We start from the raw sequence: 60,948 nt of genomic DNA, 5'->3' as shown, positions 1-60,948 counted from the left end.
TTGTGGCCAAAGTGACAGCTTGTAGCCCAACTGACGGACTCTGTACCAAATCTGGTCACAGAACAAAACAAGATCATTCTGCTCTAAAGCTGATGATGAATCTGGTTGGTGGTTTATCTTATCCTGTTTGTGTGTTGTCTTATTTTCAACTCTTTGGGTAATAATATCAACACTACATTAAGAGAGAGTCTGTGGGCAGAGAAGGCTGAATTACACGGTTGGTTGTATCTTTTAAATTCCTAACCTTAAACAACACATCCAAAAGAAATTGGATTAGACCATATTGTCTTTATGGAATATAATCCCTAACTATGTTTTCTCCAAAGTTGGTGAGTTGATGTGCAATTACAAAATGTAAATGTAATATAAAACCAGAATCAAGTTGTCAAACTCATAAACAAATGCTTTTGGCTTGGTCCCTCAATTTAAGTAAACTTTTAATCTGAATGGTAAAATGTACTGTACCTTGGAGGAAAGTGTGGTCCTTACCTTTCAAATACTTTGTTACTAAAGAGAGAGATGTTCTCTGTTAGCATCCCTAGCAAATACATTTGCTAACAGGCTAGTGTGGGTTCACCCAGGCTGATGTTAACATCAGAAAACAAGTTCAAATGTTCTGTTAATCTATTCTGTCATCTTTATGCAGGACATTGCATCTGATCGTTCTGTAAAAGCTCAGATGAAAGTGTTTCTGTTTTGGAAGTGTGTGCCCATCATGAAACACATGCTTAAAGGAACCGTATGTAAGAAATGTTTTTCAATTAATCATAAAATGGCCCTGATATGTCACTAGATATTAAGAAATCATGTTCATTTCAAATACTTATATCACTGACAACAGTAGTCCGGCCAGGATATTGTCATTTAAAAAGTGAAGTTGCAGCCCTCAACTGATGTTGATGTTGTGTTTTGTCATGTCATGTTGTGTTTTGGCCTGATGCGCCACCCTCCACCTATCTACTAATCACAAAGTCAGTAGTGTTTCGGCATCCAGGTTGGCAACCTCGAGTCAGGGAGGAGGGGGAGGGGATACACCGCTCTACAGTAATTTGAAAGTGATTACAGTACCAGTTTTGGCCACAATCTTACATATGGTTCCTTTAAGTGTCTGGTTAACCTTTATTATTTCTTACAATTAATTTTCATTTAAAATCTGTGAATGGCGTTCAGTGCTGGCAAATTAGCTTGCATTGAGTTATCTAAGACAACAAAAATGTAGATGCCTATTTAAAAACATAGGCAACAAATGAGTTTATTAACTTAAAACTAGCAAAACCATTTTTGTATGGTGCAGTCCACCACGAATAAGAATCCTGTGGGTGCCCCTGTTGCATAAGCAGAGGCCTGAGGGATGTTCCAGAAAGGAGGTTTAACTAACTCTCTGTCTAACCCTGATCTCTGGGTTGATTAATCCTCCTGAGATGGAAAACTCTGATGTTTCAGTTCCAAAACAGCTGATATGGGTTAGTTCAATCTTGTTCAGCCAGCATCCAGACCAACGGATACCTTGTCTTTGCTGCCCCTTGGTGCCGTGCACACAGTGCGAGATGCGCGTGGTAGCGGTGGCACTGGACACTTTGTTCCAGGTGCGTTTACAGTAGCATACTATTGACAAGTTAAAGGAGAATTCCGGTGTGATATTGACCTAAAGTGTGTTGAAACATGATACCGAGTGTGAACGTATGTCTCATAGCCCATCTCGGCTTGTCCCCTGCACTCCAAAATCTGGCGCTAGTTAGCCGATGCTACCAACAGCTTTTTCAATGGTGGTGCTTCGGCATCGGGCTAGCCATGTAAATAAATCACTGTTTTACACCATTTACGAGGCTCAATGTATCTCCACACTTCATTGGTAGACTTCCGAGGGCCCTGACATTTCAAACGAGACATTGAGAACTTTGAAAAAGCACTGGTAGTTTACTTACAAGACGATTTTGGAGTGCAGGGGACAAGCCGAGATGGCTATGAGACATACGTTCACACTCGGTATCATGTTTCAACACACTTTAGGTCAATATCACACCGGAATTCTCCTTAACAAGGCCGATGAGCTGTGATTAAAAACCACCCAAAATACGGGATGTCCCGCACTACGGGAGGGTTGGCAACCTTAGTTCTGGCTGGCTTGTCATTTTTGATAATTGATAGCTAGTTTTTAATATAAGGTTCCCTCTAGCCCAGAGGTGGGCAAACTATAGATCCACCAGCTGAATCCGTCCGCCACGCACTTTAAACTGGCCCGCCAGTATCATAGGCTGCTCGCTATATTTTTCCTGCATAGTAGGGATAGAGAGAGTGAATGGTTTTGACTGGCTTGTCATTGTTAATAATTGATATCTACTTTTCTAGAAGGTTCCGTCTAGCCTACTGGCCTGTTATAAACTGTGAAAGCCAGGGCATTTCGACATTTTGGCTGCACTCACTGTGATTTGGAAAATGAACAAAAATATAATGTGGTCTATGCCTTTGTGTAATGGGACTGGTGAGTCGTGAAGTCTTCAATAATTCGTTTCCCATGAAGTACAGTATGCCGATTTAACACATTCCACTCAGGTACTGTAGTGGCTACCAGGCTCATATATCACTTTTAATTGCAAACAGAACATGTCTAGCTAGCTGTTTATACCAACTTAATATCACGCCTAGCCTACTGCTAATATTGTGCTAAATGTGGCACAAACAATGTTAGAGTTTGTTGACTAGCCATAGGCTAGTATTTCAATGGAGCTGGCAAAAAGACCATTATGAGAGTTGTGTAGACGATCTTAAAGTGACAGCGCACCATTTATAAATGAGTTAAACGGCATCAAATTAGTAGTATTTCTTAGGAAATCAATATTTTAAAGTAAAATGACTCATTATTATCATTTAAATATTACTATATAATTGTATTTATTTATTTATTTATTGGGGGGGCCAGCAGCGGCACTGGTTTTATTTGTTATTTAATACTACTTTTACATGTGACTGTTGTGATACTGCTGTTTTATGAAAATTGTATTGTGTATTGTAAGTACTTTTCCACATGGGTACCGTTAATTAATGGTGGTTTAGCTTAAAATAGTAAACTATGCCTAAGTGTAGTATTTTTACAGTGGAGGCACCGCGCTATCGAATGTAATTATTTATTATCTCCTAATTTTTAGCCTACTGGTATACAGGAATTCAGCCAGCCGGTTCATCATTCCACCGCTGAGAGCTCAGGATCATGTTGCGCCACTGTTTTATGTTTATACTGACAGCCCATAAGAAGGGGTTACATCTGTCTCTCCTTCCTTCCTCCATCCTGCTATTGTTAGGGTTAGGAGGGGTTATGGCAGGAGGACAGGATGGGAGGCATGGAGGGAGGGGGAACAAAAACAAATGATCTGCAGCCTGATCTGGGTTTGTTATGTTCATCGAGTCTTACATCATTTCTTACTGGAATGGGAAACCCAGAAATTCCCTTTTTCCTCAGGGTTAACTAATTCAGATTTTTAGGACCCGCTTTCTGGAATGTTGCTGCAAGTGATTTTGTTATTATATTGTGTTGGCTCTTTTGTTGCCCATGTTGAGGGGAGATCAAAGAAGCGTAATTATATGGTAGTGGATAATTGCCTATAGGGTTGTGCTTCCGTAGTTGCAGGGGCAGAACATTTTTAAGTTGCCAGACTTTTGTAAACGCTAGGCTGGGCAGGCACGCCCTTTCATTTGCTTGAGGAACAGCTATCCGGACAGTGTTGAGCTGAGTAAGAGAAACTTCTTTCATTCTCATAGAACATTTTATGTCTGTTTATTTATGGTTCTATAGAATCTGTTTAACACAGTTGGCATCAAGCCAAACATAACAACATAACTACAGATAACAAATCCACAACAGTATGCTACATATTTTACTAAATACTAATTTTGTATGAATTAAACTGCTTTATTCTTAGAGTGGTCACAGAAAGAAACACAACAGGTCAACTTTAAAGATGAGGATGAATCTAAAATGGAATGCTTGTTCTATCGTGGCTATGTGTAAGTCTCATTTTATGTTCACATTTTCAGTTTAACGGTTAAGCCTAATAAATGACCTGTTGATAACAATCCGATTCAGCCCCTTGTCATGTCCTCCACAGGGGTGCATATGGCCCAGGGCTTATCAGTACACTTCACAAATCCACATCCATTCCATGTTGCTCTGGGGAGGGAGCTTGTACTGGAGGCTTTCATAGAGAAGATTCCTGTTGAAAAGATCTTCATGGTGGCGTGGGAGTGCAATACTGCCGCAGGGTCCAGAAGACTGGCCACCTGGCAGGGCGACCCTGTTAAAACGCAAGACCCCAGAATCAGTATAGAGAAGGGAGGAGCTACTCTGAAGATCTCTGGTGTTCGGGACTCGGACTTTGGCCGCTACACTATCACTGTCACAGACCAAGACGGGACACAAACATTTTCGGAAAAAGACGTTAGCAAAAGCGGTAAGGTGGATTCTCTCTGTGCAGCATTCAGCTGTGGAGGATGGTTGTAAAAATAGAAGCTTCTTACTGGTTCAGCAGCATATTTTGCATTGATAGTCATCAAACACAAAGGCTGGCCTATTTAAAATGCTACTGCTACTGTCAAGTCATACTGGTTTCATAACTGGTTTCTTCCAACATGGTGCCATTATCATACAGTATATTTCTGGGTGCATTCACTGATGCTGTAAATGTTATAGGCTACACACTTCACACTAGTTCAGCAACTAAATTGGGTATTGCTGCCCACAATCATCACATGCAGTAAAAGTTCTATCTTAACTGTAAGTAGGCAACATGTACTGTATAACGTGCATCTGTCTCCTTCATTTTCATGCTGCATGTAAATGAGCTTTTGCATATCTGTTATCAACAGACATCATCAGAGGTAAGGTCTTTGCATAGTCGTGGGAAGTGGGGGAGCACTGCAAGCCTGTTAGAAAAGCAGACATCAAAGCACCCCTTGGAAGATGACAAAATATGTAATAATAAAATACATTTATAAACGTACTAAAACATTAAAAATATATATATAAAAAAATGTGATACCCAAATCCAACCCCAATCCTCTTCCCACAGCTCTGGGTCTTTGAATTGTATTTTGCTCGTTAAATTCAATGTGCAGGAGTTCTTTGTTCAATCAACAACTTCATAAAATAAAGAAACTTTCTCACAGTTCAAAATGTATTATACTGCTTTGTGTAAGCAAGCATGAAGTTAACAGAGTTTTAGTCAACAGCTTCTGCTGTGTCATTGGATTAAAAACAGCTCAGAGCAAAATATTAGTAGACAAAAAGTAGGAAAGCTTATTGTCTCTCTCTCTCTCTCTCTCTCTGCCTACATGTGCATGTGCCCCCCTCCCTCAGAGGAGCCTCCAAAGGCGTCTGTTGAACTCCGGTGTGACGTGTCTAGCGAGAGAGCCCAGTGGGACAGTCCTGTGATCACATGGCTGGTTGACGGTGTGGAGATGACCAATGAGACGGCTAATATATCTGATGCAGGTAGCAAACTCCACCTGCAGGAGGCAAAAGGCCATAACTACACCTGCATCAGTAACAGCAGCTTGGGAATCAGTGTGGCTCATTTCATCATAACAGGTAAAAAAATTAAAATGGCCAATTTCAGAAAATAGCAGTGCATCAGTGTTGTGTAATTTGCATTTCTAAATTCCTCAGAGTATGACAAACCACAACACCGCACCGCGGCGATCTCAATCGTCTTAGGGGTTGTTTTGTCCATTGTGCTGCTTGCAATAGGGATACTTTGGTATCTGTAAGTAAGATTACAGAAATTGCAATATTCTTACATAAATGACATATCAGAAGAAATTTACTATTCATATTTTTTCATGTAATTTTACTTCTTCTAGGTCTAGGAGACGAAAACAACTGATCTGAACCCACAACTTTTCTGGCTACTGCACCTTCACTATAGCACTATACAGCAGGACATTACGGGTCTATGTTTACCTCAAGACACAATTGTGACATGTTATATGAATGGGCTGTGGCTCAGGTGGCAGCACCGCACCACATTTAGCTGATACCGTTATCCAGAGTGAATGTTTACTAATCTATTTGTATTTGTTTATAGCACTCTTCATTTCAATAAGTAAAACTTAACTTAATATATTTGTAACTATTTGTCATTATTTGTAATACCCATGTTTCTGTTTAAGAAATCTATTAAATAGTTTCTATTCAGGCATAGACTGGCACATCAACCCACAATGATTATCTTTATTACTTTTATTTTCTTAACACAGTTTTTATGCTTTAGCACAGTGGTCCCCAAACTACGCCCCCCCCCCCCCAAAAAAAAAAAAAAACATGTCCGCGGTATATAGCATCCGGCCCGCACGGGAGTACGACATCGTCAAACTATAACCTCCGTAATTTCCCCCATTCATTCTCTATGGCGAGTCTTAACAGTACACATGTAATACTCTTTTTGTCCACTGGTGGTTGTTTTGGCGCTGTTTCGCATTTGCCATCGAAAACGGAATGAAATGTAGGCCTACCTGCAAAGAGGCCTATGCTGACTGCATCAGTGCTAAAACTATTCTAAAAGTTTATCAATTAATTGTTAATAACTAACTAACTTCTATTCAAGTCATATTTCTGGGACTTTCTGGGATAATTATTTCTATTTTTTATTCACTCGTTCAAATGTTTATATCGATACAAAGAGTTCACAAAGTTTTCATCAGGTGAGTGAAAGTTAGAATGGTGGTCATTTCAGACCACTTCACGACTTTAAATTATTTGTAGAAAATTCACAACTTGAGCTGTATATGCAAAGACAGAGTTCAGAGTTCACACATTTTACACAAAATATACTTTTGGGACTCCCTGCTAATACTTTTGGGAATGCAAAAGTCTTTTTATTAGTATTATTTAATTTGAGCTACATTTTACACTGACATGGCATGATGGCATTATAAAAACAGCAATCCCTGCTGAAAAAAACAGCCTGACCAGCTAAAGGTGGTTTGCTGGTTGACCAGCTTGTTGACCAGTTTGTTTGACCACCCTATGATGGTTGACCAGCTAGACCAGCTGGTTTTCCCAGCTTATGATGGTAATTCAGCTGGTTTTGCTTGTCGTACCACCTCAAGCTGGTCATTTTAGCTGGTGTTGCTGGTCTACACTGCTGGTTTAACTGGCCGTGCCAGCTTATGTTGGTCAAACCAGCATGACCATCTTACACCAACAATGTCAAGCTTGGCAGGCTGGTCACCAGCATGACCATCTTGCACCAGCTGTATCCCACACGACAGGCTGGTCAAACCAGCATGACCAGCTTCCTCAGATGGTCACGCCAGCATATCGAGCTGGTGGCCCAACCAGCTACACCAGCAAAGACCAGCAAGAGCTGGAAGAAAACCAACAAAGACCAGCTAAAATCAGCTACCAGCATTAACAGCATTTAATTACCTGCTCTGTACAGTATATTTGTCAGGATTCTGCCTTGATGGAGTGACTTTGTGCCACCCAGGTGGCTATTTTGTGTAGTGTCCTGTGTGTCCTGTGTTTGCTGTGTGTCCTGTGTTTGCCTGTGTGTCCTGTAGTGTCCTGTAGTGTCCTGTGTGTCCTGTGTTTGCTGTGTGTCCTGTGTTTGCCTGTGTGTCCTGTAGTGTGCTGTGTGTCCTGTGTTTGCTGTGTGTCCTGTGTTTGCCTGTGTGTCCTGTAGTGTGATGTGTGTCCTGTGTTTGCTGTGTGTCCTGTAGTGTCCTGTAGTGTCCTGTAGTGTGCTGTGTGTCCTGTAGTGTGCTGTGTGTCCTGTGTGTCCTGTAGTGTGCTGTGTGTCCTGTGTTTGCTGTGTGTCCTGTAGTGTCCTGTAGTGTCCTGTGTGTCCTGTAGTGTGCTGTGTGTCCTGTAGTGTGCTGTGTGTCCTGTGTGTCCTGTAGTGTGCTGTGTGTCCTGTAGTGTGCTGTAGTGTCCTGTAGTGTCCTGTAGTGTGCTGTAGTGTCCTGTGTGTCCTGTAGTGTCCTGTGTGTCCTGTAGTGTGCTGTGTGTCCTGTGTGTCCTGTAGTGTCCTGTAGTGTGCTGTGTGTCCTGTAGTGTGCTGTGTGTCCTGTGTGTCCTGTAGTGTGCTGTAGTGTCCTGTGTGTCCTGTAGTGTCCTGTAGTGTGCTGTGTGTCCTGTAGTGTGCTGTGTGTCCTGTAGTGTGCTGTGTTTGCCTGGTTCCCCATTTGCTTTGTGTTTTCCTGCCTGTCACCCGTCTCTGCCCATCTCCGTGTTTAGATTGGATATGTGCAGCAAACAAGTGACTCTCTTACTCTTCCATTGACTTCCATTGTATTAAAAGAGCACCACATGTGGTGCAAAGTGGTACTGCAGATCCAGTACAAATTCAGTGGATTTATAGACAATATTTAAAAAAAATCTTATCTCAATGAAGAAACTCAGCAACAAGCCCAAATTTTGGGCAGATGATCCTCACATACAGAATGATATATGGTAAAATTAAAAAAAAATCCTGTTAACTGTCCACGTGGTGAAATGAGAAGATGAAAACAGGCTTTTTGAAAATCAAGCCCAATTTAAAAAAAATGCTCTGAAAATATGAACATGATAACAACCAAAGTTAATGCATGGACAGGACCTTATAATACTTATATGTGTAGGAAAAAAATCTGATGAATTTGTGTCACATACTTTTTGAATGAGAAGCCCTCAAAGGTGATGTCTTTTCACATTATGAATTTATAGCCTTTTTCAGAGCTTTGCAGAGGGGAAAGTATACAAGATACGTCTAATCCGATTGGATATTTTAATTCAACAGGAAAATGTACTTCTATTCACATAGTTTCACTAATGTGTGTGAAATACCAAAAGAGCCAATAATGCTGGAAGTTGACCAAAAAGGATTGTTCACCACAATGCTTAAAATGACTTGAAGTTTCAAAGGGCTGTAGTTTTGCAACGATTAGTTATACAGATATACTATTTAGGATCTATGCATGGATTTGGTCTACAAACACCTGTGATTTTTTTCAGATTTTTTCGGAGAGGGTCACCTGCCAAATTGCGCTGAAATTGGGTGATTTCACACGGAATGACCCTTATGCCTTTGAGATTTCTGAGCGAAATCGCTGAAACGTCTGATTGGGAGGCACTCTCGTGATCCCATGTATTAAACAGTAGGCCTACATCACATCCCTGCAAAGTTTATTTCAAAAATATTTCCCAACCAGCAGTGCTCAGTATGACTGGATTATGGATCCATTTAATGCAGCATGTTGGTATTTCATTGAATATATTGTACAATGCTGTAAAATGGCCTATGCCTATGTTGCTGGAAAACAGAAATATGTGTGTTGTATTTATTGTATTTATTTATTATTATATTTGCAGCACAAGCTGATTTTAACTCTGTTGAAGAGGATATATTTAGAACTTGTCATTATTTCAATAAATTTGACAATTTTAAGCTTGACCTACCACTTTCTTAGAGCGATGAGGGACAGGTGGGGCTCGAGAATGCCCCCTCGATCAAAGTGGGGAATGAAAGAAAAAGTTTGAGAACCACTGATCTAGTTCGTTAACTACCACAGTCACGAGTTGGGTCGCGATAGTCTGTCATTTTTAAAAAGTGGGTCCCCAGAAAAAAAGGTTTGAGAAACACTGCATTAGTCAAGTCAAGTCAAGTTTATTTATATAGCGCATTTCATACACAGAGGTCATTCAATGTGCTTTACATAAACAAAACCAAACAATAATAACAAATAAAAAGGGCAATATAGTCAAAGAATAGTTAAAAGGTAAAGATCATAATAAAAAGAAAACATAAAACACAAGGTAAAATAATTTAAAAATAAAGGATAATTAGTAAGCAAAAAACAAAGGCAAAAGTAGTAAAAAAAAAAGTAATAAAAGATAAAGTAGAATAATTATCAAGGCAGATTCAGAATTTGTAACTTGGCACAGTTAGCAGAAAGCATCTGAGAACAGTTTGGTCTTAAGTCTAGATTTAAAACTGGCTACAGTTGGGGCCTTTTTAATGTCATCCGAAAGTTGATTCCACAGCTGAGCCGCATAGCAGCTAAAAGCTGCTTCACCATGTTTAGTTCTAACAGTAGGTTTTACTAGCAGGTTTTTCACCTGGGACCTGAGAGGACGCGAAGGTGTGTACTGCTGAAGCATGTCTGACAGGTATTTAGGTCCTGCTCCATTTACTGATTTATAAACAAGCAATAGAGCTTTAAAGTCAATTCTGTGACTTACTGGAAGCCAGTGCAAGGACTTAAGAAGTAATGTGCAAGGACTTAAGAAGTAATGTGGTCAGTTCTTTTAGTTTTTGTTAGAATCCTAGCTGCTGCATTTTGTATCATCTGAAGCTGTTTAATAGTCTTTTTAGGAAGGCCTGTGAACAGTCCATTGCAGTAATCAACCCTGCTGGAGATAAATGCATGAATGAGTTTTTCTAAGTCATATTTTGACATCAGCCCTCTGAGTCTGGCAATATTTTTGAGGTGGTAAAAAGCTGATTTAGTTGTCGCTTTCATGTGGCTGTTGAAATTTAGATCACTGTCAATTAACCCTTAGAACCCTAAGCTGTTTTTAGGGCATTTTCACTACCTTTATTCATAAGGATTTATTCTGGTCATTGTGAGTGCCACACACACATATTATATATTGTTTTTTTCAGCAGAGTCTAGGCTATCCAGATCTGCCATCATTTCATGTATTAGTACTAGCATTTTTAAAGAATTAAAATATAAAAATCATATTATAAAAATTCTTATATTTTGACCTGTATCTCACCACAGCAAGCTCATAGCTCTACATGCATTTAATGTGTGTGTAGGGCAGACTGTCCTGAAACGGGCAATATAATTGCCATGTTGGAGGGATACTCTGGGGCTGAGCAATTTACAGAAATATGTGGTGTGTGATTTACGGAAATAAATGCCATTTTTTATTTAGCGTTGAAAAATGACCATTCTGCGCTCCATATCTGTGACACGAACTGATCTGACCTGACTTGACCCAAGTTTGCCTGTTAGCATGTGTGACTATGGTGTATGCACTCATGATGATTCTCAACTTTTTACTGCATTGCCATGAACAAAGTAAAGGCAAAAAAGGTGTTTCTTTGTAGAACAAATTGGGATGCAATGTGAGCCTTGAATTGGATGTCATGCAGGAATTTGCTAGGATCTCAAAACCGGATTATGAACATGCTTTGACATAGAGAAACACACGATAGCGTTGGATTATAAACATGCTTTGCAACAACAAGAGAAAAACGTGGGGTAAGTCCAGCTATATGAAGTTATTATTTTGCTGTCACTTCGTCTGTTTTATAACCCAGAAGGATGTATTTGGTATCAAATGATAGCTCTGTGTATCCTCTTTTATCTAACATACGTGGCATATATATCCGATCACGGGTCGTGAGTAATTACTCCGAGAGTAATGGGTGTGCAGTGTTGGTTTGTGTACATGAAGTTAATATTTTGCAGTCACTTCGTCTGTTTTTATAAGCCAGAAAGATCGATATCCATGGTACCAATGGATAGCCCTTTCATCTGATATGCTTGCCATATCTATGCGATCACGGGTTCGCGAGTAATTCAAACGAAAGTAATGGGTGCGCAGGTGAACGCAGAGAAGTATAGACTGTAAATATGATGCAATTTGATTTAATTTCATGATTTTTTTAAATTTTCATACTTGATCGTACAGACAAGTGCGTAGTCTCTTTGGAAAGCCCCACTTCTTCTCTGTCAGGCAATAAAGGTTTTTATCTCGTTGCGATAAACAGTCGCGGAGCAATGTAACAGAGAAGAAAGGGTGTGTTTTTTGACGCACTTTGCGTCAATCGGGTTCTAAGGGTTAATACACCAAGATTTTTAACTGTATCCTTTGCCTTCAACCCTTTTGTGTCAAGGAGACTGGCAACCCTAAGTCTTTCCTCCTTTTTACCAAATATAATTACTTCAGTTTTTTCTTTGTTCAGCTGAAGAAAATTTTGAGACATCCAGGTGTTGATTTGTTCTATACACTGACACATAGATTCAAGAGGACCATAGTCGTTTGGTGACAGAGCTAAGTAAATTTGTGTGTCATCTGCATAGCTATGATATGAAATCAAGTTATTTTGGATGATTTGTCCAAGTGGGAGCATATAGAGGTTGAATAATAGTGGCCCTAAGATCGACCCCTGGGGAACACCACAGGTCAAGGACGTTGGTGTTGAGGTACAGTTTCCAATGGCAACAAACAGAGTGTCTAAGACACATGTGGAAGAGCTGAGATTCTGTACCGTTTTTTTAAGTGTTTCGTAGTCTATCAAGCTGAACTCTGACATTAAGTTTAGTTTCCCTCTGTTTGTTGCTGGAAGTTCAGGTTGTTGAATTTGTAATTGAGCAGATATGTTGAGTCTGATTTTGTCAATTTTACCTTTAAAAAAAGATGAAAACTCATTGCATTTATTAGTTGAGAGAAGTTCAGGTGCTAATTGTGAGGGGGGATTTGTTAATTTATCAACAGTTGAAAATAGAATACGAGTGTTATTTAAACTTCTATTGATAATGTTAGAAAAAAAGGACTGTCTTGCTTTGCATATTTCAGAGTTATATGTGCGGAGCATCTCTTTATGGATTTCATAGTGGATCTGAAGTTTGTATTTACGCCATTTTCTTTCAGTCTTCCTACACTCTCTTTTTAGAAGTTTAACTGCTGGATTTTGCCTCCATGGTGCTTTCTGTTTGTCCTTAACTTTCTAGAATTGTAATGGAGCAATGTCATCCATAATGTTTGCCATTTTTTAAAGTGATCAAATAAGTCTTCTACAGAGTCTGACAGTTGACTTGACTTTAGTGAAAGTGCTTGCTCAAAGAGAGCACTTGTCTGATCATTTATGATTCTCCTTTTTACAATCATAGCTGTGTTTTGAGTGTGTGGGGACCTAAACACATCAAAGAACACGCAGAAATGATCAGATAAGGCCAGGTCTTTAACAGCTGTAGAGACATCGAGACCCTTTGTGATAACAAGGTCGAGGGTATGGCCGAGAGAGTGTGTTGGCCCCTGTACATGCTGTGTTAGGGAGAAAGTATCGATTAGTGCAATGAATTCCTTGGCGTAATTGTTTTCAGGGTTATCCACATGCAAGTTTAGATCCCCTGATATAATAAGACAGTCAAACTCTATGCAAACGACTGATAGCAGTTCACCTAGCTCTTCAAGAAAAACTTTTTTGCTGAATGTTTTGGAGGCCTGTAAATTGTCAGTAATAAAATCTGAGGAGAAGACTTAATGCGTGCACACAGATATTCAAATGAAGTAAAGTCACCGAATGACGACTGCACTGAAAAGACGTCTTAAAAATTGTGGCTATCCCCCCTAGGATAGCCCTTTTTTATTTGCTCTGGTAGCACGCAAAAAACTGAAATTTGGGGGAGCTGATTCAATGAGAGTAGCAGCACTGTTTGCTTGATCTAACCATGTCTCAGTTAAAAGTAAAAAATCAAGGTTGTGTGTGCAAATTAGATCATTAATTAAGAATGATTTGTTTGAAAGAGATCTGATATTTAGGAATGCTCGTTTTGCTGTAAGGGTTGGGGAAAAATGGTCCATGGGGGAAATCTGAGGTTGAATTGGTACGGTTAGGAGATTGGACTGGTTTACCCTATAAGCTCGATGCATTTGTGTTCTATTTCTTGTCAATACAGGAATAGAGAATGTCATGGGCTTACTGGGTCCCGGCATGTTCTCAAAACTACTGTCAGTACCATTGATATTGCAGGGACCCTGAGAATATCATACAATACAGTCATCATCATCATCATCATCAAATAATTGTCCACTGCAGCTGCTATATGCCAGCTGACCAACAAGGTGGGATGTTGATGGGTATACAGTTGAAGGTCTTGGTTTTTTCAACAAGGTGGGATGTTGATGGGTATACAGTTGAAGGTCTTGGTTTACCAACAAGGTGGGATGTTGATGGGTATACAGTTGAAGGTCTTGGTTTACCAACAAGGTGGGATGTTGATGGGTATACAGTTGAAGGTCTTGGTTTACCAACAAGGTGGGATGTTGATGGGTATACAGCAGGGATGGAAATTAAATATTTTTTCTACCTGCCACTGTGGCTGGTGGATTCCAAAATCTACCAGCCACTCAACTTTTTTACCAGCCACTAGAGAAACGGCATGAAAATGTGATATCATGATTATAGTAGGCTACCCAAAATGATCACGGTAATCGGCATTATTGCAATATGAGTAAAATGTGCTGAGTTTTGCCCTAAACCTGTCCTCCAAGCACAGTAGCAACAAAACTAAAGGTCAACAGAACCACATTCATATGCTATAGCTATGCTATAGTATAGTGTCTTGTCATAAAAGTGGTGTGGCTCCTTTAAGACTCCGTTTGTGTGAGTTCTGGAGCATCCTATAATCCAACTCTCCAACTTGATCTAACTATAGTGTACATCATCTGATTTAAATATTTACAGGTATCAAGGCTATATTTAACATTTAGCATTTATTTTCTATTTGGCCCGTAATGAAATCATGCACTGAACAATTTAAGCACAGCTCAGCTTTAAGAAACGTAATATGCATGCTTAGCATTTTGTGAAACTAGGCTACATTGGAAAAACTCTGGTTGTACAGTTATCTAGGCGATATTGTTAAAAAAAAAATTGTATTTGGCCTTATCATATATGACAAAAGCCCAACGTTGGAGACCGTGTAGACATTTGCTTCAATTTCAAAACCGGATTACTCGGGAACGGCTATAACTTGAATAAGGGAATGCTTTACACCTTTGCGTTCGGTAAGTTCTGCTGTTTATTCTGATACGGTTTGTAATTTCTTTGAATGAAAAGTTTGTGAGATATTCAATCACGACGAATGGGTGTGGAGATGTCCGTCTGTCTGCCTCATAGGTCTAAATAGCAGCATGTCGCGGGCCGGATTAAAATACCTAGGTCTACGGGCCAATTCAAAAGAGAACTATTTACGTGAGAATATTAGCCTGTGAAGATATAACGCAGATGCACAGATCTCACTAGATTTATGTCTATGCAGTCATCCTGAAATAATCTAGCAGTGGCACATGAAAGCATAGTGACAGTTTCTTAATGGTAGTGAAGTGAAAGTGAAGCGTTGCACCATAGGCTATGCTGCGGTGGCGGCTCACTACGAGTAGAACTTCAAATCAGCGCGATTTACCCTTATAGGCTGGTAACGTTAGGCTACATGATCCCTACAGACACTTTCTTATTTTTAACCGTCAATAAGTATGAAAATTAGACCGGATCTGACTATTTGTGGTACGCTAGCTCTACCCGCCACAGTGGCTGGTAAGTTGACCAAATTCACCCGCCAGCGCACAAAACTACCCGCATTTGGCGGGGGGCGGGTGGTTAATTTCCATCCCTGGTATACAGTTGAAGGTCTTGGTCTACCAACAAGGTGGAATGTTGATGGGTATACAGTTGAAGGTCTTGGGCTACTAACAAGTTGCAGGGCTACTGGCAGCAGTCCTTCCATTCTTGCAGGGAAAATCATGTGCTGGGGTGGGGATGGTGATGGGTATACAGGGGATCCTGGGGAGTTTGAGCGGGTGGGGGAGTGTTGGGATGAGGATGGATATACAGGGGGGTTTGGGTGGCCTGGGGAATTTGATCGGGTGGGGACGTGATTGGGTGTAGGTGGTGATGGGAAATCAAGGAAGATGGGGTTGAATATTGGTTCAGAGTCTCCATCTGCCTGCTGAGGCCCTGGGGAGTTTGTTGCAGACGCTCCGCTTTCAGCATGTATTCCAGTAGTGTATTCCAAGTTGTTGTGTCTTTGTGGTGACAAGGAGTCGACGGAGATGGGTACTGGTGTTACATGACCCTTCCTTTCTGATAGCCCCTCAGCAGCTTTGATAGGTGCTATCTCCTCATGCTCATCGCATCCATTTGTTTGCTGAGATTCCAGGGAGTTTGACGCCAGTGATTGACTTTGAGTCTTTTTAGCAGCACCCATCTTATCTTGTCCAGTGGACATGGCTGGGCATTGTTGAGCTGGTTGTTTATGTTTCTCCAAGGTCTGCATTTCAGTGGAGGCTAGCGGGTGGTTACCAGAGGGCCCCACAGCAGGGGGGGTGGGCATATCTCTGTTTCAGCCTGTGTAGAGTGTTTTGGTTTAGCTGAGATGTTGATGTCATCCGCTTGTTCCGTCTGTATGGCCACTGAGCGCTTATCAGAGGCTCGGCTCAAGGTTGGCAGAAAAAATGTTGGGTGCAGGAGAGAGAGGTGATAGTATTCGGTTAAGATCTTGGCCCCAGTCCAACTCAGCTCTGTACTATTTGGTCTGAAGTATTCCCTGCGATTCCAAAAAAGGTTAAAATTGTCAATAAAATTCATTCCAACTGAAAAGCATGCTTTTGCGAGCCAGGTGTTTAAACTGAATAGTCTGGAAAATACAAAGCTTCCCTCTGCTGGGAGTGGGCCACTGATGAAAATGTGTATTCCAAGCTCATATAGGGCCGAGAAAAAGCCTAAAAAATCTAGACACACCCTAGCGGCAGCCAGGGTAGTCTCGCAACTCTCCGTTGGCTTGCAAGCTGGAAAAACCAAACATCTGTCAGGCCAATCACATTGTGTATCGAGTTGGTGGACGGGCTTAAGGCTAATGACGACAGAGTGGCAACGGTTGTGAATTCCCTGCTACTTGAAAACAAAGAAGATGGATGCTGCTGCTGGCGAACAGCGATCTTTGAATCGCGACTCAAGTTAAAAATTGGCAAAAGTTTGATCAACTAGCCAACTAGCTCTGCTGTTGGGAAAACGCATGGGACTAATGAGTTGAAGCGCTATCCTATTGCATGCAGAGCGAATTTGAAAGACAACCATTTATCCCACTCCTCGGAGTGAGCACTGGCAATGGTGAGTTCCCAGACCCTACATCTGTGGAGTTTAGTTATATGTTTATAGTTATGTTTACCATTTCTGCTGTAAGTGCATGTTGTATGTGATGTCTGTATGCTACTGAGACCCTTGAATTTCCCCTTGGGGATCAATAAAGTATCTATCTATCTATCTATCGTCCTGTCGTTAGACCAATCAAAGTTTGCCATTCTTTTTGGAAATCATGGACTCATCTGGGCTAAAGAAGAGAGGGCCTATCCAAGTATTCAACCAGAGAAAGGGTGCTTTCACCACTTTATGGGAGTATATGGCGACTGCCAAGATGGCGACTGCGGTGATCCACCCCCCATCCAGCCAACGCCGTGAGCTACTCGAGGGATGCTCCACACCGGTGACCTCACCACCCACACAGAGCGCCGAGATATCCAGCGTAAGGTCGGAATGTTGCTCCATCCAGGCTCTTCTGGACGAGATCGCCCACCGCCAGTCTCTCCTCCTCTCCCGGCTGGACTCTCTCCAACCGAGTGCTACATCAAACATGGAGGATAAAGCTCCAGCTCCCCTCTCCTGTCCGGTGTCTCCGCTTGGCCCAAAAACCAGCTGGGAAACAGTGACGAGTGGGGAACCTCGGAAACGCTCTTCCCCTTCGAGTTCCGAAGCAGAGGACGGCGCCATCACGCTGTACAACTCCTTTGCCCCACTTCAGGTACTCATGGACGCCGAGCTTGGTGAATCTGGCGCGGACAAACCTACATCTCCTCCAGTCTCTTGTTGCACTTCATCGCTCCCCAGTCCAACTTCAGTGATGGCAAAGCGCTCCAACTGCAGCCCAACGGAACGACCATCTAAGCCTGCTCCCCCACGGGCAGTGGCTCAGCCCGTCAACCTGGCTATGCCGCACCTGCCGTCGGTGCATCGGACAAGAAAACGTCCTACTTCTCCCTCTCCCAACCTACATGTAAAACGGCGTCGCTGCTTTCCCCCCCCAGATGCTCCTGATGCTGGCCATATACCGGCTAGCTCTTCAGCCGGCAACCAAGCTATCTCTCCGGCCTCCTCCACAACATCTTCCTCGACATCTGATGACGTCATCCACCTGAGCCCTACTTCTCTGTTACCTGTGCCAATGACCCCACCCACCGACAAGGCACTGCTGCCCCCTAACGTTCGTCATGCCCAGCATTCCTCTCCTCACCAGTTTCCCCCAAAGCACACTGTTTACAAATATGATCACACCTCAGTCCCACAGATCCTCCTATTAGGGGATTCTATAATTAGAGAAGTAAAACTCCCTGCTGCAATCACATACTGTGTTGATAATGGCAGGGTTAATGATCTTTTCCCTCTTTTACCAAAGATCCTACAGCTTTTCCCCTCCATATCCAAGATAATTATCCACATCGGGTCAAACAATGTCATGGACATGAAATCTGCTCAGCTCCACAGTGAAATCGAAGAACTTTGTATCAAACTGGAATCTCTTGGCAAATCCTGTATTCTGTCTGGCCCCATACCCTCCCCTGCACGTGGCTCTGAATGTTTCAGCCGGCTCTACAGCCTTCATCAATGGCTTAAAAATGTCAGTGTAGCCGCCTGTTACGCCCCTCTGCACACTCACTGGCCCTGCAGTGACAGTGCAGCAGCCTTTGGGTGGTGCATGGGCAAAATCAGCTTAATTGTGTACACCTGAAGGTGTGGATAAGAAGCTCCTGCGTTGACCTTCAGGGGTGGGCATATTATTCACCACACCGGGAGCGCGCAGTGCTCTTGGGTGTGTGGGTCTTTTATACAGAACCCCTAGATTTTAGAATGTGTATTTTTTTGTTGAAATAAATACTATATTTTTGATAAACTCTGATGTCCGTCTCCATACTATGTTGCGGCTAATGAGCTGGCCGTAACACCGCCGGTTATAACTTCATTGGAAAACTTCTGGACCCGCTCTGACTTATATGACAAAGACCAGTTTCATCCTAATAAGGAAGGAGTCAAACAGCTCACTTTCAACTTCCTAAATTTCATAGCCTTTGCCCCCCTCTGACTCCCTACACTGTCCATCCCTTCAGTACCCTCTCTACTATAGAGTGTCCCAGTGACTTCCGTTTTACTTCCGCTACAAGGGACCTGTCTTTCAAAAAAATATGAACGGGAGTTAATGGAGAGATAACGATTATTTTTTGGTCCCATTTGAATTGTGTCACGAATTTCACATATGATGTGTGTGAATTTAAAAGATCATTTTTCACGTCAAGAAAGTACTGTTGTTCGATAGACTTCAAAAGTTATGTTGGTTTTGTACGAATCCGCTCAGTGGACTACATCTCTCGTCTCGAACGATGTACGTCACCAACGTAATGAAACGATAAGATTAGAAGCTAGCTGATAGCTGTTATGCTAGTTAACGTTGCATCTTGCTGCCTGCTATGTCACTTAACAGTATCTAATGTACAGTCTATGGACGAATACAACTTACCTGATGTGTTTAATCCTCTGACTCATGGTATTTTCATCGGCAAGGAAAGCCCAATTAAGACCTGTTGCTGGTATGCTTGTACAATCTAGTGTGGCTGTGAATGAGCTAACGTCACTAGCGCGACTGATGGGTTTGTAGTCGTTGGAATTACGATCTTTCACAATGTTGTAATTGAATAGTTACGAAACAAACTGCAAATTTTCTTTAAAATTGACAAACGTCATATGGGTAATTCAAGGCACAAGTCAACCGGGACCAGAAAATAATTTCTTTTTCGCCATAGACTGGCGTTCAAAATTTTTTGAAAGATAGGTCCCATGGAGGCAAGTGGAAGTGGCGTCACTGGGACACTCTATACATGAGGGTTTGGTCGATCTACACTCCAACCCTCCTCCTCTCCCTCGCTTCATCCCTGTGATAATCAGACCTAGAGTACTTGAAACACGGCCCATCTCATAGTCTAACCCTGCCAACCTGTTGCCGGTGTCAATACAAAACTCCCTCTCTCCTCCCAGCAATCCTTCACCAACAACTAAAATGGCTCTCCTCAATGCTAGATCTCTATCTAATAAGTCATTTTTAATCAATGATATTATTACTGACCATAAGATTGATTTTCTTATGTTAACTGAAACCTGGTTGGACAATGCAAGAAGTGAAATCACGCTCATTGAAGCTACACCCCCAAACTTTGTTTTTAGTTATGCAGCCAGACCATATGGAAGAGGTGGAGGAATAGCCACCATCTCCAGGTCATCCTATCAATGCAAACAACTCACTCTCTGTCATTTTTCCTCCTTCGAGTACCTAGCCAGGATCATTACAGGCCCACCACAGATCCTGCTCATAACCATCTATAGACAGGGAAGTATCAAGCTTTTTAAAAGTGTGGGGGTTGTGGGATAGGAAAATGAAACAATCTTGCCAAATTATAAATAACTCGTAAGTATTTTCTGAGAGGGGTGCAGACTATATTGGTGTCCGGCAGTTTCTACCCCGAAAAAAAATGAAATTCTGATTGCTAAACACACCATTTTAATGCAGTTTGGGAGGGACAGAAGAAACAGCGCCCCTCATATGTGTGGCTCATGTGACATGTAGGCCTACATGATCTACCTATCACTTCACTGTTTGACACTACCCTACATGGAGACATATCTCATGTTATAAATCAAGAAATCATTTCAGAAATTATGTTTTGTGCATATGGGTTAGCAGGCTACAATAAATTGCCCTAACAGACAGCAGCCTAATTTCGAGGTATCACTAATAACTAAATAAATATAATAATAAAGAATACAGAACTGTAAGCTCAAATTCAAAAACGTTTGAAGTCTACCCAAACATATGCAAAGGGAATATAAATAAATTGTGTTGCATATAGCCAGCTTAATTAATGTCAATTTAAAGATTATGATTAGCAGTTTCTTTTTCCATTAATAGTTACAGGAAGCCACGTTGTTGTTTAAGCTATTGTCGCTTCTAGCCCACGTTACCTAGTTTCACTTGCTGCAGGGACACACACATTGCATGAGCGCTCATAAGCATTCTATTTGAGTTCTACATGCTGGAAATCTTAGTTCTCAGATGTAGAACTCAAATGTGTATTGTGGCCTCCGTTTGTAAGATCAAAATAAGATGTTCTAAATGGAACGCGATCGTATTTAAGATCTCCAGCACCGGCCATAACTTAATTTCGTGGCTACGTGGACTAGTAGGTTAATTGTTGTGGAGGCCCAAGCTGCAGATCATAGACAGAGAAGGCAAAATGCTCTGAGAACAGTATAGTAGCCAAAGGTCTTTCTGCACAAACAAGTGCCTTGGTGCGCGCACCCCCGCTTTCACTTTGACTCTCTGCATTTATACATTGTGACAAAAACTGTCAGTCAGACAGTGAATTTTGGTTTACTAAATTAGCATAATGCGGTAACAATTATCATTTCAATTCTACCTGAAATCTGCTCACTGCAGACTTTATAATGCAGACCCAAGCAGCAGCACCTTGAAAGATGCACACTTTAAATTTGATCAGAGCGGCTCTGGTTCTTCACTGGCTAACTTGATGTGATTGGCTGGATGACCATTCAATCAAATCAACAGACCTATTTGTGTCTCTTTGTGTGTGCGTTATGGTAGATACGGTTCCAACTCTTTACGGGAGCGTTTATTTCCATATTTTACTTTCATTTTAATCTGACAAAAAGTGTGGGGGATAGAATCATGTTCCAGCAAAAGTGTGTACGTTATAACACCCACATCCCCCACGCTTGCTACGCGCCTGTCTATAGATCCCCAAAGCTATCTGCCAGTAGCTTCCTTGATGAATTCACTGAACTCTTATCATCCATCTGCACTGACTATGACGGCCTCATTTTAACTGGGGACTTCAATTTACATATTGACATCCCAACAAACCACTACACCAGAGATTTCACTGCCATACTGGATACTTTCTCCCTTACCCAGCACATTGATCAACCAACACACACCCATGGTCATACCCTAGACCTAGTTATAACAAAAGGTCTTACAATCACCACAACTGTGTTAGATCTGGGGCTCTCTGACCACTTCTTTGTCTTTTTCGACGTATCTCTCCCACTCCCTGCCCCCAAAATACCAATGTCAACAAAGAGGCGCGTGATAAATGCAAACACCATCACTCTTTTTGAGAGAGAGAGGGAGAGAGAGACAGAGAGAGGGAGGGAGGGAGAGCAAGAGAGAGAGGGAGAGGGAGGGAGGGAGAGCAAAAAAAAGCCATTACAACCATCTGTCCAGAAATGCCAAAGGAGCCACCTGTCAGCGGAAACAGCACTGGACGTCTTCACTGCCAAGATGACCAATATTATGGATAGCATCGCCCCAATGAAGACAAAAAAAGTCACTAAGAAAAAGAGTTCTCCCTGGCTCTCCTTCCCCTCTGTCAAAATACTTAAACAAGACTGCACAGACAACTCTCTGACTACACTACCTACAAGGAAAAGCTCTGTGCTTACAACAAGGAGATCCGCAATTCCAGACAGTCCTACTTCTCAAACATCATCAATAACAACATCAATAACACTCGGGTGCTTTTTTCCATAGTGGAGAAATTAACCATTTCCCCCACCCAACTTCCATCACACTTTCTCTCCACTAACGCCTTTAATAAATTTGCCTCCTTTTTCAAGACAAAAATTGAGGACATTAGAGCTAGTATCCCCCCACCCACAACCTCCCGCTCTGACCCACTGCCGCCATCTGGTGGTAACACTGCCATCTTCTCTGAATTCTCCCAAGTGACTCTTGAAACTCTATCAGAGACAGTAAGCAGGCTAAACTCAACCACCTGCAGCCTTGACACCCTTCCGACTAACTTCCTGAAGTCTGTTTTCCCCTTCATCTCCTTAGAGCTGCTGGCCATTACAAACCTGTCTCTGCAATCGGGAGTAGTCCCTAGCTCTCTAAAAAAGGCACTTGTCAGGCCAATCCTCAAGAAGAGAAGCCTGGATCCCACTCTTCTTAATAATTACAGGCTTATTTCAAACCTACCTTTGGTAACACTCCATAATAAGGTGCCATAATAAATAGAAAACTAGTAATTACCTAACCCTTTGTTAATATTTGTTAATTGTTACTAAAATATCTATTTGGCACAAGTTAATAGTTTGTTCATCATTAATTCAATATTAGTTGTTTGCATAAAATCTGTATGTTAATATTTTAACAAATCTATTAACTAATATTGTATTAATATTTGTTAATAGTTGACTAAATGTCTTTTTGGCACTAATTAACAGTTATTTCTTACATCATTTAAATGTTAACTGTTTATTTACAAACTATATACTAATATAAAAGTTAATGACATATTATTATTTATCTAGCTTTTCTGATTAGCTTTGTGGAGAATTTATGGAATTTATGGTTTATGGCTTTATGGTCTTGTGGGGTGTATAAGGCACACCTCTTCTTCCACTTCATCCTTATTGGATACCTTTGTGGTTGGCTGTCCTGTAATTGGTGACCCTGTCTAGTGTTTGAAAGTAGTGTACTCTTTGCCTTTGGAAGTAGGCTACTATTTGGTTGCTGCTTGAATTTGGTGAAATTCAGGGGAGGGGTGTAACGGAGTTGGAAATATAGTTTAGTGTTTGTATGTGATTTTCGCCGTAATTAAGCAGCTTTTTACAGTGCATGAAAATGCACTATACTGTTCTTCCAAAGTTTCTTATTACAGTGCATGAAAATGCACTGTACTGTTCTTCCTAGGCAACTTCTTCTTATTATTACAGTGCATGAAAATGCACTGTACTGTTCTTCCTAGGCAACTTCTTCTTCTTATTACAGTGCATGAAAATGCACTGTACTGTTCTTCCTAGGCAACTTCTTCTTCTTCTTCTTCTTATTACAGTGCATGAAAATGCACTGTACTGTTCTTCCTAGGCTTCTTCTTCTTCTTATTATTATTATTCCGCTTACCACTTTTTCTAGACGCAATTTCTCTTGAACAGTTTAACTTAGAAACTTCATTCAAACTTTGTAACGTAGGTCTTCAAACAGATCGGGTTGCTATCTCTTTTCAACTTTGAAACTTTTATACTTTTTAAACTATTAAAGAAAAACTTTTTAAAAATCCCCATAGACTTAACATTGCCGATTATGACATCATAATACGGCCATTAAGCAATTAGAATCCTATGGCAGGTGTTCAGGCCACCTGGATCTCAACTGCCAGTCTCAGGCTTTAAGCATACAAACTGGCCCTATTAACCCTTAGAACCCTAAGCTGTTTTTAGGGCATTTTCACTACCTTTATTCATAAGGATTTATTCTGGTCATTGTAAGTGCCACACACATATATTATATATTGTTTTTTTCAGGAGAGTTTAGGCTATTCAGATCTGCCATTTCATGTATTAATACTAGCATTGATTTTATTTTGATTTTTAAAGAATTAAAATATAAAAAGTGTATTATAAAAATTCTTATATTTCGACATGTATCTCACCACAGCAAGCTCACAGCTCTACATGCATTTCATGTGTGTGTAGGGCAGACTGTCCTGAATCGGGCAATATAATTGCCATGTTGGAGGGATACTCTGGGGCTGAGCAATTTACAGAAATATTTGCTGTGTGATTTACGGAAATAAATGCCATTTTTTATTTAGTGATGAAAAATGACCTTTCTGCGCTCCATATCTGTGACACGAACTGATCTGACCTGACTTGACCCGAGGTTGCGTGTTAGCCTGCGTGCCTGTGTGTATGCAGTCATAATAATTCTCAACTCTTTACTGCATTGCCATGAACAAAGTAAAGGCAAAAAAGGTGTTTATTTGTTGAAATTGGGATGCAATGTGAGCCTTGAATTGGATGCCATGCAGGAATTTGCTAGGATCTCAAAACCGGAATATGAACATGCTTTGCCATAGAGAAACACATGATAGCATTGGATTATAAACATGCTTTGCCACAAGAACAGACAAAAACGTGGGGTAAGTCCAGCTATATGAAGTTATTATTTTGCTGTCACTTCGTCTGTTTTATAACCCAGAAGGATGTACTTGGTATCAAATGATAGCTCTGAGTCTCCTCTTTCATCTGACATGCGTGGCATATCTATGCGATCACGGGTCCGCGAGTAATTCAAACGAGAGTAATGAGTGTGCAGCTTGGTTTGTGTACATGACGTTATTATTTTGCAGTCACTTCGTCTGGTTTTATAAGCCAGAAGGATCGATAAACATGGTACCAATGGATAGCCCTGTGCCCCCTCTTTCATCTGATATGCTTGCCATATCGATGCGATCACGGGTTCGCGAGTAATTCAAACTAGAGTAATGTGTGTGCAGGTGAATGCAGAGAAGTATAGACTGTAAATATGATGCAATTTGATTTAATTTCATGATTTTTTAAAATTTTCATACTTGATCGTACAGACAAGTGTGTAGTCTCGTTGGAAAGCCCCACTTCTGCTCTGTCGTGCAATAAAGGTTTCATCTCGCTGCGATGAACCGTTCCGGAGCAATGTAACAGAGAAGAAAGGGTGTGTTTTTTGACGCACTTTGCGTCAATCGGGTTCTAAGGGTTAAGACTATACATCCTGTTCAACTGCTTCCTCTGCCAAAAACTGTTTCAAAATAAAAGTCCTCACTACAATATTTCACTGTTAAACAATTTAACCCTTTAAACTACTGAACTTTTTAACTGTTTAGGCATTGTAACTGTTACTTGTCATCAACTATGACTCCTACCCACTGTAGCTAGTTAGCATGGTTAGCATAGTTAGCATGCTAGTTAGCATTTTTAGTACAATTACTAAAAATGATTAGCTAAGTTAGCTAAGTCACATGGTTAGCATAGTTAGCATGCTAACATGTTAGCATGCTAGTTAGCATTTTTAGCAAAACTGCTAAAAATGATTAGTTAAGTTAGCTAAGTAACATGGTTAGTATAGTTAGCATGCTAACATGTTAGCATGCTAGTTAATATTTTTAGCAAAACTGCTAAAAATGATTAGCTAGGTTAGCTAAGTAACATAGTTAATATAGTTAGCATGTTAGTTAGCATAGTTAACATAACTACTAAAAATGATTAGCTAAGTTAGCTAAGTAACATGGTTAACATAGTTAGCATGCTAACATTGTTAGCATAGTTAGCATGTTTAGCAAAACTGCTAGAAAATGTTAGTTAAGTTAGTTAAGTAGCATGGTTAGCTAAGTAACATGGTTAACAGAATTAAAAATCTTAGCATAACTGCTAGCAAACATTAGAGCCGTTCCAACTTTCAGTTATCGTCAAATATCTACCTATACACAGCCATTAAACTATTTGAATATCAACATTCATTCAACTTCAAGTCTGTCAACAACTTTTAAACTATTTACCTTCAACTTTTAAACGGTCTACTTTTAAACTATCATTAAACTATCTATTAAACTAGCTGTCTATCAACAACTTTTAAACTATCTACTGTCTATCAACAACTTTTAAACTATCTACATTCAGCTTTTAAACAGTCTACTTTTAACCTATCAACTTTTATTAAGCTATGCAACCACCATGTCTATCCTAGCATCACCGTAGTAACCATCTCTGTATTATCTGTTTTAACTATACATGATATTTTACATCACAACTTTAGCATTTTCATGCACTGGTAATTCCTTGGAATTGCATTTCTAGTTCTTCTTCTTCTTCTAACGCGTTTAATGCAGCTTCAACCGTTTAACATAGAAACTTCATTCAAACTTTGTTACGTAGGTCTTACTTTGTAACTTTTATACTTTTTAAACTATTAATTAAAAACTATCAAAATTTCCCCATTGACTTAACATTAGATTATGACATCACAATACGGCCGTTAAGCAATTAGAATCCTATGGCAGGTGTTCGGGCCACCTGCATCAACTGCCATTCTCAGGCTTTAAGCATACAAACTGGCCCTATTAAGACTACACATCCTGTTCAACTGTTTCCTCTGCCAAAAACTGTTTCAAAATAAAAGTCCTCACTACAATATTTCACTGTTAAACAATTTAACCCTTTAAACTACTGAACTTTTTAACTGTTTAGCCATTGTAACTGTTACTCGTCATCAACTATGACTCCTACCCACTGTAGCTAGCAGTTATGCTAAGATTTTTAATTCTGTTAACCATGCTACTTAGCTAATGTTTTATAGCAGTGCTAGCATGCTAACCATTTGACTTAGCTAACTTAACTAAAATTTTCTAGCAGTTTTACCATGTTAGCATGCTAGTTAGCATTTTTAGCAAAATTACTAAAAATGATTAGCTAAGTTAGCTAAGTCACATGGTTAGCATAGTTAGCATGCTAACATGCTAGTTAGCATTTTTAGCAAAACTGCTAAAAATGATTAGCTAAGTTAGCTAAGTCACATGGTTAGCATAGTTAGCATGCTAACACGTTAGCATGCTAGTTAGCCATTTTAGCAAAACTGCTAAAAATTATTAGCTAAGTTAGCTAAGTCACGTGGTTAGCATAGTTAGCATGCTAGCGTGTTAACATGCTAGTTAGCATTTTTAGCAAAACTGCAAAAAATGATTAGCTAAGTTAGCTAAGTAACGTGGTTAGCATAGTTAGCATGCTAGCGTGTTAACATGCTAGTTAACATTTTTAGCAAAACTACTAAAAATGATTAGCAAAGTTAGCTAAGTAACATGGTTAACATGTTAGCATGCTAGTTAGCATAGTCAGCATAACTACTAAAAATGATTAGCTAGGTTAGCTAAGTAACATGGCTAGCATAGTTAGCATGTTAACATGCTAGTTAGCATTGTTAGCATAACTTTTAAAAATGATTAGCTAGGTTAGCTAAGTCACATGGTTAGCATAGTTAGCATTTTAACATTGTTAGCCTGCTAGTTAGCATAGTAATTTGGTTAGCATTATTATCTTTGTTAACATAGTTAACATAACTGCTAGCAAACATTGGAGCCATTCCAACTGTTAGTTATCGTCAACTAGCTGCCTAAATAATTTAACCATTTCAATTATCAACCTATTTAACTGTTCATTCATTCCAACTATATTAAACCTTATCTACCAAGCAAATAATTTAACCATATGAACGCATCATATTTTTGCATTTTCATGCACTGTATTTCCTTCAGGAAATGCTTTTCTAGTTCTTATTCTTCCGCTAACGCATTTAATGCAGCTTCAACCGTTTAACGTAGAAACTTCATTCAAACTGTGTTACGTAGGTCTTACTTAGGACATGGGGGCTTTGTATTTTTCATCTTTGTAACTTTTATACTTTTTAAACTATTAATTAAAAACTATTCAAAATTTCCCCATAGACTTAACATGGGCTGATGACATCATAATAGAGCACTTAAGCAATTAGAATCCTAGGCCAGGTGTTCCGGCCACCTGCATCAACTGTCAGTTTCTCAGGCTTTAAGCATACAGTCTCATTCTCTTAATAAGACTACACATCTTGTTCAACTGTTTCCTCTGTCCACAACATAATTTAACCATTTAAACTATCCACCTATTTAACTGTTCAGTCATTCCAACAATATTAAACCTCATTTACCTAGCAAATCATTTAACCATTTAAACCATCCACCTATTTAACTGTTCAGTCATTCCAACTATATTAAACCTCATCTACAGTACCTAGCTCAGTCATTCCAACTATATTAAACCTCATCTACCTAGCAAATAATTTAACCTTTTAAACCATCCATCTATTTAACTTTTCAGTCATTCCAACTATATTAAACTTCATCTACCTAGTTCAGTCATTCCAACTATATTAAACATCATCTACCTAGCAAATAATTTAACCTTTTAAACTATCCACTAACTGTTCAGTCATTCCAACTATATTAAATCTCATCTACCTAGTTCAGTCATTCCAACTATATTAAACATCATCTACCTAGTTCAGTCAATCCAACTACATTAAACCTCATCTACCTAGAAAATAATTAAACCTTTTAAACTATCCACCTATTTTACTGTTCAGTCATTCCAACTATATTAAACCTCATCTACCTAGTTCAGTCATTCCAACTATATTAAACCTCATCATGTTGGTTGCCAATTAGTACATCATCTGTTTTAACAATATATTTCACACCATATGTTTTGCATTTTCATGCACTGGTAATTCCCTGGAATTGCGTTTTCTAGTTTGAGATTGGTGTTTTGGAGCCCCCTTTGGAGGAACGGTATACTGCAGCTCTGCTGCGTTTTGTCCTTGCATTGTTGCATAGCTGATCAGAAGCGGTATGCTTTGCATTAGGTAGGTTGACTGTATAAAGCACTCTCCACTTTGTTCTAATTTTGTAACTGTAAAATGTTGTTTACGTTAAAAACTTCGATATACCACCTGTATTATATTACTTTACATGTATTGTTAGGATTTGGTAGCAATTCTAGCAACTTAGAGAACGTTTATTAATGTTTTCATTATGACTACGAGTTCATACACACAAGTCTAACGTGACTAGCTGTAAACTCCGCTAGCAACTTTCCATGCATTCAGTGTAGTTTAGCTTAGTGCTCATGGAAAGTGCAATTCAGTCTAGCAGGAAATTAATGTACATTTAGTTTAGCATTATGTTTATGCATTACCTCCGTATGGTCTACGTCTGTGAGTGTTTAGTGAGTCACAGAATATTAATAAATTCTGTGCACCTGAACATTCCATGTCGCATGTCTCCCTTGCTAGTAGGGCTGACAGTGATGGTAGGCTATAGGAATCATGCATGTAATATAGCCCATTCAACTACTTCTTTTTATTTTGCTTGTGCAGATGCTGTTTTATGTATGCCAGTGTCTGAAGGCATGTCAAGGTAGCTCCGTGTTTTTTTCATGAATTTCCCCTTCGGGATCAATAAAGTATCTATCTGTCTATCTATTGTAAGGGTCCTATGGGGAGTGGTTCATATTGGGATAGGCAGAAGCACAGTTTAATATCAATTAGTTAAATAATAATAAGTCATTAACTTTTCTATTAACATATAGTTTGTAAATAAACATTTAACATTTAAATGATGTAAGAAATAACTGTTAATTAGTGCCAAAAATACATTTAGTTAACTATTAACACATATTAATACAATATTAGTTAATAGATTTGCTAAAACATTAACATACAGATTTTATGCAAACAACAAATATTTAATTGATGATGAAAAAACTATTAACTTGTGCCAAATAGATATGTTAGTAACAATTAACAAATATTAACAAAGGGTTAGGTAATTACTAGTTTGCTATTTATTATGGCACCTTATTATTAGTACTTCCTGCGGAAACTCAGGCGAGCAAGTGCTCCACCAGCCATCATGACCACGTTCTACCGAGGCACCATTGAGAGCATCCTCTCCAGCTGTATCGCTGTGTGGGGCGGAAGCTGCACTGAATACAACAGGAAAGCCCTGCAGCGCATAGTGAACACAGCTGGAAGGATTATTGGTGCTTCACTCCCCTCCCTGAAGGACATTTACACCACCCACCTCACCCGCAAGGCGACCAAAATTGTGAGTGATGCAAGTCACCCCGCTCACAATCTGTTTGATCTACTGCCCTCTGGGAAGAGGTACAGAAGCCTGCGCTCCCGCACCACCAGACTCACCAACAGCTTCATACACCAAGCTGTTAGGATGCTGAACTCTCTCCCCCCTCTCCCCCCTCCACCCTCAGCTACATAACATCCTGGACATTGGACCTACAATGGCCGCCTTGCACTACTTGCACTACTCCACTTGCACACTTGTACACTTTGCAACTTGTTGTTGTCGTCCTGGAAACACAACACTTCTGCTGCTCTTACATAACTTGCACCACTATGCCACTTTCTTACTTAGGTCAAACAGAACTACCTCAGCCTTTTATTGGCCTGACTTTGCACTACTTTTTTATTGACTGTCTATGCACAATTTCAACCATTTTTTGCTGCTCTTATTTCTTCATTGTATGTGCCCTCTTATTTACTTATTTTTTTTTGTTATTTACTTATTTTTTGTTTACTTGAATGTTATGTTTGTCTGTGTACTTAAATTGGTAAAATATGTCTTGTCTTCACCGTGGGATAGTGAGAAACGTAATTTCGATCTCTTTGTATGTCTGGAGCATGTGAAGAAATTGACAATAAAGCTGACTTTGACTTTGATTATGGAGTGTTACCCATGTAAAGTAATATAATACAGGTGGTATATCAAAGTTTTCAACTTAAACAACATTTTACAGTTACAAAATTTAAACAAAGTGGGGAGTGCTTTATACAGTCAACCTACCCAATGCATAGCATACCGTTTCCGATCGGCTATGGCAACAATACAAGGACAAAACGCAGCAGAGCTGCAGTATACCGTTTCTCCAAAGGGGGCTCCAAAATACCAATCTCAATAAAGCTGCTTAATTACGGCGAAAATCACATACAAACACTAAACTACATTTCTAACTCCCCTGAATTTTCACCAAATTCAAGCAGCAACCAAATAGTACTTCCAAAGGCAAAGAGTACACTACTTTCAAACACTAGACAGAGGGTCACCAATTACAGGACAGCCAACCACAAAGGTATCCAATAAGGATGAAGTGGAAGAAGAGGTGTGCAAACTCTCACACAACCAACCACTGGCAGTAGGGTGCCTTATACAGCCCACAAGACCATAAAGCCATAAACCATAAATTCCATAAATTCTCCACAAATCTAATCGGAAAAGCTAGATAAATAATAATATGTCATTAACTTTTATATTAGTATATAGTTTGTAAATAAACATTTAACATTTAAATGATGTAAGAAATAACTGTTAGTGCCAAATTGTGATGTAAGAAATAACTGTTAGTGCCAACTGTGGTTCTATTGGACCTTAGTGCAGCATTTGACACGGTAGACCATTCCATCCTACTCCACAGACTTGAGCACTGGGTCGGTCTCTCAGGTACAGTTCTTGGGTGGCTAAAGTCATATCTAGAAGGAAGACAATTCTATGTCTCCATAGGCAACTGGTCATTACCTCCCACCCCCCTCCACTGTGGTGTCCCACAAGGATCTATTTTAGGCCCTCTTTTATTCAATCTGTACATGCTCCCACTGGGTCAGGTGATTTGTCAGCATCGGATCTCCTACCACAGTTATGCTGACGATACACAGCTTTATTTTTCCCTTTCCCCCAATGACCTCAGCCCACTGGACACACTGACCTGCTGTGTGGACGATATCAAAAACTGGATGAGCACTAATTTTCTGCAGCTGAACAATGAGAAAACGGAAATAATAGTTTTTGGTAAAAAGAATCTTAGAGAACGCATCTCATTCAAAATGACCTGCAGTGGCTATCTGGTCAAAACAGAGGTAAAAAACCTGGGTGTGCATTTGGAAAGTGAGCTCTCTTTTAACTTCCACATCAAAGCCATCACAAAATCCTCCTACTACCACCTAAAAACATCTCGAAGCTCAAGAACTTCATGTCGCATGATGACCTCGAAAAACTTATCCATGCCTTTGTTTCCAGTAGGTTGGACTATTGTAATGGTCTCCAGCTCCAGCTGATCCAAAATGCGGCAGCCAGAATCCTGATGAGGGCTAAAAGGACAGACCACATTACACCACTCCTCAAACACCTCCACTGGCTACCAGTTCAGTACAGAATTGATTTTAAGATTCTATTATTGGTTTTTAAGTCTCTAAATGGAACTGGCCCCTGCTACCTGAAAGACCTATTGCAGCACTACACCCCTACCAGGTCTCTCAGATCCCAAGAAAGGCTCCTCCTGGTCCTACCTAACCTGACCCTCGCCAGATGAATTTCGCTCCGCCTAGCTCCACTCATCCATCTGGAACCGATCCATTGGAATGGTGTTTGCACTTGCATATGATTGAATAAGCCAATTGTCCATCATCTATTGACCTGCTACTTCAACCACTCACATCGAAGCCAACCCGTGACGCTGATAACAGTCTCACGGTCGCTTCTCCACTACGTCACATCTATGAAACTCCCGCCCTGCTACCTGATTGGCTGAACCATAAAGTCGGTTGCAGAAATCACTCTCAATGGAAGAGGTCCCAGATGGATGTGAGTGAAGCTAGGCGGAGCTAAGCGGAACGAAATTCATCTGGCGAGGGTCAGGTTAGGTCCTACCCACTACCAGAACTAAACATGGAGAAGCTGCTTTTAGCTCATATGCCGCTAAAGCTTGGAACTGCTTACCTGAGAACACAAAAACTGCTCCAACAACAAGCTGTTTTAAAAGTAGGCTAAAGACGCACCTCTTCTCCCTCGCCTATGCTTAGGTCTTTCCATCCCAACATTCCTTAGAGCTCTCCCCTCCCTCATCTATGAAAACACTTTTCTGGTTTTAGGGATTTTATGTTTTTTTTTGTCTCGCCTTAGCTTTTATTGAAATATTCATTTAAAACTCTATTTTCGTACTATTTTTTTAATGTAAATTTTTAGAGTATAAATGCACTTTCCCATTTTTATTTTTTTATTTTTGCGTGTGAAGCACTTTGAATTGCCCTGGTACGAAATGTGCTATATAAATAAATCTGCCTTGCCTTGCCTTGCCTATCTATCTATCTATCTATCTATCTATCTATCTATCTATCTATCTATCTATCTATCTATCTATCTATCTATCTATCTATCTATCTATCTATCTATCTATCTATCTACCTATCCATCTATCTATCTATCTATCCATCTTGTTCTTGATGTGGGTCAGGCTCCTCAGGCTAGTTTAACATGGGTTATTCAAAAGTTGAATGAACGAGTAGGCTACTTATGTCCTTTCAATTTCTTACAGGTTGGGTCGTTGTAGCCCATAACACGCTAGCATTGTGCTAATGAATGACGTCATTGACACGTTTGAAATACTTTTTAGAACAATTAAGTGACTTTAAAAAATATAATACAGTATAGTCTATAGTATAAATATAATACTCCACCAAGTGTATTTTCTTTGCCTCCCCTTTCGAATGCAATATTCAAATTACTAGAAAACTAAAATTATATCCTGAAAAAATTGGATGTTGAGGGGTACAGCTCCATAGACCTCTCCAGAATAAGTCCCGCCTCCGTAACTTCCGTATCCATCCAACTTCCTGGCGTCGATTGTCTATGGGAAATAACATGGCGTTTCGAAATATCATACCGGTAAAACATCTGTAGGTAGCGAAGTAGAAAAAGCTGGTGGGCAGATTGGCCCACACACTTCTGCCATCTAGTTTCCACTGGGTTTTTTGATTGTCGGTGCCGTTTAAGTTTGACAGGTACGATCTTTCAAAACGCCACGTTATTTCCCATAGACATTTGACGACCGAAGGTTGGATGGATACGGAAGTTAGGAGGCGGGACTATAGACCTCTATTCGTTCTGCACGCCCTCACGTGGCACCAGAGAAGGAACTGCAACCAGTTCAGAAACCGGAAGTTTTCAGAGAGTGGAAGTTCTCCCCTTATTAGACAATAGGCGTGTTCGACTTGAGGCAGATCTGTGCAGATCTGACTTGATGTGATGCATGCTGGGTTGAACACAATGCATACTGGGATGGACGCAATGCTTAGTGGTTAGAAATTCTGTCCGACTTCTGTCAGCCGGGGAGGGACTTACCACCGTGACACCATGTCACATGACCTTAAAATATCACGGGAGTCTTAGCCTGCAGACAGATCTTGCAGTTGCCTTCCACGAGCTGCACGAGCTAAAACACGCCCTCATGACGTCAGTTCAAAGACGTGATGGGGCCATTTGGGAGGAATGTCCTCATGACGATTTTGACGGGAGTCTCATGGTGCTTCCTTATGTTGGAATATTCGAAAATAAACAGAAATCGAAGGGATACCTTCTTATATGTGATTTCTGCAACAATGGTAGGCTAGCTTACTGAAAACGTTTGGATATTCTGTTATTTTCTGCTGTTGGCTAAATAGATAGACACACATATAGTGAAAACACTTGATATTGAATTTATGTGCTACAAAGCAGGCCTGTTAACTGTATGACAACAGTGGTTTATTTAAACTACATCATAAGAATTTATTTGGTCAGTCATCATGCTCATTTTAATGAGTAAGAATAAAAGTTCTGCTGTATTTATTGCATTCAAAATTCCGCGAGATCTCCCGCGATGTCTCCCGCCAGGTCAGGCAGACTGTAGCCTGTCTGTCCGGGATGAGCTGCCCTCTGTTGTAGCTCCTCCCGGCTAGCCTCTGAAGATCACGTTTATGTAGAAAGCCAGACCAAGTCAGATCTGCCTCAAGTCGAACACGCCTATTCTCTGGCCATAACTACACCTGCATCAGTAACAGCTGCCTGGGATCTAGTGTGGCTCATTTCATCATACCAGGTAAGAAAGGAAGGAGCCTAGATCTTTTTGACATCAGTAATTTTTAAATGTGGTTGTAATAGTTTGTTGTCATGACCGTGTCTTCTTAATAAAGGCTCAGGAGGTGATTTACAGTGTCTGTTTATTTCGCACACGTGGTAAAAACCGCACTGACTTCTTCAGTCACTTTAAACACACTACTCTACATGTCCTTCCACACGTCACATTAAGATTGAGTGTATCAGTGTGCCTCACTATATACTACATCCCCCTTTCTTAACATGGAGGTTAAACTTCAACACTTGTATTGCTTAACACATCTATAATGAAAGCATGTGCTGTACTTATAAACTCAAGACACAGATTGAATAACATCTACATTGTGCGAACTTCTGTATAAGGCATGTCAAATAAAAAACTTTTCTGCTAAAGAAACACATTATAAGAGAGTTCAAACATTTCTCTTTCAGATGTTACCAAACAAACATCATTTCACCATTTGTTGTTTCATACACTCTTCACACATTATCTTTTTTTTTGTACAATTTTCACTTTTTGCAAGTGGTCCATCACTCAAACTATCAGCGTTAACCCATCTGAAAGTCTTTGAACCTCTCAGGCGGTCTGACGACTCTCCCACTCCTGGTGTGAGTTGAATTCACCGTGGATGAAGGCTGAGAGTCCATACGCTCTGCTGTGCTCGTGCCTGACGAGTCTGGGAAATCCTCATCGACAACGTCTGCATCAGAAGTAGCCTCAGTACAGACCGGCTTTTTTTGAGATGGCGCCTGTTGCGTCTGTAGTGCTGCCCAGAAGACGCCATAATGTTGTAGGAACGAGGTTCACCTCGCTCTTCAGTGACCACAGCCGGACGCCAGCCCTGTGCAGTTTCCATGTGCACAGTGGTGCCAGGACTCAACTCAGGAAGCCGCTTGGTACCTCTGTTGTAGTACTGTTGCTGTCTTTTCTGCAGGTCTTGGAGAACAAAGTGTGCATTCTGGGGTACTGCAGGCTGGAGAATGGAGCTGGAGCTAGGTAGTGCTCCTCAGTACCCTGCCCATGAGCAACTGAGCAGGAGAATATTCCATACCTGTGACAGGCGTGTTCCTCAGGGTGAGAAGTGCAAGAAGAGGATCTATCCCTGTTTGTTGTGCCTTCTTGATCACCTGCTTCACAGTTTTGACATTAGGCCATTAGACTGTGCATAGCCTGGGCTAGAGTGAGTGAGTTGAATGCCCCATGATGTTGCAAAGCTATGCATTTCTTGACTTGCGAATGGTACATGGTCACACACAATCTCTTCTGGAATCCCTAGTCTGGAAAACACTGATTTCATTTTCATAATGACTGTGTGTGCTGTCTTGTCCCTAATGTTCAGTACCTCTGGGTATTTTGAGAAATAGTCCACTATCAAGAGATATGACTGACCTTGAATTTCAAAGATGTCTGCTCCCAACTTGAGCCACGGAAGCTCAGGTATGTCATGTGAGATCAACGGCTCTCTTTGGTTTCTTGGCTGGAACTGTTGACATGCACTGCAGGTCTCAACCATTTGCTCAATGTCTCTCATCATTCCTGGCCAGTAGAAGTATCTTCTGGCTAGGGCTTTTGTTCTTTGCATTCCTTGATGTGCCACATGCACATCTTGTTTGAGCACGCTTGGAATGATTATCCTGTCACCAGCAAACAAAATGCCGTCTCTCACTCACACAGTGTGCCTGACAGGCCAGAACTATAGGTCAGAGCCATACTAGGGGTCCACCTGTTTCTTGTGATGTGGCCAGCCCTGTCTGTGTCTGTTTTGCAGGAGCTGTAGGGTCTCGTCTTCCTGTGTTTCCCTCGAGCTTTTCCAGAGATGCTGTGCTGAGAGCCTCTGTAGGCTCCAGAGTGTAGATCACCTTCTCATCAGACACATCATCTTCTATCATGTCTTGCTCTTTTATGACAGCTCGAGACAGTGTATCAGCAATCAGCAGCTCTTTACCTGGCTTGTAGAAGACATTTAGGTGTCCCTTTGCAGCTGGAGTAACATCCTCTGCAGTCTGGATGGAGCTGTGCCCAGGGGCTTCTTGAGGATATTCTCCAGTGGCTTGTGGTCTGATTGAACATTCACTCTCACTCCATAAGCGTATTGGTGAAACTTTCTGACAGCGAACACAATGGCTAATAACTCCTTCTCTATTTGTGCATAATTCCTCTCAGGATCGGTCAGTGCTCTCGATGCATAGGCTAGTGGGTGTCCATCTTGTTGCAGACATGCTCCTAAACCGTCCTTGGATGCATCAGCCTGTATGACAAGCTGTTTCTTTGGATCAAAGAACTTAAGCACTGGTGCATTTGTGAGGGCAACTTTTAGCTTTTTGATGGCTTCATCGTGTTCATGTTGCCACAGCCACACCATGTCTTTACGCAGCAGATGTCTCAAAGGTGCAGTAAGGGTGGCCTCACCTGGAACGTATTGTATTGTATGTATTGTGCGAGATATTTTATCATGCCTAACATTCGCTGTAGTCCTGCTTTATCAGCAGGTGGCGGCATTTCTGTGATGGCTTTGATTTTTGCTTTATCTGCCTTCACCCCTTCTGCAGTAACAACATGTCCCATGTATTTAACCCTGTCAACTTTAAACTGGATTTTGTTGAATTTTTACGTTTGCTTCCTTTGCTCTCGCCAGCACTTTCTGTAGGATCTCGTCGTGTTCCGTCTCTGTAGAAGCCGCAACGATCATATCATCAGCTATGATGTGAACTCCTTCTATGTCTCCAAAGGTTTCACAGTTGCGTTGCTGAAAAACTTCACTTGCTGATTTGATTCCGAAAGGAAGGCGTTTGAATCTGTATCTCCCCCATGGGGTATTGAAGGTGCACAGCAGCGATCATGCTTCGTCCAGCTTCACCTGCCAGTAGCCATCCTAGCACAGCAAATATTTTCTTACTAGCAAGCTTGCTCAGTACCTCATTTGTTGTGGGAATGGAGTAATGCTGTCTCAAGATCGCCTTATTCAAATCACTGGGATCCAAACAGACTCGCAATTTATTCTTGTCTTTCTTTTCAGTGACCACAAGGCTGTTTACCCATGATGTGGGCTCTGTCACCCGTGTGATCACATCAGCTTGCAGCAGGCTGTCTAGTGTGTCTTTAAGTCTGTCCATTATTGCCATGTATCACTGGCGTGATGTTAGATCAGGCTCAGCTGTTCACACACTTTTCTTCCTAAGATCGGTACGGAGGAGTGCTTTGACACATAAAATGTAAGCTTTGCTTGGGCTCTAGCTGTGGAACATGTGAGTATGAGCATGCCTTCAGGCTTCAGTCTCGCCCCTCCATATGCCGTCAGCACCGTTTCAGCTCTGTTCTCTTCTCACGTCTGGCCTTCCTCACCATGCTTTTGAACACTTGAAGTGGCAGGACATTGGCTTCTGCTCCTGTGTCCAATTTGAATTGGACGAGGGTATTGTCTACAGTAATGCTTGAAAACCAGGACTTGTCTGTTTTAGCATTCAGTTGTTCTGTATTCACTGTTCCAATAAACAGGGCATCAATTTCTGCATCTAATACGTGTACAGTCTTTCTTGTCTGTATTTGACCTGTTCCACACATCCTTGCATAATGGTTCTGCTTACCACATCTGTTGCAGGTCACTCCATATGCTGGGCACTGGCGTGGCTCGTGTGACTTCCCACATCTTCGACATGTGTTGTTTTGTTCTGTGCTTTGTGTCCATTGGGCTGGCTGTTGCTTTATTTTATCCTGTGGTATCTTATCTTCTGGTTTGCGCTTGTGAAGCACATGCACCGCTTTCTCCTGGTTAGCTGCTCCCATTGCATGTATCTGCGCTTTTGCTGTCTCTGAAGCACGACATGTGTCTATTGCTCTCTCCAACGTGAGATTAGGTTCTCTCAAAAGTCTCTCTTTCAAGCGCTGGTCGTTCAAACTGAACACAATCTTGTCTCTGATCATATCATTTTCTGAGGCGCCAAATTCACAGTCCTTACTTTTCTGTTTCAGTTCCGTTACATACTTTTCAATGGAGATTTTGTCTGCTATAGGGTGCGCCCAAAACTGATGTCTCTCCAACACTGTATTTTTCTTCGGCAAACAGTATGCCTTGAAAGCGTCCAATATTCCACTCACCGTGAGGTCATCTTCAACATCCAGCGTGTTGTATACCTCCAATGCTTCTTCGCCTATTGCGTGCAGCAGAATAGCCACTTGTATCTTCTCATCCTTTTCCTCTGCACCACTCGCGGTCATGTATATTTGGAAGCGATGTTCCCATCGTCTCCAATTTTCACCCAAATTGCCCGTTAACACTAGCGGTGACGGTAGTTTAAACTGTTCCATCTTCAGATAGCTAGCCTGTCTTTCGCGGCTAATTCACCCGGCTAGTACCTGTGTTAGCTGCAGCTCCTTTAGCTCAGAAAACGGTACTTGTTTCTATAGGCAAGATGACGAAATGGACCATCTTCTGACACCATGTAATAGTTTGTTGTCATGACCGTGTCTTCTCAATAAAGGCTCAGGAGGTGATTTACAGTGTCTGTTTATTTCGCACTCGTGGTAACAACCGCACTGACTTCCTCAGTCACTTTTCACACACTACTCTACATGTCCTTCCACACGTCACATTAAGATTGAGTGTATCAGTGCGCGGCACTATATACTGTAATGGCGCTAAGTCGGGCACTAAGAAAAAGCAAGTTCAGGTGCCAGGCAGGCCTGTTAATCCTGCCACTAAATAATAATTAAACAAAGTTACCGACAGCCATATCAAATAATATTAAAAATAAACAGACAATAACCAAGGTTTCAAGCCACACGTCTTTACTCCTTACCAACTCAACCAAAAATAGACGTGCATCCGACAATAACACAAACACACACCAGCCGTGCCGGTTATCCACAACAGAAAATAAACAATATAGGCTACAACACAAAAGTCCGAAGTGTCTAGCTCACTAGTCAGTGAGAAACCCCAAAAAATAAACAAAAATGATCAGTGTGCGTGAATGTAGAAGAAAAGAAAAAGATATCAGTGTGTTTGAACTGTGTACTGTATGTAGGTTATCAGTGTGTTTGAACTGTGTACTGTATGTAGGCTATCAGTGTGTTTGAACTGTGTACTGTATGTAGGCTATGTTGCGGGAGTGGATCTGTTTTGGTCTGTCTGCGTATGTTAGCGGGCGTGCATGGGTGTGTGTGTGTGTAGGAGAGAGAAGCAGAGTAAGAGGGTGTGAGGGTGTGTGTGTGTGTGTGTGTGTGTGGAGGAGAGGAGCAGAGCGAGGGATTTTAGCTCCACTACAGCGTGGAGAGTCACTCAGGGCCAGTTCAACCGAGCAGCAAGGAAAGTAGGATTCGAACTCACAGTTTCTGGAGGGCTGTTTTGGTCTGTCCGGAAAAGGCTAGGCTACTTTGCTCGGCTCAACAACAACAGACCGGGCCATTGACTTCATTGACTTCACTTCGATGCTGGTGTTGCTCGTCTTGGAATCTCCCCAGAGTATTACTCCTTAAGGCTCTCGATACTTTTGGCGCTGGTGCTCTCGCTGCTTTTGGGCCGCGTTAATTTCGCTTCTCACTGTGCTTTTACTCGATGCTCTCCCCACAAAACAATGCTACAAACTGGCATCTAAACCAAATGCCGGCTTACGGCCACACCCCCTCAATCAGTCTCGCTACAGGTGCTTCTCATTCCAGAGCAGATTAAATTATTAAGTAGCGTCAATTATGTAACTTGTTTGAGACAGACAATTTGAGACAGGGTGGAATGAATTCCGCCACAATACTACAGTGGTCATATTTCTTTCCTTTTCAGAATGTCCCAAATAATCTGGCTGCTCAAGTAATGTTGCTATAGCCTTGACCCTTGAGGCACTGATTTCACTGATGATGTCACTGATGATGTCACTGGTGATACTTCATGTTTCCACCAGACACTCCCCACTTTCCTGGACTTCCCTTCATAGTCACATGTGATACTGAAGTACATTACATTTTGCATTTATTAATTTAGACACTTAATTCAACATTCAAGCTGCTCTGAAAAAGTAATATTTAAAGGAACCGTATGTAAGACATGTATTTCAATTAATCATAAAATGGCCCTGATTATGTCACTAGACATTAAGAAATCATATTCATTTCAAATACTTATATCTCTGAGACAGTAGTCCGGCCAGGATGTTGTCATTTAAAAAGTGAAGTTGCAGCCCTCAACTGATGTTGATGTTGTCATGTTGTGTTTTGGCCTGATGCGCTACCCTCCACCTATCTACTAATCATGAAGTCAGTAGTGTTTTGGCATCTGGGTTGCCAGCTCTGCCAGTCAGAGGGGAGGGGGAGGGGATACACCGCTCTACAGTAGTTTGAAAGTGATTGTAGTACCAGTTTTGGCCACAATTTTACATACGGTTCCTTTAACCTTTTATTTTTTCAGGAAGTACGTCAATAGGCCCCCAACCTAGTTCCAGTGCCGACTGACTATTTGATTCTGACTTTAGTTGTATTTTGTTATGCTGTAATTATTGGAATATGATTTAATGTGATACTGTAATGATTGATGTGTCGAAGTGTCGTTTTATGTTTTTTTTTTTCCAAAGTTCTAACTACCTCAGTTCAGCCACCACTCATGTTTGAATGTAGAAGAGAGGGGAATTTCAATCTTAATAATGACAAGTGACTATTGTTATATTGGTTATTATATAGTGTTCGCTCAGACATGCTCAACAATATCTGTTTATGTTATTTTTACTGTAGTTCCAACTCTAGATTCTTTTGAATGTGCATTATTATTGCCAGCTTGGGAAGTTTCGTTTTAGGATTTTCACACAACATGTAAAGAAAGAAAGGCATTTTGTTCCTACAGCTTGCCATTCTCTTGAAAAAACATTTGTATATTGTTTCAAGTTCTGAATATGCTTTCACCTTCTTTTATTGTTTCATTGTTCTGGTTATTGTTATCACCGACTCATATGATAAAAAAAACACTGCATACTTGTGGAGACAATAAAACAAGCTGCTTTGTGCCAGCATTGCAACTCTAGACAATAGTCCATGTTACATGTTGTAATATCAGCTTAGCAATATCATGTCGTCTGAAGTGGACACCACTAACTAGAGCCCCAGGCTGAACAGGAAGTTGGTCTGGCTGAAAAACAAGGTGACGCCTCGCAGACTTCTGCTTGTGTTCATCTGCAGGGAGGAAGCACATGTTCGGAGCAAACCTCTGAATTGCACAGACATGCTAACTCGCTGGCTTGTCACTCATCTCACTGACGTATCCCATCAAAGTGTTTCCTTATCTGTGCCAGAGGATTTCTGAGGCGCTTTCATTCTCTCTCTGCCTTCTGTTGTGCTCGGAGGGCAGCCTTACAGGTTTGTTAATGGCATTGTAAGGATTTTATGATCGGCCCTTGTGACCTGGGTGGATTGCGTAGCCACTCCTTGTGGGTAAAACGTTTTGCGTGTGTGTCTGTGTGTGATAGAGAGAAACTCCTCTTTACCAAAGTCTCAGAGAAACATCGGCGTGCCTCAACAACAGAAAGGTAGGTGATTCCCACGCAGCAGGCACTGATACAGTCTCTCATGTGTTGCTACTGATATGTCTTGTAGCATATCTGTAGAGTGATCTATAGATCAATTTGGTTTATGCTGTGTCACAGCTCGCAGGTTTCAGAGAAGTTTATGTTGGTGTTGGACTGCTGTGCTGGACTTGTGCGCTCTTCCCCCCCAGATGTGTAACATGGAACTCAGGACACAGTCACCTATCTGGGCTCTCTTCTTAATGCTGGGCTTGTGTGAGTTTTATTGTCTTTTGACTTTGGATTGTGTAATAGCCTTTGAGCAAATCTGTATTTTAACTGAATAGCTATTCCCTCTCTTTGAAATGTACCTTCAGTGCCAAGGTTTATTTTGTCCACTGATCATTGTTTTTACAAGAAATAAGGGCTACTAGTTAGAAACGGAGCATGCAGACCTACAGTACAGTGTATACTGTATGTGTGCATATCTGTGACTTTCCTGTGGTTGGTTATACAGTATATGGGTGGTGTGATTTCTGCATGGTTGTCTGGACACAAAGTAAATCTTCCCAAACTCAAATGCTTCAGGAACCCAGACATTGTATCCCAAGCAGTGTGAATGTGCGTGTCTGTTTATGTTTGCATTGTGTTAAGCAGTGGTCACTTGAGGTGAATCAGACAATTGGAGGTTGTTCTAGATTCTTGGCAGCTCCACTGTGTAAATCACGGAATGCATGCACGGTCAAACGTGTGTTGTGTTTTCATATCATGTCCTGCCCCGTCCAATCTTGTTATTGTTTTTACAGAGGGGTTGGCATGGCAACGTTCCCTCACTACACTATTTGTGTTAAAGAGTTCAAATGAACAGATGAACAGATTTCCAAGAGGGCACATTAGAGCCGAAAAATAGATAAATAATTCATATTAACATGTGGCTCATGACTGCATTTTAGACATATCATAGACACATGAGAGAAGTCCGAAATCAAGTTATGAGTTGCTAGGAATTTAAACTATAACCAATCATAGATTATTTTACAATAGCAATTTCTTGGCTTGTAAGATAAAATGTAAATGTAAAAGGCTTTCTAACCTTCACTTGTGTTGTCTTGTTTTCTGAATCTTGTTTTAGAAACAGTTATCTGGTTCACTGTCTGCAACAAAAATCATCAGATCACAGTTGTGGTTATTTTACCTGACCAGTTTTCTGCAGCAGTTGCTCATTGTGTGATACAATGTTTTGCTATTTCCAAAAAAATACTTTTCATGTTTGTTTTGTTGTTTCTGAGTAGTGTCCCAGGTGTGCCAATCGGTGTCTGTCCACTTCCTGGACCCAAAGCCACTGTATGTGGTCCGAGGGGAAACTCTGGTTCTGCGTACCGAGATCGACATCAGGACCAAGCAGGCCGTTCCCACGGTGGTGTGGGAGCACATGCCGTCCGACCCCAAGCACCCCACGCGGGTGAAGGTTGCAGAGTACCCGGGGCAGGCACCAAACCAACGCATCTTCATAGAAGAGCAGGGTGCTGTGTTAAAGATCACCAACTTTGTCCATGACGACAGTGGAGTGTACACCATAAACGTGACAGATCACTTGGGACACATAGCCTCTGCTCAGCACGTTGTTGAAGAGTATTGTAAGAAATTGATTATAAAATCAAGACTTAAGTTTTTTTTTTCAGTTTCATGTGTACTGCTACTTAATATTCATTTTTTCATTCATACTGTGGCTGTGTTGCACTTACCACAATTTTGCTCTAACCATTACTTGATTTGACCTTAGACCTGTAGATTCCAGACCTATTCTACATCTTTAAAAAAAACAGTCACTTTTTCGTACTTTGTACTGTGTAAAGTTTCTCAGTAGTTTAGTGCTGTTTAAAGTCTCTCAGTAGTTTAGTGCTGTGTAAAGTCTCTCAGTAGTTTAGTGCTGTGTAAAGTCTTGCTCTCAGTGGTTTAGTGCTGTGTAAAGTCTCTCAGTGGTTTAGTGCTGTGTAGGTTAGCGTCTCATTCTCTGTGCTCTCTTGTGTCCAGTGGCCGTGTACCACGTGTCGGTGATGGTGAACGTTTCTCATACCTCGCTGCACTGCAAGGAGGCGTGGGGCACCCAGCCCGTCTTCAGCTGGCTGCATGAGCAGGTCAAGGTAGACGGCTCGCAGGGCCATGTCTCGGCCGACAACTCCACCCTCTACATCACGGCGCACTTCTGCGGCAAATTCACCTGTGTGGTCAGCAACAAGCTGGGTCACAGCTCGGCCACCTACACCTCTGGTAAGAGTCTATGCAATGCCACAGTTTGGTGGGCAGATGAGATTGATAAGATGTGTTTTCCCTTCACAATACACCCAGCAGTTTATAATAGTAGATACGGTAGCAGTAGTGGATTCAGTATGAGACATTAGTGAAACTTGAGACGTTGAGATGTTTTGACATGCCATTTTGACTGAGCCTTTAAAGGAAAATTCCGGTATTTAGCACTTTGAGTCCCTTATCTGGTTTGTTTTGGATGAACTAGAGTGGTGGACACCGACATTTTGACGATTGGTCCTGTCTCGACTTTTCTGACTAGTTTTGAATCGCCTTTGACTAGTCAGAGTGGCTGCGTACAGGCATGCTGAAACATGAAACAGGGGTGGGCAAACGTTTTGGCTCAAGGGCCACATTGGGTTTTCAAAATCGGCCGGCGGGCCGCACACCCCCACCCCACCCCCCCGCCCCACGACACACACATAAAAAAATACATTATAGCCTATAATTTAGTATGAAAAGTATTTCTTTTAAAATATTAATCGCTTAAAAATACTGCTAATTTTATGCTGTTTAACAAATGCATAAATTGTGCACTGTCGCTTTAATTCACGCTTATTTCTCAATGATCTTCTGCCTGCTCCGCTATGGCTAGTGCTGTACCTACGGCTGGGCCCTCTCACAGTTTTTAAATGGTCAGTAGTTGCCTTCATGATTTCCTTTTAAAAGTTTTTTTATAAGAAGGAGATATCAATTATCAACAATGACAAGCCAGCTGGAACCTGCGGCTCTCTCTCCCTCTCGTGAGTGCAGACACGTTCTCAATTAAATGGATCGCATAATGTTCACGTTAGATCTGCTGCAGAGGATCTGCTGCAAACTAAGAGTTAACTTAGTTTAACATGATGTTATCTCTATTTAACCTGATGTTTTGACATTGACATTGTAAACGTTCTCTAAGGAGAGTGAAAACCAGTTTGCAGTAAAGCTAACCAACGTCGTCTCTATGGCTGGAAAAAAATAGTGAGCAGCCTGATAACCAAATTAAATGCTCGGCGGTCCGGATGAAAGTGCTTGGCGGGCCCGCGGGCCGCAGTTTGCCCACCCCTGTCCTAAAACAACCCTTAACGATAGTTTTCAAAACTGTGCAACTCACCGAGTGGTTAGTGGTGTTCGTTGATGTTCCAAAACAAGTAGCGTAGCGAAATACAGTTTCTGTCGTGTTTTATTTGGCATTTTGTAAAATCCCATAGATTTCTGTTGGAAGACTCATTGCACATTGATATTACTGCGCCACCATCTATGCTTCAGGCTCAAATATTGAGTGGAAGTTTATACGCGGTTGTGAGGTGTCTGAAAAAATTGTTCCACAATAGCAAATAAGACGGCTGGAAATCATACATTGCGCCGATATATTTGATTTTAATAATCAACTAACACCACTAACCACTCGGTGAGTTGCACAGTTGCACAGAAAACGAATGTTAAGTGTTGTTTTAGGACATGTTTCAGCATGCCTGTAGGAAGCCACTCTGATTAGTCAAAGGCGATTCAAAACAAGTCAGAAAAGTCGAGACAGGACGTCAAAATTTTGGTGTCCACCACTCTAGTTCATCCAAAACAAACCAGAAAAGGGACTCAAAGTGCTAAATACCGGAATTTTCCTTTAACTTAGTCAGGTAAGTGTGAGCAGATTTGTGCAAGTATGTAGGCGGGTGATTCTCCAACTTTGGTACTTTTTCTGTCCTTGACATATATTTAAAAAAATAAAAAACATTTCTACTTTTTTTTTTTTTTTCACACTTACTACATATTTAGGGGAACCTATATATAAAAAATCATTGTTCAATTATGTTGTTTTTTATAAAATATAAGACATTTTATATGTGTTTTTTACTATTTTGCCTCTGTCCCTAGGCCAGACTTTGGGTCTTCGACCTTATCTCACTTAAAATCTAATACTGATATAATTTTAAATTCAAACAGAAAGGATGCATTATAACCCAATTCATTCAAATCTACTATTTGTTTTTATATTTCTTTTCGATTTGGCATATTTTAAACATGTTAAACACTTGTCCCTTGGGTTCACCGTCATTTCCACACCTCTGCATAAAATGCAATCCCAGGCTCAGTATTCTAGATTTGTATACTCATTAACCATAGCAACTGACACTCCAGAGGGATCCACATGGCTGAATAAAAGAATGATCCCAGCAGAGGTTAATACATAGGAGATATATCAAGGTAAATATGAGAAATACCGCGAGTATGTTTATTGTACGTCATTTCTGAAGCGCTCATAATTCATTCCGATGGGAAAAAATCTGGATTTTTACCATTTCATTAGGTGTAATTTGAGATTATTTAATGCTAACTCTAAAACTAACACTAACAGGCTAGTCAAACATGAGATATTAGAGGAAAAGTGGGAAAATGTCATTTCCACGACCGTCTTTTCCACATCTGTCTCCATGGTAGTGATAGGTAGACAGGTTGGCTTGTTTTTGTTCGGTTGTGGAAATGACCATTGCTTTTGCCATTGTCTGGAAAAATGTCAAAAAATACATATTATTCCATAAAAATCAGCACAGCCAACTTCAGGGCAGGTATCTAGGCATACTGGGGAAACAAATTATGCCAGTAATATTTTAATTAAAAATGTTTCATTTTCTGAAAATGTTCAGGTCCAAAAAGTACCATAGTTGGAGAATCACCCAGTAGTGTGTTAAGACTTGAAGTGTTAAAGATCTATACAGTGCTATGTTTTTCATTTCTGTATTTCAATGTCACAGAAATTAAATGAATGAGTGTATAGCAGTTACAGGTTAAAGATTCAGAAATATTGCGGAGAAGTCTATCTCTCCTCTTCCCTTGAAGCATTGAACAGTTCAATGAAATATTGCCCACTATAATAGATTTTGTATATTCATTATTTGATCACTGAAAATGTTGGTCCCTGAAAAGGAGGATTTAAACATTGATAACAAATGTACGAATATGTATAGGCTTTGTTAAACTAGCCTTTCCTGTCAGGAGAACATTACATTACTCACTATTTTGCTGTGTGTTCTGCTCTGCTGGGTGTGTTGTGTGGTAGAACCGTGTGAGAGGAAAGGGAATGCTGGAACTGTGGTGGTGGTCTGCCTCTTCCTCTTGCTCATCGGGGCAGGAGCTCTGCTCTTCCTGCTGTGGAGGTAAGGCAATTAGGCCTGGACTCAATGCACAATGCCACATGCCACCATTATCCTGTCCACTCTACACTGGAAGCATCTGGTTTAATGTTTAAATTAGTTGTTAAATGTTTTAAATTAAAGAGTTTTTCCGTTTTAGTCGTGCAATAAAATGTATGACATCAATTATACAATAAATTTCCAATGCCCTCTACATTATATATTCTGTACTATGGTATGACATCAGGTATACAATACATTTCCAATGCCCTATACAGTATATCTTCTGTACTATGGTGTGGTAACTTTCTTTTATTAGCTGGACTTCAATTAATTATGCTCTGAATCTGTAGACTAATGCTTCACAGTGACGTCCTGTGTGGACCATTCAGTCCAAAGATAATCCCAGTGCTGTGCTATATCAGCAGTGAGTTAGTCCTCATTTGTTCCATGACCCTTGACCCTTGTTCTCAGGCGACGCCGGCAGCACAGGAGCAGAGGAGAAAGGCTAAGGGAGTATGACTGCCCCTTATGAGGACATCTGGCACACTCACCTACAAGTGTGTGTGTGTGTGTGTGTGTGTGTGTGTGTGTCCTGAGAAACTCCTCTCAGGCACCCAGAATCTTCAAGGAGGGGTTTCCTGTTTGGGCCTGCATGGTGACCTCAGAGAACTCAACCACACACACACCCACGCATTCAACATGGATGTCAGTATGGAGCTGATTGCTTGGCAGCAGTTTGAAGTTCTCTGGCAAACAAGTGAACACTTCTCAGACTTCTCCATTCTTCTGGGCGGTATTATTAGCTGCTTATTTATAACAAATTGTGTTATTTTAGACCATGATTGTGTCCATATTACTGAATGTGCTAGTAGTTATGTCAGTGTTGTTCAATATCACAACTGTGAAAAGGTCTGTTTTGTGGTGTTTACAAAGTAACCACTGCTCATTTCAAAATTGCACTGATCTGTTGAAGACTTCAAACAATGGAAAGTTAAAATTCCCTAGCATTAATAGCCTTGTACTTTTAAGACAAATCAGGACATGGTTTTGTTGAGCTACAATGAAGCATGGTTAGCATGATGTTCTTAATGGTGAGCATGGTATGGAGGCAAAGGTATCAGGCTGGAATGATGTATAATGTTTTCAGCATGCATTGATCCACATAGAGTCATTTGCATATGGCATGAACACATTAACTTGTATCATGTGGTCTAGTTGCTGATGGTCAGTTGATGATTTTCACCAATGATGCCTTGCATAGATGTCCGCACAGTAGATGTCTGAGTTAATGGTGCTTTAAGCATACTGTACACCCTGAAACATCGTGGCTACGGCCGAACACCACCTGTGGGAATATCCATTACCATTCCCACTCTCACTCATGCTATATTGCTTAATAATGCTCTTTGTTCTAGTGAAAGTTTGGATCTTTAAAAAGACTCATCTGTTTTAACTTGTATCTAATTAAGTCTACTGTCATGTTTATGGTTATTCTTATTCTGTTACATTTCATGTAGTCGATCACTAATGTTGGTATTTTTTATTTAAGCTATATGACTTCTCTTTAAACTGTTCATTTTAATGTAATGCTTATCAATGTCACTGTAAGTTGCTTTGGAGAAAAGTGTCTGCTAGGAAGCATAAACACATATTCATAAAAAGAAGATGGATATAATAACTGTCTATTACTGATCCTCTGAGATCTATAAAGATAATTAAGGTCCAGCCAACTTTTCCAATGGCCACTATGTAGTGTTGTCCAATGCACTTTACAAGTCCTCAATGCACTGACTGTGCATCCATCCGCAGTTCAAATCCAGTTCATCTACAGTAAAGATCACTCAACACGGGCACTATAGGCCTACTCCTCCTTCATTGAACTTAATCTCAGTTTACATAGTTATATTATAGGCCTACATCCCACCACTGTACAAAGGTCAGTTTTGTGAACATAACCTTTGCTGAAATATTGTCAGAATTATCTGTATCAGCACACCCCCCTATTGCATTCATGTTATCTTCCCTACTTCCGTGCCAGCTTGTCTGCAGTTTGAGTTTCTGTTTACGTATGGAGATCACTGGGGCAGTAAGTGCTCCTGTGGGGCATTCCGATAGACAATGGACCCAAGCGGAGAGGGGCCTGTAGGATGAGGTGAAACAGGGTAAACTTCAGGCAAACGGCTGTTAGAGGACTCCAATCTCTGTGCATCCGGTTATGCAAGGCTTGATGCAGGATATTCTCAATCAACGCCACTGTTACAACACTCTTAATAAGGATTGCACACAACTGTAGATAGGCTGATTACTATACATTAAACAGTGTATGTTTGGCACGTAGACACATTTCCTTTTTTCCCTTTGTTAATGGGATCGTTATCGTGGTGTGCGCCTGCAAGATATAAGCAGTTGTGTGCCCCTGATCACGTTTGTGTCTTGGCCTTCGTCAAACTCGTGGAATTCTGTGATTGATTAATCTGTGCCAGGAAATGGTTAGGCGGCAATCATTTAGTAGCCCACAGTATAGGCTACTGCACAACTTTTTCATCATCTGATGTCTCGTTCTTTCCAGTTTGAAGTGTCAACATGAAGTATAGCATGGTCACGTCACATTCTCCACATAAGCCCCTAGTCCGGCAGTCATGGGGTCAGATCTGGTTTTGTCAGTTAAAGTTTTTTTTTTTTTCTAATACAAATTTCCTGTGTAAAAGACTTTCATTTAATTATGTAAACACAATGAAAAGGTAATTTTGAACCTGGCTTCATCCAATAATCAGATTTAGTTTTTGCAAATCAGCACATATTTAATTAGATGATGCCTAATTTGCATATTTAAACATTACATTTCAGATAACTTGTAATACACTTTTTTCCATATTAATGTAAGTAATCAACTGGGGAAGTTTCATAGTGATAGCTGCTAGTTATTTTTTTACCCTATTCACCTGTAGTGTCTCGCCTTGTATTTAATACATTGAACAAGAGAGGGTTAATATCGAGAATTGCCCAAGGGATATCACCGGGCACCCTCCTTAATCTTAAAGAGTTACCCCTAGTCCACAAGAAACAGCAAAAAAACTAGAAAACACAATTCCAGGGAATTACCAGTGCATGAAAATGCAAAACATATGGTGTGAAATATATTGTTAAAACAGATGATGTGCTAATTGGCAACCAACATGATGAGGTTTAATATAGTTGAAATGACTGAACTAGGTAGATGAGGTTTAATATAGTTGGAATGACTGAACTAGGTAGATGAGGTTTAATATAGTTGGAATGACTGAACAGTTAAATAGGTGGATAGTTTAAAAGGTTAAATTATTTGCTAGGTAGATGAGGTTTAATAGTTGAAATGACTGAACTAGGTAGATGAGGTTTAATATAGCCTGGCCACCTGGCCTAGGATTCTAATTGCTTAACGGCAGTCTTAATAGAGCCATATTGTATGCTTAAAGCCTGAGACAGAGTATATAGTTTACAAAAATGTAGATAGTGTAATGGATGTTGATAGACAGAAAGTTGAATGGATGTTGATAGGCAGATTGTTTAATGGATGTTGATGGATAGTTTAATGGGTGGATGAGTGAATGGCTTGAAGAGGATGAATGGATAGAAAGTTGGATGAAATGTGCCTTATATCCTTGTAGAATGGAGAGACACAGAGAGAGTTGGCCTAGTTCAGCAGAAAGCAGTTGATACAGGTGCAATCAGTTGAACTGATTCTTTGATGGGGCCAAGATGAGCAGCTGGAAGTTGATACAGGTGCAAATCAAGTTAATTAGTCCATTGTGATGTCATCAGCCTAATGTTAAGTCTATGGGGATTTTATAAAAGTTAATAATCAATAGTTAAAAGATGAAAAATACAAAGCCCCCATGTCCTAAGTAAGACCTACGCAACATAGTTTGAATGAAGTTTCTACGTTAAACGGTTGAAGCTGCATTAACTGCGTTAGAAGAAAAATAATAACTAGAAAAGCATTTCCTGAAGGAAATATAGTGCATGAAAATGCTAACATGCTAACTGTGTTAACCATGCTAACTAACTACAGTGGGTAGGAGTCATAGTTGATGACAAGTAACAGTTACAATGGCTGAACAGTTAAAAAGTTCAGTAGTTTAAAGGGTTAAATTGTTTAACAGGATGTGTTAATTTTGAAACAGATTTTGGCAGAGGAAGCAGTTGAACAGGATGTGTAGTCTTAATAGGGCCAGTTTGTATGCTTAAAGCCTGAGGCTGCAGGTGGCCTGAACACCTGCCATAGGATTCTAATTCCTTAATGGCCGTATTATGATGTCATAATCGGCAATGTTAAGTCTATGGGGATTTTTAAAAAGTTTTTCTTTAATAGTTTAAAAAGTATAAAAGTTTCAAAGTTGAAAAGACATAGCAGCTTCGTCCGTTTGAATACCTACGTTACAATGTTTGAATGAAGTTTCTAAGTTAAACTGTTCAAGAGAAATAGCGTACGGAAAAAGTGGTAAGCGGAATAATAAGAAGAAGTTGCTTAGGAAGAACAGTACAGTGCATTTTCATGCACTGTAATAAGAAAAAGCCTAGGAAGAACAGTACAGTGCATTTTCATGCACTGTAATAAGAAGCCTTGGAAGAACAGTACAGTGCATTTTTATGCACTGTAAAAAACTAACCGACAAAACCAGTTTCACCTACAGTAAATTATGGCATTTGGCTGCCGGACTTCACCAGTCTATCATAGTAACGATCAGTGTTTGGAATAACGCCGTTTAAAAGAACAGCGTTAGGTAACAACGTTATTTTTTCATTAACTAATAATCTAACTAATCTAACTAATTACTTTTCCCGTCGTTACAACGCCGTTAACGTTACTGGATGTTAAATGCGGTGCGTTACTATATGCATTGATTGAATAAACTGTGTAATCCGAACGCACCCTGGCTCACAGCTAGTGAGGAGGTGGGTTAATAACGACGTAAGCGATTATGATTGGCTAAGGCAGAGTCATGTTTCATGATAGCCAATCAGAGCCAGTGTTTTTACACACTTGCCAGCACACACACGCAATAGCTAAACTAGAGATTCGACGAAACAGCAGAGGTCAGGAGCAATCCGAGAAGTTGGCATTTTTTAGGGTGGAGATATAAGCACTACTTTCATCAAGGCAAGAACATGCATGTAATGTGTACATTATGTCCAGGAGCGAAGACTTTGTCGACATCCGTTGTAAGCAACTCTAATTTAATAAAGCATCTCACACACGCATCTAAAGCTAGTGGCCAAAAACACCGATACCTCCACCACAGATGATAGCTCGCCATCCCCTAGCAAAGGAATCGGAGCAAAGTCCTCCAAGCAGCAAAAGCTGCTTCAAAGCTGCTTTCTGCCTCACAACAAAAACCTATGACACAGGCTGAAGTCAACCGTAGGTCTGTCGATGTGCAATATCTTGAATTTCCCCTTGGGGATCAATAAAGTATCTATCTATCTATCTAATAAATATTGAAAGTTATGTAGCCTACAAACACCTGTCTGTTCTACTCATTTCAAATGGCTGCTCAAAACTTTGACATATAGCAACTTTTTTTTGTAACAGTAACACAAATAGCTACTTTCCCTGGTAACGAGTTACTCTTATCATAGATTAATTCAGTTACTAACTCGTTACTTTTTGGAACAAGTAGTGAGTAACTATAACTAATTACTTTTTTAAAGTAACGTTCCCAACACTGGTAACGATTATGCTGTTGACGAGTCGAGGGACAAGCCATACACATGCCCACATAAACAGCCATACACATGCCCACATAACCAGCCTTGAAGCTTCAGTTACACCACCTACTCAGTGAGACAGTCCAGCCTTCAAGCTTCAGTTACACCACCTACTCAGTGAGACAGTTCTATCTTTACCCGTGCAAACAGTGTGTTGTAGCAATCAGTCAGTATCTGGCCTTCATGACAATTCAACATAATCAGGAAACATTGCACAAACTGAAAAACTCACTATTCATTTTGAATAGAAGATCTACTTAGGAGGCTGTTAAATCATTAAGCTACCAGATCCAACTTATCATGAAAAAATATACTCCAGCCCTTGGCTCATACTGTAGACTATTTTAAGTGTGCCTTTACTTATTGCATTCAAAATGAGGAACCGTTGTAGCTGTCGACACAGGAAGTGACGCGTTATATCCATGGCAACGGCAATCCCAGCACCACTTCCCCTGCCCTGGCCCTTAAAATGTCCATTCTGTAGAACTCTGATTATACTGTCTCATCCATGCACACATACCTGAATACATCACAGTTACCACAAACAGCATATTTAACATAGAATCACATGAAATCAGCACCTGGGAGAAAAGATTTATTGGCTGATAATACAGATGAAATAGCTGAAGACCTAACTAGACTATAGTTGCATCCTCCACATCAGTGGCGGAACAAGTCAGAGCCGGGCCGGGGGCGGGGCACATGACCGGGCCCTTTATTAAACTCATCATAACATAATTTTACAACATACACATGCCCGCAACCGCGGGTCTTACAAGCGTCAGCGCCACGGAGAGCAACTATGTAATTTTGAAGTCCATCGAACGTACATGAAGTGTAACCAAGAGAACAACAACAAAAACATTAGGCTACATGACCCCTAATAATAAAACAACAATAATACGCAGCACTATTTGAAGGGCATACGACGAGCCTTGCGCTCCGCGAACTCGTCCACGATGCTCTGTGTATGTCCATTTTCTTTGCTCTCTCATTCTCTATGGACAACATGGCAAGTCCACTCAGTCTCTCCTGTCCCACTGTGCTCCTCAAGTGGTTTTTAATGATCTTTAACATGGAGAATGAGCGCTCAGAGGTTGCAACGGTGATGGGAAGAGTCATAATAAAGAGTCAGAATAAAATGAGGGCGGTGCAAATCTTACTGAATGCAGAAGTTACTGCTGGGTGGTTGCATTGGCAGAGCGAGGGGTGGCTTCAGGGGCTCAAGCCCCGAATCTCTTTTCAAAAGCCCCGAATATCTTTTCAAAAGCCCCGAATCTCTTTTCAAAAGCCCCGAATCTCTTTTCAAAAGCCCCGAATCTTTTTTTGTATGTGTTTTCAATTTCCAACGATTCTAATTTCTAATTTAACTTCCCCTTGGTTTCATTATAAATGTTACAAAATGTAGCCTACTATTACTGAGCAAATATCCCTTACTTTCAAAGCCCAATATTGACAGATAATCTGATTTCCCACACGATGAGTTTAGGCAATGCCAGAGCCGAGATGTAGCGGTTTACGTCATAAACCTGGCAGTAAAGTTCAGAGCGGCGCAGTCAGTTTAAACAGCAAGCCGGTAAGAAAAACTATTGTCAAGACATTAGGCAATTAGGCTACTGTACCCCGGAATACAAAAATAAACTTCAGAAAGACAGAAAGTTTGTTGTACTGTATTCTGTAGTCTGTATTCTGTAGTCTCAATGACCGAATCAGTAGGCCTATACCTGTTGTCAGTTGAGTTCGTTCAATTAATTTATTGTAGGCTAGTAGGCCTAGCCTAGGCAAATATGAAACGGAGATGTAACGTGGCTACCTGCGGGATTTTGAACTTGCATGTTTCATGCATTTTAGGGCAAAAAATACCTACCATGGGATTGATGTGTTCTCCATTTGAGGAACGTAATCAATTGCGGACGTGCACAGACAGCTCAGACACAGAGCGCATATAGGCCTAGGTTAGGCTACTTTCACTTTCTAGAGCGCATTCATTAGGCTACTAAAAGGTAACCTGACTCTCGCCAGATGAATTTCGTTCCGCTTAGCTCCGCCTAGCTTCACTCACATCCATCTGGGACCTCTTCCATTGAGAGTGATTTCTGCACCCGATTTAATGGTACAGCCAATCAGGACGCAGGGCGGGAGTTTCATAGATGTGACATAGCGTAGAAGCGACTGTGAGACTGTTATCAGCGTCACAGGTTGGCTTCTATGTGAGTGGTTGAAGTAGCACGTCAATAGATGACGGACAACTGGCTTATTCAATCATATGCAAGCATTTTTTGATTAGGCCCAGCCTTCTGAAGCAACACTCCAATGGATTGGTCCCAGATGGATGAGTGGAGCTAGTCGGAACGAAATTCATCTGGCGAGAGTCAGGTTAATTAAAAGATGCTTCATACCAAAACAACGATCAAACATTATCAAATGTATCATGACGTGTTGTCACAAAGACTTACTCCAATTAGAAAATCGAAACCAAAATCGTGTAAGTGTTCTCTCCTTGACGCCTGTAGGAGACTATATCGTTGATCCAATTTTGTAAATTTCCACGTCGTAAAGTTCAATATGAGAGTTAAAATAAAGCCAGTCATAAAGCCGTCCCACCTTACCCGGAGGTGGGGGAGGGGCGCCCTCGCACCGGGCCCCTGCGGGTCCCGGGCAGGGGGCGTGCCGCACCCCCTCAAGCTCCGCCCCTGCTCCACATCCTAACTGTTCTTTGATCAGCTACTCGATGGTACCCATGGTAAAGATTAGTAAAATCAACTTTTGGCATTTTACCTCATCGTTATCTTTATCTAACCCTAGCAAAAATCCCAGGAAGCAGATTCATTTTGTGAAGAAAAATATTTCCTCAAAAGAAATAAGTAAAAAATCCCCTGCTTTGTATTCTCCAACTTTATGAGATGTTTCCCTAATTGAGCTGTTATTGGTGAAGGGATCTTTACAAAACAAACAATTAAATACAAGGGTGCCGATAACTAAAAACCTTTAAAATAAATAAAACCTTATTAATTTTTTTAGATTTTTCGCTTCCCTCCAAGGTTGAATTTGTGAGTGAATGAGAAGGGAAGAATGAGGAGAATTGGGTTAAGAGATAAGTTGTTTTTAGTCAATCCTGATGTGTCTCAGCAGCATCACCTACAGGACAGCAGCGATTATGACACTGCTCCAGCCTCTGGTGAAATATGGAATTATAGTGGATGGAATCCACTATCTTGAAATCTCCTGGCTTCTTCTTATTATTATTATAACCTCTTCTTTTTACCTTTTCAAAAATGAATGCAGCTCTAACCGCTTAACGTACAGACATGATGAAATAATCGTTGTGTAGGTCTGGAGTTGGACAAGAGAGTTATCATTTCAGATTTTTTATATACTTTTTGAGAAATAGGGGATTCAAAATGTTAAAAAACATATCTTTCTCTGTATGACATCACAATGGGGGCTCATTGACAAGGGTCTTAAAGTAGCTTCTAATCAGGTGCGGGTCCACCTGCATACAGTGGACAGTGTAGCCCCAGCTGTGGCGCAACTGGCTGGGGCACCTGCACCGTACGCCGGCGACCAGGGTTCGATTCCCGCCCCGTGGTCCTTTCCGGATCCCACCCCTGCTCTCTCTCCCATTCGCTTCCTGTCAGTCGCCACTGTCCTATCATTAAAGGCATAAAGCCCAAAAAATATATATATACAGACAGTGTGCCGTCTTATTAGAGTGATGCAAGCGCTAGTCCAGAGCCCCCTGGTGGCTGGCTGCAGTACAATGTGTAGCTCTGCACATCCCCATTTATTTCAATGGCCAAGTAGCCAACTTTCTGTTTGCATCTACAACTTTTTATTCGAAAAAATATTTTTCAAGATACTCTTTTCTCGCTGAAATAATTTTTTTAAATGTTATTTTAACAAATCTAAAAAGGGCGTGTTTAATACCTATGATTGACAGCTGGCTGGCTGCAGTTAAATGCAGTGGTATAGTCTACATCAGTGGTTCTCAAAGTGGGGTCCGTGGCGCACTGCCTGGGGGTCCGTGGAAAGTTTGCTACAAAATATAAACATACCCGGAGAAAGTGCAGGGGCCATCGTCATTACTCCCGCGTGTGTAACGTTAGACCAATGAGCGTTCGGCTTTTACATTACGTCAATCTGCCAAAACATTTCCCTCAGGCTTTAACTTCACATCTCACAGCTGGAATTCTAATGAATGAATAAATGAAAGCCAATTAAACAGGCGCATTATGTTCAGAACTTCCCCCGCTTTAATTTTGGGCCAATAGAAACTCTGTTGTTACATTACGTCAATCTGTCAAAGCACTCTCAGAGTCTGAAAACGCTAAGTAGCCTACAGAAGAATACAATGGATAAATATTTAAAAAGATTAAGTACTGATGATCCCAAACAAACAAACAGCAAAGTGAGGAAGTACGATGAAAATTATATTGTGTATGGATTTATTGAGAACAGCGGTGGGAAGCCGATGACATCTTATCACAACTTGTGGGGAGATTTTCCCTTCAGCTGGATGAATCTACTGATGTGGCTAGTGCAGCACAGCTAATCGCTCTTGTCCGCTATCCGTGGGATGGAGCAATTCTGGAGGAATTCTTGTTCTGCAAAGAGGTCCCTGGCAGGACAACGGGCGAGGAGATTTTCAAGATCCTACATGAATTTATCGAGTTAGGGGAAATGTGTGGCCGTTTGTACTGAATCTGCGCGTAATATGGAGTTCGAAAAAATGCGCTTAGCTCATGAATTGGAAGAAAAAAAATTGGCTCATGAAGCGGAGCGATTGCGTTTGATTGCGCAGGGTAAGCTGGATGATGACTCTGGAAGTGGTGGCATATCGCTCAAATGACAAAATTTTACCCCCTTTTAACGAAAAAGATCTGGATGTTTTTTTCTCTTTTCGAGAGCATAGCCGACGATAGAGGTTGGAACGACTCAGAGAACTCTCTGCTTTTGCAAACTGTTCTCGTCGGGAAGGCTCAGGAGGCGTATATTGCTCTGTCTGGGTCTGAGAGGAAAAAATATAAGTCTGTTGAAGAGGCTGTTCTGAAGGCTTACGAGTTGGTGGCAGAGGCCTACCGTCAGCGCTTCAGGAATTGGCGTAAGGGGGATACGCAGGCTCATGTTGAGGTTGTAAGGGAACTGAACACGCATTTTCGCCGCTGGCTTGCAGCAGAGGGCGTGAGTGACTTCGAAGACTTGTGCGAATTGATTGTTTTGGAGCAGTTTAAAACCATTGTTCCAGATCGTATAGCGCTGTTTATCAGTGAGCATAAGGTAAAAACATCAGCTGATGCCGCCGTTTTAGCAGATGAGTTTGTGTTGACTCATAAATCAGAAAACAGAGATTTTTCTGCTAGTGGTTATGGGCGTAAGGAATATCAGGGCAGGTTTTCTGCTGGCACTAGGTCTGTTTCATCCAGATTCGATTTGAGCGCCAGGTCTAACAGTGATTCAAGTTCAAACTGTCATTATTGCCTTGAGCAGGGACATTGGAAAAATGAGTGTCCAGTCTTACACTCTAAATCTAAATCAGGTAAGAGTAATGGCTCTGGTAGGCCCGTTGCATTGGCCAGTGTTGCTCAGTCAGGGCAGACTGATACATCTGCTCCATCTAGGTCTGATGAGGGTAGGCCAACTGGTTGTGCAGCTCCAATAGGTAAGTTAGCAGAGTGTGCTGTGTTGGATGGAAAATCTGAAAGTCAAGGTGTGGATGTTGAGCGTGATTATGCTCCATTCATCACCGAGGGATTTGTCTATTTAGCTGGCAGTTCAGATAAGGTGGCTGTGAAGATTCTTCGAGACACAGGGGCATCTGAATCATTTATACTCGAGTCCATTTTGCCATTTTCTCCACAGTCTAGCACCGGGTGCAATATTTTGATTAAAGGTATTGGTCTTCAAACTTTTTCTGCTCCTTTACACAGGGTTGTCCTGCAATCCGAATTGGTACAGGGTGAGGTAACGATTGCTGTGAGACCTTCACTGCCTGTGGAGGGAGTAGCGGTGCTGCTTGGGAATAATCTGGCAGGTGGAAGAGTTTGACGTGACGTTGCACCGCCCCCTGTTGTTAGAAATGTGCCATCTATTTCTGAACCTGATGCATGTGCTATTGATTTTCCAGATGCTTTTCCATCATGTGCGGTGACGCGCGCTATGAGCCGTTCTTTAAAGACAGAGGACACTGGTGTGGTTAGCCGTAAGTCTGCAAAATCTGTTTGTCTGCCATCTTTGCCTACACCATTGTCTCGCAGTGAGCTGATTGCAGCGCAGCGAGAGGATGTTAGCTTATCTGACCTGTTGGCAGCAGTTCAGCCAAAAGTGCAGGTAGACCAGGGGCCTAGTGGTTACTTTTTGGAGGACGACCTGCTGGTACGTAAGTGGCTACCTTTTAATAATAATAATAATAATAATAACTTCAATTTATATAGCGCCTTTCAAGATACCCAAGGTCGCTTTACAAGAGTGGGAGTAGGGGGGTAGGGGCAGGGTGGGGGTTTAGGGTGGGTAGGCAAGAGAGAAGAGGTGTGTTTTGAGGTGCTTTTGGAACTGTGTCAGAGAAGTGGCGGAACGGATAGGAGGGGGCAGGGTGTTCCAAAGGGTAGGGGCAATTGCACAGAAAGCCCTGTCACCAAAGGTCTTGAGTCTGGTGCGGGGAGTGGAGAGTAAGTCCTTGCTGGTGGAGCGCAGGGACCGTGACTGGGTGTGCGGGTGGAGGAGGTCAGTGATGTACTTGGGTGCCAGTGAGTGAAGTGATTTGTAGGTGAGGAGGAGGATTTTGTAGCTGATGCGTTGTTTGATTGGCAGCCAGTGGAGTTTCTTGAGGATGGGGGTGATGTGCTGCCAGGGCTTGGTGTGGGTTAACACCCTGGCAGCTGAGTTCTGAACATACTGCAATCTGTCTAGGGCCTTGTTGGGCAGCCCAGACAGGACACCATTGCAGTAGTCCAGACGGGAGGTGACAAATGCATGAATGAGAGTTTCGGTGACTGAGTCGGTGAGTGACGGCCGGAGTCTTGAAATGTTACGGAGGTGAAAGAAGGCAGATTTGGTGATGCTCTGGATGTGGAAACTGAATGAGAGTGTGGAGTCCAGAATGACGCCCAGGTTCCGCACTTTGGG

The 60,948-nt window shown here is 41.1% G+C and overlaps 2 protein-coding genes and 1 pseudogene across 3 annotated transcripts; all 3 read left to right on the top strand.

Moving 5' to 3' along the window:
- The first annotated feature begins 3,381 nt into the window (after positions 1 to 3,381).
- LOC143118637 (hemicentin-1-like) lies at positions 3,382 to 6,115 on the top strand. The gene is made up of 6 exons (XM_076279668.1): positions 3,382 to 3,728; positions 3,918 to 4,002; positions 4,104 to 4,445; positions 5,351 to 5,581; positions 5,660 to 5,756; positions 5,854 to 6,115. The coding sequence occupies exons 2-6, from the start codon at positions 3,957 to 3,959 to the stop codon at positions 5,879 to 5,881; spliced, it is 744 nt and encodes a 247-aa protein (XP_076135783.1). The 5' UTR covers positions 3,382 to 3,728; positions 3,918 to 3,956; the 3' UTR covers positions 5,882 to 6,115.
- An 11,069-nt stretch (positions 6,116 to 17,184) lies between these two features.
- LOC143118558 (uncharacterized) lies at positions 17,185 to 32,612 on the top strand (annotated as a pseudogene).
- A 9,722-nt stretch (positions 32,613 to 42,334) lies between these two features.
- On the top strand, positions 42,335 to 49,742 carry LOC143118636 (uncharacterized). 2 transcript variants are annotated; one of them, XM_076279667.1, is made up of 7 exons: positions 42,335 to 42,509; positions 42,620 to 42,679; positions 42,868 to 42,931; positions 43,948 to 44,292; positions 44,690 to 44,926; positions 48,003 to 48,099; positions 48,550 to 49,742. In XM_076279667.1, the coding sequence occupies exons 3-7, from the start codon at positions 42,868 to 42,870 to the stop codon at positions 48,608 to 48,610; spliced, it is 804 nt and encodes a 267-aa protein (XP_076135782.1). In that variant the 5' UTR covers positions 42,335 to 42,509; positions 42,620 to 42,679; the 3' UTR covers positions 48,611 to 49,742. The 2 variants fall into 2 exon arrangements, with proteins under 2 accessions (XP_076135782.1, XP_076135781.1); XM_076279666.1 differs by having other exon boundaries at positions 42,797 to 42,931.
- The last annotated feature ends 11,206 nt before the right edge of the window (positions 49,743 to 60,948 follow it).

This window comes from Alosa pseudoharengus, unplaced genomic scaffold, assembly GCF_046254945.1.
Source record: "Alosa pseudoharengus isolate Yale_2024_CS ecotype anadromous, Long Island Sound unplaced genomic scaffold, YU_APseudo_1.1 YU_APseudo_1.1_scf_12, whole genome shotgun sequence".
NCBI classification, from domain to species: domain Eukaryota; kingdom Metazoa; phylum Chordata; class Actinopteri; order Clupeiformes; family Clupeidae; genus Alosa; species Alosa pseudoharengus.
This window is presented reverse-complemented; position numbering and strand designations above follow the sequence as displayed.

What these genes read in the sequence shown, in the direction of transcription:
- LOC143118637 (XM_076279668.1), top strand. Translation starts at nt 3,957, where the DNA reads ATGAGGATGAATCTAAAATGGAATGCTTGTTCTATCGTGGCTATGT. An exon ending in AAAAGACGTTAGCAAAAGCG is followed by an intron (nt 4,446 to 5,350) that starts GTAAGGTGGATT and finishes CCCCTCCCTCAG; the next exon opens with AGGAGCCTCCAAAGGCGTCT. An exon ending in GGCTCATTTCATCATAACAG is followed by an intron (nt 5,582 to 5,659) that starts GTAAAAAAATTA and finishes TAAATTCCTCAG; the next exon opens with AGTATGACAAACCACAACAC.
- LOC143118636 (XM_076279667.1), top strand. Translation starts at nt 42,868, where the DNA reads ATGTGTAACATGGAACTCAGGACACAGTCACCTATCTGGGCTCTCTTC. An exon ending in CTTCTTAATGCTGGGCTTGT is followed by an intron (nt 42,932 to 43,947) that starts GTGAGTTTTATT and finishes GTTTCTGAGTAG; the next exon opens with TGTCCCAGGTGTGCCAATCG. An exon ending in CTGCTCTTCCTGCTGTGGAG is followed by an intron (nt 48,100 to 48,549) that starts GTAAGGCAATTA and finishes CCTTGTTCTCAG; the next exon opens with GCGACGCCGGCAGCACAGGA.